Genomic DNA, 72089 nt, shown 5'->3' on the forward strand with positions numbered 1-72089 from the left:
TTTATGTTTGTCATTTTAATAAAAGACTTAGAAGATGCATCCATATTTCTTCTATTATTTTTATCTTTTACTTTTCATTCTTTTTTTTCCATCATTTTCTTGCCATTCTATTTTTTGTGTGCCAATATTCTCTTCATCCTACCCCTTTACAAGGTCTCAAATAATGAACACGAAGATAATCATGACAATAATCTCGGATTTGATTTTGAAAACTTAATTCATGTTGATGAACTTGATAATGAGAAAAATTCAAATAACTACACACTACCTCTTGATTTGTTAAAATTAATAGAACATGAAGATAAGCCAATTGAACCCCATCAGGAAATCATCGAATTAGTAAATTTGAGAGATGGTGAAAATAGAAAAGAGGTTAAAATTGGTATATTTTTTTTACCAGCTGAAAGACAGAAGCTAGAAGAACTACTCTGAGAATATGTAGATGTGTTCGCGTGAACTTATCAGGATATGCCAGGACTCAGTACTGATATTGTAGAGCACAAGTTACCTTTAAAATCAAGATGTAAGCCGATGCAGCAAAAGCTAAGGCTCATGAAACCAGAGATGTTGTTGAAAATTAAAGAGGAAGTGAAGAAACAATTCGATGCTGGATTTTTGAAAGTGACAAAATATCCTGAATGGGTAGCCAACATAGTGCCAGTTCCTAAAAAAGATGGAAAAGTGAGAATGTGTATCGATTATCGAGACTTGAATAAGGTAAGCCCTAAGGATAACTTTCCTCTACCTTACATCGATACTCTAGTAGATAATACTGCTAGGCACTCCATATTTTCTTTTATGGATGGTTTTTTAAGCTATAATCAGATCAAGATGGCCCAAGATGATATAGAAAAAATCACATTTATGACCATGTGGGGGACATTCTGTTACAAAGTCATGCCTTTTGGGTTAAAAAATACTGGTGCCACTTATCAAAGAGTAATGGTAACTCTCTTTCATGATATGATGTACAAAGAGATAGAAGTGTATGTGGATGATATGATCGTAAAATCTCGTGAAAGAGAAGATCATATAGTCAATCTCAAAAAGTTGTTTGACAGGTTGAAAAGATTTCAGCTAAAGTTAAATCCTGCTAAATGTACATTTGATGTCAAGTCAGGAAAATTATTAGGCTTTGTAATCAGTGAAAGAGGAATAGAAGTAGATCCAGATAAGATACAAGCCATCCAAAACTTATCTCCTCCTCATACCTAAAAAAAAATGCAAGGCTTCTTAGGGAGATTAAATTATATTGCTCGTTTCATCTCTCTACTCACTTATAAATGTGATCTTATTTTCAAGCTTCTCAGAAAACATGATCCTGGAGAATAGACTGACGAATGCCAAGAAACTTTTGATAAGATCAAAGAATACTTATCAAATCTACCTGTGTTGGTGCCACCAATGCTAGGAAAACCTTTAATTTTGTACTTGACAGTGCATAAAAATTCAATGGGATGTGTGCTAGGGCAAAGAGATAAAACTGATAAGAAAGAACGAGCAATTTACTACTTGAGTAAAAAGTTTACTGATTATGAGTCAAAGTATTCACCATTAGAGAAGATGTGTTGTGCATTAACCTGGACAGCTCGAAGGCTTAGACAATACATGCTTTATCACACTACTTGGCTCACAGTAAAGCTGGATCCTATTAAGTATATCTTCGAAAAGCCCTCATTGACAGGAAGAATAGCACAGTGGCAAGTTATGCTTTTAGAATATGATATCATTTACGTGACTCAAAAGGTAATTAAAAGGAGTGCAATAGCTGAATTCCTTGCTGATCGTGCAGTCGAAGATTATGAGCCAATGAAATTAGATTTTTCTGATGAGGATGTGATGGCCATTGAAGAAAATGAACCTGTTGAAAAATCATGAAGGATGTATTTTGATGGAGCTGTTAATGTTTTGGGTCATGGTATTGGAGCAATTTTGATATCTGCTGATGGACATTATTACTCCATCACAGCTAGATTAAATTTTAATTGCATAAACAATGTGGCTAAATATGAGGCCTGTGTTATGGGTCTACAAGCAGCAATTGAAAAGAATATCAAAATGTTAGATGTGTTTGAAAATTCAGCTCTAGTCATCTATCAGTTACGAGGTGAATGGGAAACAAAAGACTCTAAGTTGATTCGATACCATAACTACATCTCTAAGTTGGTCAAGCAATTTAAAGAAGTTCAGTTTGAGTATCTACCTAGAGAGAAAAATCAAATTGCTGATGCACTGGCTACTCTAGCTACAATGATCAAAATATATGTAAATACTGAAATCCAACCCATCAAGCTGGATGTGAAAGATGTACCAACACATTACTCAGGTGTTGAAAAAGAAATTGATGGAAGGCCATGGTATCATGATATCATGCAATACATTAAAAGCCAGCAATACCCAAAACATGTGACAGAAAATGATAAGAAGACTATCAGAAGATTGGTTATGAGTTTCTTCATTGATGAAGATATCCTTTACAAAAGAGGTCAAGATCAAGTGTTCTTAAGATGTGTAAATGCAGCTGAAGCAAAGAAGATTATTGAAGAAGTGCATGATAGAGTTTGTGGGGCACATGCAAATGGTCATATGATGACTAGACAAATTATGAGGGCTGACTATTATTGATTGACAATAGAGGGAGACTGTATTGATTATGCTAGGAGATGTCATAAATGTCAGATTTATGCTGACAAGATTCATGCTCTGTCATCAACATTACACGTTCTGGCTCTTCCGTGGCCATTCTCTATGTAGGGCATGGATGTCATTGGTCTCATCACTCCAAAAGCTTCGAATGGGCATAGATTCATTTTTGTGATGATTGATTACTTCACCAAATGGGTAGAAGCTACATCATATGCTAGCGTGACCCGATCTGTGGTATGTAAATTTATAAAAAGAGAGATAATATACAGATATGGGCTTTCAGAGACAATTATTTCTGATAATACCAAAAACTTGAACAACAAAATGATGAATGAAGTATGCACTTAGTTCAAGATCCGCTATCGTAATTCGACACCATATCGTTCGAAAATGAATGGGGCAGTGGAGGCTGCGAATAAAAATATCAAAAGAATCCTGGAGAAAATGATTGAAACTTACAAAGATTGGCATGAGAAGTTACCTTTTGCTTTGTATGCTTATAGAACATCAGTCCGAACATCTATTAGGGCCACACCGTTCTCTTTGGTATATGGAATGGAAGCTGTGCTACCGGTCGAAGTGAAAATTCCCTCACTGAGAGTCCTGATGGAAGTACAGTTAGAGGAAGCAAAATGGGTTTGAAATTGCTATGAACAGTTAAACCTCATCGAAGAGAAAAGATTGTCAGCACTTTGTCATGGTCAATTATATCAAAAGAGGATGATGAGAGCACATGACAAGAAAACTCATCCCCGTTGCTTTAGGGAATGAGACTTAGTGCTAAAAAGAATCCTTTCAAATCAACTTGATAATCGGGGGAAATGGACACCAAATTGGGAAGGCCCGTATGTGGTGAAAAAGGCATTTTCTAGTGGGGCATTGAGTTTGGCAGAAATAGACGGAGGTGATTTGCCTACCCCAATAAATTCAGATGTTGTGAAGAAATATTTTGCTTAAAAAAAGTAAAAAAAAAGAGAAAAAAATGATGATGACTTATCTAAGCTGAAAACCTGAAAAGGTGGCTTGGATGTGAAGCAGAAGCATCATCAAGAAAAGATCCCATAATGCAGGGGCAAGTGTAGTTTGACGAACTTTGAATGATCAAAGAAGTCATCTGATTTAATTTTAGAGAAAGAATCTGAGAATATTTTATTCATGATTATCTTGTGATCATTTTTTTGACACTTTTGTTTCAACTCAAACACTTTGACATGCACTTGTTATCAGCCATATGAAATACATTATCTTTCCTTTGAAAATAAAGCCTATCCTTTCTTTTATCCTTATCTGATATTTTTTTTTGTCCATCATGCAAGTGAATAAGATAAATGTGTGATTGCATTTTATTTGTCTTGAACTTAAAATGATGAAAAGAAAAACAAACATGAAAGATCTCAGCATTACTTTTAAAATTGACAAAGGCAAATGAAAAAGGATGAGAAAAACATGACAAGACATTAATGTTGCAGACTTTTGAAGAAAAAAAATATTGTGGTTAGATGTTGAGAACATATTGGTCATATGAGAATTCTGATAAAAGAAACCAAAAGTGAGAGATTTCGAAAACCTTTTTACTATAATGAATGATTTTAATTGTATTACATGGATTGCATTATGAGCACTCAGCACATTCATCCATGATAATTTGTAACAAAGATAGAAATTTTCCATTTCTTAATGAAAAACAAGATTTTGGTAAAGACAATGATCAAACAAAAGAATTCAAAAGAGGAAATTTAATTGTTCAAAGATGAGAACTCAAATTTGAAAACAAGATAAAATTTTAAAGTTGTTGAGCCTCTGCTGAGAGAAGCCTTGAGAGGAGCCTTTTCAAGAGAATTTTAAAGTCGTTGAGCCTCTGCTGAGAGGAGCTTTTCTAAAATAAAATTTTAAAGTTGTTGAGCCTCTGTTGAGAGGAGCTTTTAAAGTTGTTGAGCCTCTGTTGAGAGGAGCTTTTCCAAGATAAAATTTTAAAGTTGTTGAACCTCTGCTGAGAGGATCCTTTTCAAGAGAATTTTAAAGTCATTGAGCCTCTGCTGAGAGGAGCCTTTTCAAGAGAATTTTAAAGTCGTTGAGCCTCTGCTGAGAGGAGCTTTTCCAAGATAAAATTTTAAAGTTGTTGAGCCTCTGCTGAGAGGAGCTTTTTCAAGAGAATTTTAAAGTCGTTGAGCCTCTGCTGAGAGGAGCTTTTCCAAGATAAAATTTTAAAGTTGTTGAGCCTCTGCTGAGAGAAACCTTTTCAAGAGAATTTTAAAGTCATTGAGCCTTTGCTGAGAGGAGCTTTTCCAAGATAAAAATTTAAAGTTATTGAGCCTCTGCTAAGAGGAGCTTTTTCAAGAGAATTTTAAAGTTGTTGAGCCTCTGCTAAGAGGAGCCTTTTCAAGAGAATTTTAAAGTCGTTGAGCCTATGCTGAGAGGAGCCTTTTCATTAGATTTTAAAGTTGTTGAGCCTCTGCTGAGAGGAGCCTTTTCAAGAGAATTTTAAAGTCGTTGAGCTTCTGCTGAGAGGAGCTTTTCCAAGATAAAATTTTAAAGTTGTTGAACCTCTACTGAGAGAAGCCTTTTCAAGAGAATTTTAAAGTCGTTGAGCCTCTGTTGAGAGGAGCCTTTTCATTAGATTTTAAAGTTGTTGAGCCTCTGCTGAAAGGAGCCTTTTAAACTTTCAAAAATATCGATTGAACCTTTGTTGAGATGAGCCCTTTTCTGTCGAACCAAAAATTTTTTTTTTCTTTTCTCATATGTTTCATCTTTCCAAGCAAAATGGTTGTTTATTTGTCTTTACCTTATTCCTGTTTCACAAAAATAGGCAAAGAAGGTCAACTGTAAACACCATTTTTTTTAATTTTAATTATTATTATTTAATTTTTTTCTTTTTCTCTTTCTTTTCTTCCTATTTTTGTGTTTTTCTTCTTCTTCCTTTCTTTTTCCTTTTTCTTCATCCTTATCTGGTTCAAATCTAGTGTATTAAATGCATAATCCCTAAAGTCAAAAGCACCACCGATAGCTGCCAACGACCGACAAGCCACCAATCACGGACGGTAGGTGTGATTTTTCAGTTGAAAAATGGGATTTGAATCTCAAAAAATTTGAGATTTGAATCCCAACATGCTCTATAAATAGAGCTTGCAAACCAGACCAAAAAGGGGAGGGAGGCAAAAAAAAAAACGGCTAAAAAAATAAGAAGGGCAGCTTTTATAAAAAAAAAAATTTTTGCAAAAACACAAAAAAAATAGTCCCCTGGAACGGGGAACCCAGCACCAGAAAGCCACCTAAAAAAAGGAGAGAGATCAATCGATTCTGTCTAAAAAAAAAAAAGAAAGGGGACCAAAACTTTGAGCCTCAATCTACGTCGATCGGGGTTATTTTCGGTAAAAAAGACACCGAATCTAGAAAGATTGCGTCGTAGAGAACTTTCAAAAAAAATTTCACCTTTTTCGGTGATAAAAAACCACCGGCAATAACTGTCGGTGGTAACCCAGATGGTGGTCGGCATGGTGGTCCGTCGATCGACCGACAAGCTCACCCTATAGCTCTCTTCCCCTTTTTTTTTCTGAAAAACTGAAAGAATGAGCAAAAAAAAATTTTCAGTTATTTATAGAAATCATTAAAAGTAAAACGACGTCGTTTTGAGCATAGGGTCAAAACGACGCCGTTTCGACCAAGGAGGATCCACGCGTCGACCCGTGACCTGACCCGAGGTTCGCGCACCCGACCCGCGATCAGTTTCCTTCATCAGCCTCTGACTGGACCGAAACCGAACTGCCCAGACCGAATCGAATCGGTACTGAACCGCCCAGATCGAGCCGAACTGCCGGATCGAACCGCCGAACCGAATCGAGCGTTGACCGGACCGTTGACCATCCGATTCAGGTAAAAAAAATTTTTTTTTATTTTTTTTAAATTTTTTTTATTTTTTATATATTATTTTATTAATATTTATGTATGTTAAAATATTTATATTTATTAGACTAATTGATGAAATTGTGGTTAAATTTTTTTTATGTAATTATGTTAACAAACTTTAAAATAATTATATAAAAATAAATTTAATAATAATACTAAAGTAATAAAAAATATAGGAAAAGAAAATTTTTATCCGACGCTGAGATTCAAAGGTATTCCGAGTAGTGATGCCTACGAAATCTCTAGTTGAGAAGATTTTTTTAAAATACTACCAGCGTATTAGAGTATTTATAAAAAAATTTTCAATACAGTAAAAAAATTTTTTTTAATAATAAATAAAAATTGATTAATAAATTAAAAATATGTAATAAAAATAGGAAGGAAAGAAATTTAATCCAATGATAGGATTCTAAAAGTATTTCGAGTAGAAATACTATAAGAAATCTCTAGGTGAGAAGATTTTTTGTAAAATATTACCAGCGTATTGGAATCTTTATAGAAAATCTTCAATATAATTAAATTCTTTTTTCTTCAAAATTTTAATTTTAATTAAAAAAAATTAATAAAATTTTTAAAAAAGATGTGAGCATCAACATATTATTATTTGCATTGCATACATGACATAATTTTTTACGAAAAGTAAATTTAGACCTCCCAAGGATGAGATTCTAAAAGTATTTTGAGTAGAGATGCTTTAAGAAATCTTTAGGTGAGAAAAAGTTCTTTTAATGTTACCAACGTACTGGAACATTTTAAGAATTATTTCAATAAAAAGGTTTTAATTTATTTTTCTCGAGAATAATTTTTTTTTTAACATTTTCTTACGAAAAATAAATTCGAGCCTCCAAAGATGAGATTCTAAAAGTATTTCGAGTAGAGATGCTTTAAGAAATCTCTAGGTGAGAAAGAGTTCTTTTAATGTTACCAACGTACTGGAACATTTTAAGAATTATTTCAATAAAAAGGTTTTAATTTATTTTTCTCGAGAATAAATTTTTTAATAAATAAAAAAATCAAGGAAATTATTTTTCGAACACCAAAAATTGGACTATTTTTATCAAAATCAAAGGATAACGCGTTGTTAATTGGTACCATTTTTTAACGGGCGCTGTGGGGGTGCTAATCCTTTCTCACACGTAACCGACTCTCGAACCCAGACAATTGCACAGACCCTAAAATTATCTTTTTAATAAATTTTAATTAATTAAAAAGATATGTTTTAATAGGTGTCCAATCACACCTAGCCAAAAAAGATTGGTGGCGACTCTGTTATTTTTTATTTTGTTTTCAAATTCGTCGGACGGACACAAAACCGTTACGACATCAACAACTCTTGCCTAGAAAATAAAAAGATCCAGGGAGTTTTACTATTCCTTACAAAGTTGAACATTTAAAATTTGATGATGTTCTTTATGATCTTGGCTCTAATATAATTTTAATGGCTTTGAATATTTTTATGCAGCTAGGGTGTGAAAAGTTGAAGCTTGCAAAGTTCAACTTTAAATTTACTGATCAGTCTGCTAAATTAATATAAGTGATAGTAAAAAATGTGCTTGTGAAAGTTAGTAAATATGCTTTCCTTGTAGATTTTGTTGTTTTAGAAATGAAGGATGATGGAGCTCCATTATTGTTAGGAAAATCTTTCCTATTGATTGCCAAGGTTTTAATAGATATTTATGACTCTAGCTTTACCCTTATATTTAAAAACAAAATGTTGAAGTTTGTGTTTGAAGAGTATGGTGTTCTTAGAGATGAAAATGATGTAAATATAAAGAGTTTGACCTAGTATATAAGCTTCCTGACTCTATGATTCAAAACCATTTGGCAACCCTTAGCTTCAGCAATGTCAACCCCATAAAGAACTCAAGCTTTGTCTATATTATTCCTACTAGGATAGTTAGTACACATTTTAAAATCAATTTTGTTTATGTCATTCCTCTAAGAATGAGGTAGTAAGGTAAACTCCTTTCTAAAGAGACAAGATGATTTTTATAAATGGTCAAGTTTAACGAAAATTGGCGTTGTTTAGGAGGCAACCCAAAATTTTATTTTATGATTTATGTTTTTTTATTTTTTTTATTCGGATAGGTATGTTTTAATGTTTATTTTCTTTTTAGTTTGTTTTGTAGGGATGAAATTAAGTAAGGAGGATGATTCATACAAATGAGATTTAGCGTTGAAGTAAATTTGGGAGTATTTTTTTTCCCTTGTTCTTGATACTTTGTTCAATTTAAGTGTAAGGGTAAAAAAAAGCTTTTTGTACTTAAATGATTTTTGAAAATTATGATTCCATTTCTTCTCCCTTGTTTTTTATGCATTGTTCAATTTAAGTGTGGGGAGAAATGAAAGCTTTTTAAACTTAAATGATTTTTGAAAATTATGATTCCATTTTTGCTTTCAAACCCAATTGACTTATTAGATTTCATTATTAGTTAAATTTTGCATATATTTTCTAAGATTGACTAAAGTATGATATGAAGTTTGATTATGAACATGGGAAAAACTTGAAAGGAATTCTTAAGCATGTTTCTTTTTGGATATGTTTTTTGTGTATACGCTTCTATTCTCTTTTAATGAAATGTTACAATTTTTGTGAAAATTTGTGAGATGTGAATTTGCATGAAATTTGAGGTTATGAATAAATGTTCGAATTCACCTACTCAACCTTTAAAGTGAAATCTTGGACTGTATTTGACTCAAGAAATGATCTAGGTATTTTTTAGATCATTTGAGCATTTTTTAAGACTACCTTTTTATGATTCATCCTTTGTACCTAAGGAGAAGATTTAATCAAGATTGAATCAAGCTGGGACGAATGGCCAAGATCTCTTCTTCAAGATTCCATTCTACTAAACACTCTTAAGAAGTAAGAGTCCATATTTGTCATGTAACATTAAAAATCAAGATAGAGCTTTATCACCTAGTATTTGAATTCAAATTCAATTTTTGTAATCTTTACCCCTTTGGCTGAATCTTTCATTATAAATAGGGAGGCCATTTACCTTATTCCATAATCCCCATCTCATTTTTCTTTTCTTTTTTTAGTTTCTTAGTTCTTTTCTTTTTAGTTTAGTTTAGTTATTAGCTTAAGTGACAAATTTATCAATAACAAAGTTTTGTTTCTTTAAATTATTTTATTTCAATACAAGAAGTATTTTTTCAAGATCTTTTCTTGCATTGTTCTAAAGTTTCAAATCTTATTTTTACTTTTTTAGTTTCGGCAAAGCAATCTTTTTCTTTTACAAGTTTGATTTAAGCATTCTATAATTCTCTACAAGTTTCTGCCATTCTTTTTTAATGATCTATAAGTTTAGTTTTTATGCAATCTTTATTTTAAGATCTTTATAAGTATTCAACAATCTTACTTATTGTTTTTAAGATTTTACTTATTGTTATTTTAGATCTAGTTTGTGGCTATACTTTTTTACTTCCTAAGTTGTAGTTGGTAAAGTCAATATTTAAACCTACACTGCTTCTCAATCTTTTCTTTTCTTCATTTAGCAATCAACCTCTAAATTTTTAATTGTTTAGATATAAGGTTTTAGACGTTCACCATTGATACTTGAAAAGCTATCTGACATTATAATTTATAATCTCTTGGGAGATGATACTAAAATATTTATATTTATTGTTTGATTTGTACATTTGTAGGCTATACGAAAGCAGTAATCATAACTTCATATACTAACTTGTTGTATTCTTTTTCTTTTTGTGTTTCTTTTGCATAAATTACATTGGCATAATAGAATAACATAGTAAGATATTTGCTCCAGTACATCTTTCAACAAAGTTTTTTTTCATGGATCTTATAGTGTTATAGACTTATTTTTCGTCCGTAAGTGCTCTTTGTGAGTCACATAATGAGGTGTATGAATGGTATAAGAAAACGCAACCAAAGGAAAGGGATTGCCTACCTATCGGTTATATATAAAAATTGCATGAAAATACATTTAATCTTACACATAATAATTTAGAGGATTAGGCTACCATATGGGATCAAATAAGTGAAGCAAAAAAAGAAAAGTTTCGTGAAAAGTATGGGTAGATCGTGCTTTTATCCTAGTAGTAATAGAAGAGCAATATATTAGAGTAGATGTCCTATTTTAGGAAACATTATATAGATGTTTCATGTTTAATGAAAATGATTTGACACCAATTATAGAAAAATATTTGATTTTGGTGGGATTAAAACTTCATTACCTCGATAAGATATATGCTAAAAAATAAAAATTAAGGTATTGTAAGAAAATAGCTAAACTAATGGGGATAAAGGTATAGGCTATTGACATTTTAATAAAGGATAAAAGCAAATATGTCGTCATACCGTGGCATTTCCTCTGAGATTTCATTTTGAGACATTTAGAAGATGATCAAGACATAGTAGTATTGACCTTGGCAATTTACAACATGGTGATTTTTCTTAAAACTCTAGAATACACCGAGCTAGCAATGGTTGATTTGTTTGAGCAAATTGAAAGTCAAACGATTAATCCTATGCCAGTAATCTTAGCAAAGGCTATTAGGTCATTGAATTTTTGTCTTCGAAATGGGGGATGTTTCATAGGGTGCACATAACTATTATTTGTGTGGATAAAAAGCCATTTTAGATGCTAGAAAAGTGCTTTTCCCAAGCCTTATCTACGAAATAGAACCCTAGTCAAAGAGTTTTGCTAGAGTTAGTGGCTAACACTAAAGTCTAAAGAAAAATGGATGGCACCAGTGATCAGATCAAATTGATGGCACCATAGATGCCTCATGTGCCTATGTTATATCAAGGTGAACCGTGGGTATTGCTTTTAAGATTATGTGGGGTAGTAAGCTATGCTCCACTAATGGTGCTAAGGCAATTTCGTGCAAAACAGTTTGTCCCTACAACACATGGGCTCACTTAAATAGAATTTACTTATAGAGAATCAAGCTTGTTGGAAACAACATAACAGTCAATTCAAGTATGGAAAAAGATTTAGAGGCTAAGATTAAGACCTTTGATTGACAAAGTCATGTTTGATTACTCGATTTGGAAAGTAAAACATTTAAGAGATATTTTGCTCCTTTTAGATGATTTCTTGTTTCAACAAGTCTACTTTTAGGCAAAAAAACTATTATCAGAAGTCGAGTTTGTTAGGTAAGAACTTAAAGCAAAAAAAAAGAGAAAATAAAAAAAAATTCGAGACTCCAATAAGAGGTAGGACACTTGAGTTACAAAATAAAAACCTGAGATAGTAGACTTAAAAAGGCAATGCAAGACTAGGATGTGGCCAAATATGATATAAAGGATTTGCATGAAAAAAAAATAAGAAGATGTGAGTCCAACTGAAGGAAGGATGCCAGATCTTGAGGTAGGCAACATAAGGAAATGATTGAACGTTAAAAAGATACGCAACTTTGGAAGAACAAAGTTAAAGAAAGCGTAAAACAAGTAGTTAGGATTTCTCAGGAATGATAAAATTAGGAAGTTTTGTGTTCGATTGCTTCAGCAAGGTTAATAAAATGTCAAAAGAAAAATGCAAGATTAAAGGCTCAGATAAAAGATAAAAAAAAAAAGCACTATGAAATACAAAAAAAGAAAGATTCACTCTACCAGGTAATTTAGGAGATAAAACAACAATTACGAGACCACAAGGATAATATCTCTATAATGATAAAAAAATGACAAAAAAAGAAAGAAGATTGGAGTTACGCTTGTGATTTGGAAGTAAATGCTTGCATGAAGTGGAATGATGAGAGTTTAGGTAGGTAATAGTACATAGAGCATCTAATCAGTCAAATTTGCAAGGCAATGCAAAAAGTAAGGGAAATGGTCTAGAGGGTAGAAACTTTGATACAAGAAATCAACCCAATTGGGGGTTATGGACAATATTTATTGGACTTTTTAGTCACAGCTAAAGATCCTTATAAGTAAGTTAAATATTTCTATAGTTACAATTGTAGAATGATAAACTTCATGTAATGAAAAGTTCTAGTGTTTGATGTTTGTCATGAAGTAAATACCTCTAAATGCATTTATACATATGTCATGTGTGTTATTTTTTTTCTTCCTTAACATTTATCTCATTAAAAATGGTGATTTTAAAATTTGAAATGGAAAACTTTTATTTCACAAAAATAATATGGCATCCTCATTTTTCAAATTGTGGTAATAAAAGTTTAAGGATAACTTAAACATTGTAAGTTCGAAGTCAATTTGTTCATCACTCGTACAATACACGCTCACATATCAGAACTATAGAAAATGAGCAGACATCCAAGAATGGAAAAAGCTTAAAAAGATATGTGGGAATGAATCACTAAAATGCAAAAAGAGATGAGAAGGCAAATGATGGAGTCAAGGAAGTTGATAGGGGCATGGTAAAAAAAGAGGTGTTGCTGAAACCTTTGTTACAAGAGTAGAGAACCAATTCCAAAAATACAATAATGTCAAAGAATAGCCATTTTATTCACCCGAGTTTACACCACCTTACGCTCGAGTTTCTTAAGAAGTGTATCCATTGCCTACTGATGGGCAACTATACCACTTTATTAACATGAATTTGCCAATTAACCAACAACAAAATCATGGACAATTAGGTAGAATCTAGGATGTAGCCCTATCAATCCAATCTTCGTCCTAAACCTAGATGACCCCTAAGAGAAGTTAAGGGGAACATCAAAGTAAGGTGAGAAAGAAAAGATTCAACACAAGTACAACTTACTAGAAAAAAGGCTAAAAGCTTTGGTAGTATCGATGCAAATGAACTTAGTTTAGTCCCTGATCTATTAATTCTATTGAAGTTTAAGACTCTTGATTTTGAGAAATATGAACGAACTAAGTGCCCATTGACCCATATCACAATGTTTTGTTGCAAGATGGTAAGCCACATACACAATGATAAACTTTTGATCCATTATTTCCAAAATAATTTCATTGGATCTACGTCTAGATAATATGTACAGTTGGATAAGAGCTATATACATTCTTAGAAGATCTCGCGAAAGCTTCTATAGCTCAATATATGCATGTAGTGGACATGACTTTAGATAAGCTGTCATTGCAAAACATGAAAAAAAATAGCAAACAAAACTTTTAAGGTATACGCCCACACATGAAGGGATCTTGTCACTCAGGTACAACCAACATTGACTAACAAATAAACAATTGCACTATTCGTCAATACTCTTCAGGAATCTTACTACAACAAGCTCGTCTGCAATGCCACGAAAAGTTTTGCAAATAATATAATCTCCGGTGAAGTGATGGAAAACACCATAAAAATGGCAAGATTGAGGTAGACGATGGAATGATAGCTCCGATTCCAAAAAAAAGCGGTGCCACTTATAAAAAAGGATGGAGAGACACAAGTGCCAAGGCTTCCCTTGTCTTCGTTCAAATACGCCAGATTCCAAGTGGCTCAACCTATCTGAAACTAATGCTAGGCGAGCGCTAGTTTAGCAATCGCAATTTCAAGAGTCTCTAATTGTTGCAGAAGCCTATGGTCTTAATCAGCCAACAGAATGGGCCCTAGTACTTTGGAATCCGATGCTATCTCCACGTGTCTTGCCTGTACAAGGAGCAATACTCCCTACTCCTAGACCTAGTTGACTCATTTTTCCATAAAAATACCAAACCAAACGGGGCTTGCCTGTACAAAGAGCAATACTTGGTTTGTTTCAAGCCAGCGAGTTGGATGAATCTAATTCAAGCCCCCCACCTTCCTGTTTTGTTGTTGTCGATATTCAGCTTCTTCCAGCAGAAAAGAAATCATAAATAGATAGTTATATCTAGGCTTCTTCTTCATTAAAAATTTTCCCCTTTTACTCTTGATATTGAACTGTAAAGAATATTGTTAAAACAGAGAGAAACAATACAACTTAAAGAGGAAAATCTCAGATATTGTCTTAAGGACTTAAGTCGCGAAGTCAATAAATTTCAATCAGCTTTTGAGTCTTGACTGGGTTTGGGACGACTCTGTGCAAGTAGTCGTTTCGTGCTTTCGAGGACGCCAAAAAAGATTGATCCGCCGATACCAATCCACAAGACTCTTGGCTCAATGCCCTGCAGCAAAAATGTAGATGTATGAAGTTCTCCTTGCTATGTTAATATTTACTTTAGGTCTGATGTAAATTCTGCAGGAGATTCCTACCTTAAGAAGAGCAGTAGGCCCTTCCTCCCTAACAATTGTTTGAACACAATCAAAGATCCCCTTATACTGGTTCGCGGATCCCTGTGACAACCAAAATGAAAATTTGAATCTTAGGATGCCCTGATGATTACAAAATAGATGGGTAGATAATGATCGTGAAGAAAAATACTATACCTGAACCATTAACCTCGTCTTAATAACATCGAGGGGAGTTGTTATTGCTCCAGTTAATGCACCTACAAAAGGTCATATTGAGCATGTAACGCGTTTCATTCAAACATTAGGGTATTAAGTAAGAGTATTTCTGGATGTAAACTTGCATGTTACAAGGATGTCATAATACCAGCAAAAGCACCAATAATAGCATTCTCAGGATCATTTAAATCTCTCTGAGCCTGCAAGAAATGAGATAAAAAAAAAAAAAAGGAAAGTTATCAATAATGTAATTATAAATGGTTTTATCCCATGTGTATGCAGAAAAACATTTTTATATGGACCACAAATACTGCATGCATGTCAAGAGAAGGAATACTTGTCACCGCAAATCTGTAGATAACTAAGCGGACAGTAGGCACATATATTTTAATTCTTTCCTATCTAGTGTCTTCAAGGCAAATCAATTTAATACGTTTTACCCATGTAATTGGTCTGCCTTCTGTGTTTTCTTTTATAGGCACAAATAAAAATAGTATTCTTTACCTGTGAATCTATAAGTCAGATTTTACACAGTCAAACAATCTTAAACAACCTCCCTTGGGCTTCATTTGCAGTATCACTGAATACCTTCTGATAAAGTGTAAATTTCTACACAACGTTTCCTCCTAGCATTCTCTTTTTCTTACAATCTATGAGGACATGTCTCGTCTGAGAACCCAACACTCCATATAATAAAAACTTGCAACTTTTAGCTTATTCCTTAACCTTAAGCTTGGTTTAATTTTAATTATAAGTTGTTGTAATGTGGGCCAACTTAAACATAAAACCATACATCGACACTTCAGAGTTCATTCCTCAGGGTTTCAACACAATTGCAGATTCAACATGACTCCCCAAATATGCATTAGGAGTTTTCTTTGCCGCCAATATTATTTAATGCACAATCCATAGACACATAATGCATTAAAACATGTCATTTAAAATAGCTTTCAAGTACCATAGCACGCAGCATGAGGTGAAAAGAGGCCAAAGATAATTGAGTAATTAGAATAGCAAGTAAATCAATCAATTAACATGCCATACTACCAGCAATGGCAAATAGCACATAGATGAGAGCTTACCACTGCCTTATAACCAATTCTAAGTTGCTCGTAGATACAGAATTGAATGGCATCAAATGGCAAATCTCGTAATACGAAAGATCCATAACCCTACAACTCAAAAGCAAGGGTCAGGTAATGTACAAAATAATTCACAGTTTGCAATAGCTTAAGGATCTTCATTCCTAAAAGACCAACAGACTGGTCCTCTGCCAAAAAGAACCTCCTTAACCTCTATGCAGGACAGAAAAAAAATAAGATGTCAAAATTTGACAATTGAAAGTAACATTCAAAATGATGCAGGTTAAGTTTATGGTAGGAGAGAGGGAAAAGTGAGGGCATCTCATACCGCATAAAGACCCTTAAATCCCTCCTTTGATGCAATAAGACGAACAGCATGAGATGCAGAAGTAAACTGCCCAGTTTGCATCCTTTGCTTTACAACCTGAGTTGTTAAGAAAAACAAATGTGAAGGACTAGTAAGTCAGTTTTCAATATGAAAATGTATGAGAAAACATATCTACCTCAGTTGGAACACGAATAAATGAAGCAGCAATTCCTCCTATAGCCCCTGCAGTCTGCACGATATTCAACCACCTTAATAAATTGTGGGGCCAAACAATCAGTCAAAGTCTAATTGGACTTTGAAATAACTGGGTTGAGAAATCAAGGAGGTTATTCAACCAAATCATTCAGATTGACTGGATGTTTCAGTCACGGAGGAAGGTTTATTCAATGGCAGATGTAGATGGTTACAGGGATAGATTTGTTTATAATGGACTTGATCATGAAATATATCCATGTCAAGAAGAAATAGAAGAATCTCTTACCAAGTGAGCAACAGCACTAAGATTTTCAGGGAACAGCTTCAATAGTTTCTGTTTAATAGGTTCATAGACACCAACAAATAAGGCAGAAGCCCTGTGCATAGAAAAGTTATTACCAGTAAATTGGAACCCAAAAGCAAGAACTAAGAAGAAAAATAAAGTTGATTAAGAAATGCAGAATTCATGATATTTAAATATCTCTAGGTCTTGATAAAAAACAAATTAGATAATATAAACAACCAATGCTGAATGTTTTAAGTTACACCTCAAACAGCCAAAATGGGTGGTACTCTTTTGCACGGGCATAAAAATATGGACCAAAAGCTAAATCTAAGTAACATGTCTTCATTTTCAACAAATGAAGAAGATTATATCGTAAGTCTATGATTGACAATAGCACACAAGCTGCAGCCTTGATGACAAACTAAGACACTGATATGATGGTGTAACTGCAGACCAGTACCTTTATTGTTTAGTCATACAGAGAAAGAGAGTATTATGCCGTCTGCAGATTTAGCATGTGAATGGTTATCTCCATGAAAGCAGACAAATGGTGGTCGGATACAGGAATGTCATGTTTGTTACCTTGAAAACTTTCCGCGAGAGCTGGTTTATTTGTTATTTACTTTCAGTGCACTGATTTTTGCATCTCAATTGTATTTTGTGCATGCTCTAATAACAGTAATAACCCTTCCCTAGTGAATATCATTACCAAATCAAGAAACGATTACCATACACTATTATGCCAGAGAAACAAGCAAGTTGTGCAATTAAAAGGTACTTACGGTAGGACACCAGCAAGATTACCAGCCAATCCAGAATAAAGCCCCGTCAAATCTATTTTATGTCCACCACGAGCTGCCTAGAGGACAAGAAGGTAAATTTCAAAAAGGTTTGAGCAGAAAGTTAAAGTTAATATCAAAGCAAATATCCACTTCTTGAGCTCCCTGTTCATTTTAAGTAATCCACAATAAGAGGCATTTCAATCTCATAATTATGACACATTAATTTATTTACAAACCAAATTCACTCTTGGTCCAAATTTAATTCATTCTGCAGGAACAAAAACAGTAGCAATTGTCTAGCCTAGCACCATAGATACAAATAAAAGTAGGCAAAGGAAATTGAGGAGAAACAGGAATATACAATTGCAAAAAGATTTAGAATGATCTCTTAATCTAACACCTTTTCTGGTAGGAAAAGCAAAAGATGGAAGTAAAATACAAAGTCCTGGGACCATTTCCATATTTTGTCGGAAGGAAATTAGAGAATGGAAGGAAAGCATTGGTATTTACATCTTTACCCACTCACAAGATAAAACCTAGTGATTAATGGAAGAAAAGGGGATGAAAGAGTCAGCCATTAAAATGAATTATTTTTATCCTCAATCTGTTTGCTTCATTGTTTCCAACCAAATAACTGAAAAGAACAAGTTGATTTTCTTTTTCTTCCATTTCCATTTTCTTCTCTCCCTTTTGCTTCCTCTTCTGTGTCCTTTCCTCCAATGAAAACTATCATGTAGAGGCCCAGCCAAAGACTTGAACTTAACATCAAGTGGAAGGGAATCCTTAACCTCCACTTTTACATTTATTTTAAGTAGTCAAGAATAACCTGCCTGCAGCCGTGTCTTTATTGTATCAATTGGGTATAAAGCTGTTTCAACCACAACACCAGCGGTACCTCCTGCTATGAGTCCCTCTGCAAATATTCCAAAGAAGTTAGAATACATGAATATATCGGCAAGCTTTACCTAACTAGCCACGCAGATTCATGTTTAACGCAATTTCTGCAGAGAAAAAATTACTGCTGGATCGGTGTTTTTCAGGTAAAGTTTCTTCACAAACCTGGTGCTAGAGAATTATCATTTGCTAAAGGGAGAAAAAAAGAAGCATTTTCTTTCTACCCAAGAACTGATGTTTAGCAACACAATGAAATTTTCATTATAACAGATGCCAGTTATTGGTTACTCAAGTTTTCAATGCAGGGATGACCTCAATCCAACCAAGTAAGAAACAAAGTTCATGCTCCAAAAAGGAGTTAACATAGCTTATCAAATTAAATTGCTAAAGTGGTACTCACACAAAGATAAAAGTAAATATGGCCATGAAATAACTGACAATGATAAAATTTTAATGCTGACTATCTACGTAAAATGTTAGGAGTTGCTACTTATACATACATTTGGATAGAGTTGCATCATCACTGATTCAATAAGTAAATAAAATACATGATTAAGGCTTACCAAAGGCTTCATTTCGGACACATGCACATAAGACATAAAGGCTCATGCTCTTGCAACAGACCGGTTTTTGAAATTGCTTATAAAATAGTTGCCACAGTTTTTTTTTTTTTTTTAATGAAAAATCTCTCTATCCATTTCATTGATAATCTCTTTTTCCCATTGGCAGTTCAAAAATTATTCTTACACGTACCAAATAGAATACGTAGGAAATTAAAAGGTTTTTCCTCTTCCATGCTGACTGATGCAAAGCACTTTCTTGTTTCAAGCTGTAAGTTTTGAATCTTCCTATTGCATGCATCTGCAAAACCATATCACCAGTTCAAACAATAAAAGCAGGTAAAAAACCAAAAAGATGGGAGAATATGTTGAGGCAACATAAAAAATGTCCATACCGAAAACAATCCCTACCCCTAGTTCAACATACAATATTGTCCAGTTACATTTTCTTTTCTTCTTAGTTCTTACAAATAGATTAAGAAAACCCAATTCTTTCAGACATGTGGTTAAATTCAAAGTTTTTCAACAGCAATATAATTTAGCCAAATTCTATATATCCATTCTAAATGCATCCAGTCAAATTATGCATTACTCTTAATACCAAGAAGTTCATTGATGGTAGCTTCTGTTTTGCTAGAAACAAAAATAGAATCTTCGTTGAAAGTCAAGAGTAGAAGAACGATAGGGTTCCACCTTGCTTCACCCTTTACATAATCAAAGATGTTATGAACAATTAGGTTGTGCCCTGAGCACTTAAGAGTACTACACTGTTAAAAAACAACAGCAATAACAAATGAAAAGCAATGCCATTAAGGTTAATCCATGGATTTTAGCCAACTGTATGTAAACTCTAAACAGAAACTGATGACAACAATAATAGCCCACAAGAAAGAAAATGCAATTAACCCCAGAAATTTGAATAATACAATAAATCCATGTATGTCAAGGAAAGATTAAGATATATTGTGAAAGTGGTTTAATTACCTGAAGAGATAATAGAAGAGCTCTTGGTGTCAACGGCCAGTGTAAAAGGACCCATGTCAAGATAACCAAACCAAACACTTCACAACTTTCCTGTAAGATATCACTGAAGAAGAATTACCTGTAAAGATTAACCAAGAAGTATAGAACAATTAAACATTCTGAAAATAGTACTAGAATTTCACTCCTTGAAAACAGCAACAGAAAAAAAAAAAAAGCAAAGGGTTTCTTTCATTTCAATACTTTCAAATCATCTCGATAAAGAAGATGTATATTGAAAAAATGTTATTGAGAGATGAAGAAGAAAAGAAAGTACCTTCTTTGGAGACAGTGACAATTCTTGCCGTCAGTTTAGCAGTGCACAAGGAAAGAGATAAAAGAAGAACCTTGTTTGGTTCTTGGGTTGTTTACTAATTTTTATGTTGTAATAACAGAAGCAATGGGCCAAACTCGAACATGTTCTGAACCCATTTTGTGAAGTTCATTTATGGTTAAATTTTATTTAGAAAGAAAGTGATTTTATTGGTAATTTTATTTAGATTTTAAAAGGAAAATACTACTTGTCATATATTTATTTATTATATTTACTTATTAATTATTTTAAATATATATTTTAATAAAATATGTGACCATCTTCTAATCTTGATGGTGAAGAACGTATGAGATAATTTTTTTTCAAATATTACTGTTCCTTCTACTTCTCACAACATAAATCTTCTAAAGTCCATCTATTTCAAAAATCACATACCCATCTTATATTTCAATGCACATTGCACCATCTCCTGTTCAATTGATTTTATTATTGTATGCTTTTGTTTTATTGTATTAAATTTTTATTGAATCTGGTATTTTGGCAATGACTCATTTAATTCTTTCATCACACCAGTTTTATCAAAGTAAATGTTGATGCAGCTTTCCATTTTAACGCCTAGATGACAAGTTTTGGGGTGATAGCTTGTGAATCATCAAGAAATGTGTTTTTGTGCTCTTGCTAAGGGTGATTGATAACATAGATTCCTCCTTACAAGCTGAAGTTAAGGCCATTTTATTCCAATTCTCTATTGAATTTGAGTGATTCTTTACTAGCAATGAAGTAGATTTCCAAAGAACACTACTCTATGTGAGAATGGGAAAGTGTTATTTATTTTATTTTGACGTTTCAGTAAACTGCATTTGTTGTTCTTTTAGGTATGTTAGGGAAATTCTAATTGTTTTGCTCATAATTTAGCTAAGATTTCTTGTGATGAGGGAGAGCAGAGTGTATGGTGGAGACCTTTTTTTTGGTGCATGTATGGTTATTAAAAAATTTAATAACACTCTCAATGCATCTAGATATAGTGTTACATATTGTCAGTATATCATAGATTGACACCTAAAAATTAAAAAATTAAAAAATAAATATTTTTAAAATCTAAATATTAATTATGTTAAAATAAAATAGTGATGTGGTGACTTATAATATATTATATTTATACATTGATAATATATCAAATATAAATTTAATATTTTACTATAAAAGCCAATTAACTCACCCACAGAAACAATCCCTTATTGGTAAATTTTCTTTTTATTGCTCAAAATTTTGTTGAGACAAACTAAAATTACAAAATCAGTTATGCTACTAACGAACTCCTTGAATGTCTTGTCTGGCAGTGCATCAGACAACGCCCGCCACTTTCTAAATTATCGTTTCGCCATAGTTAATATATATCAACCGTTAAGAAATTCTCCTACGTACATTTTTTTTCTAGCAATTTGTTTCGTGCCGAAGCAAAAATTTTCATTTTCCATTCTGTCCGGAAGAATTGGCACGAACCATATGGCTCGAGCCATGGCCTTCCTATGGACCTGTGCCTTGATCCTGGTTGCAGCTGGTGTTGTTGTTGCAGAGAACATTGGTGTGAATTGGGGTGTGATGTCCTCGCACCCATTGCATCCTAGCATTGTGGTGCGTCTGCTCAAAGACAATGGCGTGAAAAGGGTTAAGCTTTTCGATTCAGATTCTTGGACGGTAGGTTACTTTTCTGGAACTGGCATTGAGGTCACGCTTGGGATTCCTAATGAGCAGCTACAAAACTTGGCCGATGACCACCGTGCTGCCAAGGATTGGGTCAAAGAAAATCTCACCAGCCATCTTCATGATGGGGGTGTCAACATCAAGTAAGTTAATTGTTTTCATTTTTTGATCCAACTGTATCGCTTCCACTCTGCATTTCTCTACATCAAAGTCCCAAAATGCCCAAACAAAAAGGAAAATCTAAAAAAAAAAAAAAAAAATCCAATTGTGTGACTTTGCAGGTACGTAGCTGTTGGAAATGAGCCATTCTTGGGTAGCTACAATGGTTCATTTACAAAACAAACATTCCCAGCATTGAAAAACATTCAGAAGGCCCTAAATGATGCAGGTGTAGGAAACAAAATCAAAGCAACAATACCTCTTAATGCTGATGTTTATCAATCGGGTTCAAACAAACCATCCGACGGAGTTTTCCGCGACGACATAGAGGATCTGATGACCCAAATTGTGCGTTATTACAACGAAAATGGATGCCCATTTACCGTCAACATATATCCTTTCCTTAGTCTCTACCTAAATAGTAATTTCCCTCAAGATTTTGCATTCTTTAATGGAGGTCACCCGATCAATGACAAAAATGTTCAGTATGACAACGTTTTTGACGCAAACTATGACACTCTTGTTCGGGCATTGAAAAAGGTCGGCGTCCCAGATCTGAAGATCATCGTTGGGGAAGTTGGATGGCCAACAGATGGCCACAAAACAGCAACCAAGGACAATGCTAAGAAGTTTTATGATGGTCTCTTCAAAAAATTAGCCAGTAACAAGGGAACCCCACTTCGTCCTGGGAAAATGGAAGTCTACTTATTCGGTTTGTTTGATGAGGATATGAAGAGTATTGAACCAGGTTATTTCGAGAGGCATTGGGGGATTTTTTACTTTGATGGGAAACCCAAATTCCCAATGGACTTTTCTGGCGGTGGAAATGACAAGGCATTAGTGGCTGCTAAGGGGGTACAATACTTGCCTAACCAATGGTGCGTTTATGAAAAGGATGCCATGGACCAGGAAGTGTTGCCTAACCAGATGAGTTGGGCATGCAGCCATGCCGATTGCTCATGCTTGCAGGAAGGTGCATCCTGTTACAATCTGGACAATACGCGTAGGATCTCGTATGCTTTTAACAGTTACTACCAAACCAATGACCAAGATGTTGAAGCCTGTAAATTCGAGGGTTTAGCCAAGATCGTAACGGTAGATCCATCAACACAGAATTGCAAATTCCCAATTCAAATAGTGAGTGGCGGAGAGAAGAGGCTGAGTTTTGCATATAGAGCAATTGCTGCCCTCGTTTCATTAATGAGCTTGTTCATATTGGTGTAAGATTGAGAATCAAACTATAAATCATATAACGAGAGAGTTTGGAATGTAGAATATTGTTAGTGCAATTCCCTTTCTAACCTTTTTTAATTAATTTAATGATATTTATGCTAAAATTTCAGAATTTGCCTTAAAAAAATTCAAACTTACGGTATGTTTATTCAAGTAAACGAGTGAAAGAAGTAAATTTATTATAGAAGTGATGCTTGTGACTCGCATGGATGACTTCCAACAAAACAGATGAATAACTTTCTTCTTCCTTTAGTATAGATCAAAAGGGATCTTCAAACAGCTATTTGGACTAAAAACTAAGTTCAGTTCCTAGATTACTTGCAATGCATGCAGAATTGAAAATAAACTTCTTCGGATCATATAGATACATTAAACTGATATCAGAAAAATGTTATGTTACTTTCATTCGCGACAAATTTTCAGGTATATTTTTCACTTCTGTAATAAATAAAAGAAAAAGAATGCATATCACTGAAATATCATTTTCTAACTTGCAAGTCACCTGTCCTGGGGAAAATTCACTAACCTGGCTGTATATATCCCTGCAAATTAGCAAGCCATCTAATTGCCATTAGAATTGAGCAGCAATGTTCAAGCATTTGGCCATCCTTAAACAGAAGCCCAACCCTGGTGTTCTACATCAACCATAGAATGTAAACTTGACCCTTCTGGAATTCCCAATGGAGGATCTTGGCATGAACAATTATCAACTGTATATAATTCCCACTCCTTAATTCCACATTTTTCCAAAGCGGAAGATAATCTACTGCCCTCTGTCTGTTTTGGGTATGCTCCATCTGGACTAACAAGCACAGCACCAGTATATGACTGTCCTGCAACTCGAGCTGCCCCATGGTAATGAAACAAACCCCAACTAAAGTCGTCAGATACATCCACAATTGTCCAAAACTCATTTGACACAACCCCATTATCCAAGACACTGAAGTAAAATGTCCCAGGAACTTTTCCTCTCTTGACACGATATTTACGCCTCCTCCAAATCATTTCTCCGTCCAAAGTTTTAACCTGAAAAACTGGCTCATACCAAAATGATCCCTTTGCCTTCCCCCTGTAAAATAGCTGGTACTGGCATGGAAATTGATCATAAGCTGGGTTCTGGCCTGCCACAACTCGCCAACTCCAATCCAAACTCCCCAACCAACCAACAAATATATCTTCAGCAGTTTCATAGCACAAGTCCTTTCCTCGAAACTTAAGCATAGGCTGCACATATGGCTTTTCAGGGATCATTGCATCTAAATCAAGACAATTATTTTTCTGAAGAACACACAGAGAAAATGCTTCTAGTTTCGGACTTTCATATGAAGCAATACATCGATAATTGCACACCTGATCTACTGGACTGCATTTATTCAAGCATTGGAGAGCTTTCCTACAATTTGGATCCATAAGGCAATCCAATATCTGAGGTCCACAATTTTTCACCATGCAATTCAGGGTAGAAAAACCCTTTGCTCTCAAGTTCTTCAAGATAGGGACTGGCCGAATATAAGCATTGATAATAACCAACAAACAGAACCTTATATCATCAGAATTACGTCGGTCCCAAGCCTCAGATACAGTTTGCACAACTTCCATTGTTTCATTTGTTTTCTTCAGCCGAGACATTCCCACTATTTTGTCAAAGAAGCCCCCTTTTATTTCACTATGGACATAAGAGCCTCCTAATTTGTTAACTAAATCCAGATTGGATTCAAAGCAGATTATATTAGGGATGTTTTTGCTATTGGTCTGAATCCATTTCACTGAATCCTGGTTTGAAACAGCTACAACCACCAGAATATCTGCAGAAAGCAATTCCTTTTGCAGATTCACGGCTGTTTGATCATTGGATTGATGGAAATTGTCAGTGAAAACAACCATTTCATATCCTTCATCTACCCATTTCAGTCTTTTCGCCTGTTCAGTAAGAAAAGATATACAAGTCCAAAAATAGTTCTCTAAAAACTTTCCCCATTAATTCAAAAATAGTTCTTATTAAATGAAAATAAAATTTCATGAAAATCCCAAATATTTTTTAAAAAAAAGTAGCACTTACGGTGTGCCGCATAACCTCTTCCCACGTGGCGCATTTTAATGGACTGACGCTTCCTTCACCAACCACCGCTACTACGCTCACAGGCGGCTCCGCTTGCTCCGTCAGCGCACTTTTTCCCTCTTCCTTCGTCTTCAAAACTGCAGAAACAGTAGCTCTTGAGCGGAAAGTCGGATAAAGTGAAAAACTAGAGGCTGTCCGGTGGTGGTTTGATTGAGGTAAACCGGTGCGAATAGAAGTGAACCGGCGTTTGAGTTGAGCACCGGTTTTGGGATTGGGCAGTGGTGGAGGTTCCAGACACAAACTCATGACTTTGCAAGGTAAGAGTAAGAGTTGCACGCTACGGTCCAAATGACGCCACAAATATTGTTTCATTCATGGTATGTGGAACACGCTTTCTTCAATCTGCTAGAATTGCAGTTAGCAACGTGGCGCGTTTTCATTGTAGGTCATATAAATAATCTGAAAATATTAAAATTTTTCAGTGAAAATTTTAAAATTCTGTAGTAATACTTATAAAATTGTTGCATGTACATTAAGTTGTTATAATTTTGAAAATTAATAAAATATTATATTTATTGTCAATACATAATACAAAAACTCTTTTTTTCTCTCAATTAACACACAACTCATATTTATCTTAAAAAATAATTTTAAAGATAATTTTGAAATTAAAAAATTAATAAAATATAAAAAAAGTTCTAAAATACCGTAAAAATGAAAGAGAAGAAAATTGAAAGAACATGAGATTAGGAAAGAAAAAGAAGAAAAAGGAATTTCTTTTTCATTCTGGCTCTTTTCTTTTATAGTTTGAATGCATACATTGATTAGTATATTTTTTATATTGTTTAATTTTTTTTATTTTGAGATTTTTATTTGGTTTTTACTTTTTTTCTTTTGAAAGAGATTGAGAGACCGCATGTATGACTATACTGCATGAATGCTTGCACCACATGTACGATTTTTCATATTATTTCATTTTTTTATTTTAAGATTTTTTTTTACTGTGTGAGAGATTGAAAGATGGCATAGGTCTATGCAAAAGAAGTTGTTTTACTTCAAAACATCTCTATTTTTTCCTTTATCCTTATATTTGACTTTGGTTTTGCAAATCTTAGATGAAATGTGGATTTTTTTTTTATCCAGAGATTGTTATAACAAACATGGAAGGTAAGGACATATGTTTTAGATTTGTCATTTATGACTTTGAAGGTTAAAAATTTAACTAGTTTTCAGTTGAGTTTTTACTTTGTTATTCCTAGTGAGTGGTTTACCTTAGGCTGGACCAAGCAAAAAGAGATCTATAAAGTTGTTTATAAAAATCATTACTTCAAAAAAAAAAGAAGCAAAGATTGTTATTCCTAAAAAAACAAGTAGATTTTCTTTTCCATTTGTGCTCTTCTAGAGGAGTTGATTGCTAATGCCTAATGAAAGATCTCATTTCATCAAATTATAAAATTCATTCCTTACCATTTTCTGATTCTCTTTTCTAGTTCATTTTTCTATTGTTAGTTTTTTATTTTTTCAATTGAAATTTACATTGTTAAAGAGTTGCAAGTCCTTGGTGTGGATGGCAAGAAAGTGGGTGAACATACTATAATCCTTCACCCTTCAAAACAAACTAGAAGAGCATATGTTGCCACTGGTTAGGTGAAACAGACTCCAAAGTCAAATAGTTCATCATTCCTTGCAAGTTTTGCAGTAGGTTAGTTTCTTCTTCAGTTTTTCTTATTAAATATTTTAAACCAATTATTATTATTTTGGTTTGCATTTGTAATAAATATTGTTTATCTTTAAAACTTGTACAGGTCATTTGGCTCTGAAAATGCTTTGCAATCTCATTCTCAAGCTAAACACGGTACTATATTGTAAAAATTAGTAGGTCTAATATCTTTGTTTGAATTTTGGTATCTTTGGAATGGACAAGTAGAGATAGCTTGAGTGAATGGAATTGATATAGTAGTTCCATTTGAAAAATAGCCTTACGTTTAAGTTGGTGGTTTTTGTCAAAGGAGTTTCATACTTTCACAGTTGAGTTGGATAAAAGATTTTATTTTTTAAAAAAATATCTGGATAACCTTATTTAAATGAATTATGGGTTGTTTTTTAGTTGATAAATTGTTATTTGTTTGAAGTAGAAAGATAGGCAATGTGGAACAAGTTTGTGAAGATATAAATATGATAGTTGAAAAAATGGAGCATTATAAAGTGAGTTGTTCAAAGGAAGGGAAAAGGAAAAAATTATGAAAAAAAGTAAAGTTTCAGCCGGTAGAGCACCACTCACTATCTGGATATTTGAGGGACAATGTAAGCCACTATACACACCTAATTTTGTTCAAGTTTATTCAAATTTGTTCGATTTTTAGTGTTTGGTGTCAACATTCTTACTTGGGCTAGCTTAAGTGTTAAAATTGAATTGAATTCGTATGCGTTTGTTTCGAATTAATCATTTATTTTATTTTACATGGACCAAAGTCTAGTCTAATTCAATTTGGGACAATTTGAAATTAAGTCATAGGGCCTTAAAAGCCCAAAGTCCAAAAGCAAAATTTAAAACCTAAAATTTAAAGGCCCAATTTTATGCTTAGATTTAATTATTTTAATGAAATAAAAAATTTATAAAACAAAAAAAAACAAAATAAAAAAAAAGAAAGAAGACAATTAAAACTGGCAACACTACAACTAGATCCACTACCCTACAATCAGGAGCAATAGGGGTATAAATGATACATTAGTACTTGCAAGCTACTCGGATTCGATTCGATTAAAACTTGAATTTGATTCAATAATTATCGAACCGAGCTCGAGCTGGAGTAACTCGACTTATTGAACGAGCCGAATTCGAGCATATTAGTACTCGACTTGAATAGCTCGCAAGACTAATCGAGCTTTTCTATTATATATATTTTTATTATTTCATTTATAAAATTATTTTTTTACCCTTAACCTAAAAAACCCTAAAATTTTATTTTTTTTCTTTCCCTCTTTTTTTTTTCACTTTTTGTCTTCGTCTCTCTCATCTCACTTAACGACACTTTTTCATCCTGCTAGTTTTATCGAGGGTTTAAGCAGTGATTAAGTACAAGCAATTCTCTAATTAGGATTATGTTGGAACTACGCTCTCTATTAAGAGCATCAAAGCATTCAAACTAGAGAGATAGAAATAATAGTGTAGTGTTTAGTTTCTTTGTGCCTAGAGGACTTGAAAGAGCTTCGAATTCTAGCGGTTCCCAATTCAAAGTCCTAAGTCTTTTGCTTGACTGAGGGCTCGTTGGTCTTGCTTTCAATTCCAAATATCGAGATTCGAATAGCAGTTGGGAAAAAGGATTTGGGCTAGATCGAATTTTAGATAGTCCATTGCAATTCATAATAGTACACCCAATTTCTCTTTTTTTTTTCCTTTTAATTTGATTTTTTTTCCTTTCGTTGTGTTTTGTTCGTACTTGGTTGGTTTTAATGGTGATTCATAGGATTATAAGATTAAGAAAAATAAGAGTGAATGTTATGCTGATATCAATAGGTGGGTATTTTCTATTTTCTCCTTTAATTTTGGGTTTTTATATTTTTAGTTAATTAGGCTGAATTTTTGCTTATTTGAATTGAAATAAATCTATTTTTTTTTTTTTAATATTCTTGCATAATATTTAATTAAATCTTAGATAGAGTTATTTGTATTAACTATTTTAATGGACTTTATTTGTGTTTTTGATTCTTTTCTCAATTCAACTTTTATTCTCCTCCATTAGAGGGACTTGTATTTTTTTTCTTTTTTCTTTTTAAGTGAAGACGATAAATGGATATGGAAATTTTGGGTTTTGATACTTAGTAGGATGTAATAATTTTCAAGAAGATTTTTTTTACTTGTACTGATTATTGTATTTTATTCTATTTGATTATGGAATCAATGGATTGTGCAATGCAAGTCTTCATCAACAGCAAAGGAGAATTGTGCTTTGAAGTGCCTTTCTTCGATTTGTTACGAGCTTATATATGAAAGTGATCTTGTATATAAAATCTTTCTTTGCTATGATGCTGTATTAATTTGTTTCTATTGTCTGGTTTAATGATTTTTTTTGTGTTTTCTGTCTTGTAGCTTGAAGAATGAGAGAAAGATTTTATAAGGAGCCAAAAGTTCAAGTATTACATGTATAAGTAAGTTTCACAACTTTTATGGATTCATCATGTCTTTTCTGTTTTATATTGTACAATAATCATGCTGTTATTGAACATATATTAAAATAAAAAGGAGTTTAAACTTAGGTTGTGGTAATATAAGTAGTTTTGTTAGTGTAGTGTGTAGCCTTTAAAGAACGTGTACACATACACACAAACATTAGTGTCTAGTTCAAAGATATCTTATGTCTAGTTCAGAGATATCTTATAGGGTAAGTCATATTCCTCTCCTTTAGTTTAGGCTGTAATTGTAACTCACCACAGTTTCTTTAGTAAGCAACTTATGCATCCTTGGACTAAACGTTGTACAATACATTTACTGGTTTCCCTATATCTTGGCATTAGATCATCAGCCATTTTTGGTTGCTTTATAATTAGCCTCAATAAAGCATTCAATTTCTACTTTGATCAAAAACCTTAAGTAGGCAAGTGGACTACCTTTATTTTACTTATAAGAGATGAAAGTAACAGGAATAAATTAGACATACCATTTGAGTTTTTCCCCCTTACTTTCTCGAAGTGCTAGCACTCCACATTTTGAACCTATAGTAATGAGGTGAAAAGAAAGTCTAAAGGTCAATGCTGTCTTATCCATGCCTTGCTCTTCACATTAATTTTGATAATTTCTCATACTTTACATCTTACTTCTGTGCTAGTGATTGCACTATATCAGTACTTTTAGTGACAGTTAAAAATTCAAATTATTATTGAAGTAGGTAATCTTAAATTTATTAAAATTCCTACAATATTAGTATATTTTCCCAAAGAATAAAATTCCATACTCTTCCAATAATTTGTTCTCACAACTTGTTTGGCATGTCTTTCGCAAAAAAAATTTACTGCACATGTTTCTAACAATTTGTTTGTATTATTGTTTGATCTCAAAATTGAATTATTATTTTAATTTGTCTTTTTTTTGTTATAGGAAACTAAACATGTCATCAACCACACTGAATATCTCTTTTATACTAATTCAGCCAACAATAAATTTTTTTGCTAGCTGAATTGTGTCAGATGATGGTAATGATTCAATGAATGAAGCTTTAGATGCCACTGATGGTAACATAGATAAAACACTAGTCACTAATGATAATGATAGAGAATATGATGATGCTAACCCCTGAAAAGTGTGAAGAAGGTAATGAGAAAAAAAGGTAAAAGACATTTGTTGTTTGGTTGGAGTTCAAAGAAGTCACTTTTTCTAATAGTTCTAAAAAAAGAAAGTATGTCCATTACAAGAAGAAACTAGCAATAAATGCAAGTAAAAGAACAACTCAATTTAAGAGGCATTTAATAACTTATGTTAAGCGAAAATTTTTTTAGAATCAACAACAAATGATTAACTTTCAACCAATAGACACCTGTGGTGATGTACAGATACTATCTACTCTCACAGATGACAAGTTTGATATGACAAAGATGAGAGAGGTAGCTGCACATTAGATACTTATGCATGAGCATCCTTTTTCGATTATAGAAGAAAAAGGTTTTAACATTATGTAAAAATGTGAAATGCCTGAATGAGAAAAGATATCACGCAATAATATTAAAAAGGATTGCATGCAAGTTTATGAAGCAGAAAAAAAAAAATTAAAGGCACTATTGAATATTGTTAGTAAGATTAGTTTGACAACAGATTTATGGAAATCAAGTAATCAAAAGATTGAGTACATGATTCTTAGCACACTTTATAGATTCTAATTGGAGATTGCAAAAGTTTGTTATTAGCTTTATTCACATACCTCATCCTCATCGCGGTGTTGAGATTATCGATTGTATTTTTAAGTGTCTAAAGGAATGGAGAATTGAAAACAAAGTGTTTGCACTTTTTGTGGATAATACTTCAAGCAATAATGTGACGATTAAAATTCTTAAAGACACTTTTTCAAGAAATAGAAAGTTGCTTTGTGGAGAAAAATTATTTCATGTTCGATGTTGTGTGCACATCTTAAATCTCATGATTCAAGATGACCTTTTCTGAGATTAAGAATGTGATTGGTGATGTTCATGAAAGTGTCAGTTTTATTAATTAAAATAAGGTAAGACTTAACTCATTTTTTGACATAGTATAGCAGTTACAGTTGCCTAATAGAAAATTCATTCTTGATTGTAAAACACATTTGAATTCAATATTCGAGATGTTGTCGACTGCAATCAAATTCAAAAAAGTGTTTACAAGACTCAAAGAACGAGAATCTCGTTATAAATGTTTTCTAAGTCATGAAGATGGGGAAAAAGTGAAAAAAGTTTATGAGATTTTAAAAGTTTTTAATTTAGCCACTAAAATCATATCTGGAAGTGATTATCCAACTTCAAACCTATTTATGAATGAAGTTTATCATGTGAAAGTGTTGTTGGATAAAAGGATGAATGATTACAATGAATTTGTTCAAGCAATGGTTCGTAAGATAAAAAGTAAATTTGATAAGTATTGGAGAGAATGTAATTTGTTAATGGCTATAGCAGTTATCTTGGATCCAAGGTGCAAAATGAGGGTGGTTGAGTTTTGCTTTCCTCGAATGTACCCAAATAAAGAAGCAAGAGAAAATATTGCTAGAGTTTAAAATGCCCTTTATGAGATTTATAAGTAATATGCTCGTGAGTATCAATTTGACAATGAGCATAGTACTAAAATTCAAGTGCATGATAGTGATATTAGTGGTATGAACATAGAAGCTTCTTCTTTTGGTTGGTTTGAATTTGTAAATTGTGTAAAATTAGTTGAAACTACTCAACCACAACAATCTAATCTAGATGTCTACCTAGCTGAGGGCTACTTTATCTATGAAGGAGATTCCACTAAGTTTGATGTTTTGGAATGGTGAAAAGCGAGCACTTTAAAGTACTGTATTTTATCTAAGATGGCTCGGGATATACTTGCTATTCCTATCACTATAGTGGCTTCAGAGGTTACCTTTAGTGCAGGAGGTAGAGTTATTGATACTTATCGTGCTTCTTTATCTCTCGACACAGTGCAAATATTACTTTGTGGAGGAGATTGGTGTTAGAATCTTCATGGAGTGAAGAAAAAAAACAAAGTGAGTTTTTTTATTATTATTATTTTGTTATTGGGTGACTATCATTGCTTTAATCTAATTTTTAACTATTATTTTTTTTTACTTTCTCTATATAAAAAAAGAAGAAATCAATTGAGATTGCACTCAAAATCTCTTAAAGTGAGGATATCTAATGTCTTTTATACAAGTATGAAATATTATTATTAAATACCTTTAATTTGTCACAATATTACTAAAAAAAAATAGGTGGTAGCTAGTCTAGATTGAGCTTTTTGCATTATAGTTTACGAACCATAGGTTAACTAATGACAGAAACTCATGTTAAGGCACTTAACAAGACATTGTTTATATTTTTCTGCTTTGATTATAAGGTAACTGACAAGATAAAATCCATGTTGATGCTAATGTTAAAAATTTAAAGTTATTGATCATTGTAATAATATTACAATCTTTTTCTTACATAGGTGCTTTTAGTATTATTCTTATTGTTAATTATAATTTGTTTGTTTTGTAATTATTCTTTTGTGTAGGTTTGTTGAAAAACAATATGAGCCCAATGTTCATTTGAAGATATAATATTATGAAGGTAGCATATGTATTGTTGTTGGTTTGTTGTAATTTATTTATAGACTTATTTGCTTGGCTATTTAATATCTTCCAATTAGTACTTTAATTTATAAGTTTCATTATGTCTTATATTTATGTGTTGTATTTGAATCATTTGATAAGACTTTTATTTGCTTGGATTTGGTTATTGTGTAAGTTATTATTATTGTTATTGTTGTTGTTGCTATTATTATTGTTATTATCTTAAAATATAATATCTATTAGGTTTGATAAAAAATAGTTGTAAAAGATCTCGAGCTCGAGTTCGAGCTCAAGCACAAATAATTAAGCTCTTTTTTAGTATAAAAATCGAGCTTTTTTTATATATTAATCGAGCGAGCTTGAGTAGCTTGATTTCGATCACGAATCAAGCTCGAGCTAAAAAAATGAAACTCGATCGAGTTCGAGCCAAGTATTGAGTCACGAGCTGGGAGTCGAGTTCGAGCTCGAGCTTTTCACTGTATTAGCTTGACTCAACTTGATTATACCTCTAAGGAGCAATAAGCTTCATTACCATACACTACCTTACGATTTTGTTCATTATGAGAATTCAGAGATAAAAGAACCAAAAAAGGCATTCGACTAAGGAAGGGAAACACAGAAAAAAGATCATAAGCCTGGCAATCCTAACGTCTCTCATTTCACTAGCATCACAACCTTGTTGTATACACAAAGCTTAACCTTAACTAAAAACAACCTTTAATTCCCACTTGAAATAGCCTTCAATCACCATTCAACAAGAACAAAAATCCCATTTCCTTATCCAGTTTCCATAAAAAAAACCAATCAAAACACACTATTATAGTTCTTCCTTACCTTAAACTTATTGTCTAGAGCTAAGAACACCATCACACAAACCAGCAGACACCCATTTCCTAAGCTCTATTAAAACCAATATTCGCCATAACCCTCCACCAACTAAGCCCTAAACCACCATTCCAACCACCTTCACCTATGCCAAGCAACTTCCCCTTCACTAGCAATCGAAGGCCACTCTCTTACCATCACCAAGCTACCTCCACCAAGCCAAGCCTCATGGGAACCACTAGTCCACCATACCCAAAGCTAACCCAACCAAGACCCCCTCAATCCCTATAATCCAGTCCTTAAAACATCATCTACCATAGCCACCAAAAATAATATTGCCCAAAATAACCCAAATTTACCACCATGATCTTTTTTGCCAAAAAAATTTTTTTTTCTCACTATTAAGAGACCTAAACTACTAGAAAACCTTTTGTTAAAAAAATAAAAGAAAAAAAGAAAAAACATAACACATCCCCTAGAGTAAGGAGAAGTAGCATTGAAACAAAAAAAAAGAGAGAGAAGCTAAAAACAGATGGATTTCTAGTATGGAGAGTTTAGCTCTTAGGGGAGTTTTTAGGTAGATTTAACTTAGATCTTTTAAACTTATAAGACGAGAAAATGGGTGTTTTCTAGCTTATAAGTGGCAACAAAAGAACGACGATATGAAAAGTGGCTTAAGACAATGAGGGACTTTTAGGCAATCAGAGATAATAGAAAGCAAGGTTAAGACAGAGGAACCATATACTAAAAATCTAGAATGGTTGGACAACAGAGGAAAGATTTTTAGTCACTTAAAGTTTTAGATTTTTTATGTAGATATAAAACTTTGAGGTCTGATTTTGAGGAATCTAAGCTCATATCAGTGACGAAGAAGTCGATAAGAGCTTATGGTTATGTTTTGAAGGCTAAACGAAGCCAACTAATAAGGGCAACAGTAAAGAGTGATGACGACAGTAACCGTGTTTGGCCAGCACTAGGTTTTTCAAGGTTTGATGGTTGAAATTTTTGAAAGAAGATTTTTTTTTTAAATGAAAAGTTGAAATGAATTGAAAAAAAAAAGGATAAGTTTTATAGTGTTTAAAAAAAAAGAAGATAGAATTGAGTCGACTTGATCCAACCTAACCCACTTAGACCCATGCAAGGCTTCATCAGATTTGATCTAACTCGATTTGGCTAATCTTAACCCAAAAGCTAACTTCATTTGGGCCTTTACTCATGCTATTGGGTTGAAACCCAAGTAAGGTATATTGTTAATGAATTTGGGCTTTTCACTTTAATGATTTTTTTATTTGTTTGTTTCAAATTAAAGAATAATGTCTAGACCAAAATAAAAAAAAATATGAATGTTTGTGGTTTTTAATTATTATTATTATTTAAAAAATAAAATATAAGATAATATTTTTAAATAAAAATGATTTTGGAAACTCTGCCTAGATATTGAAAGAAATTCAAATCATGTTTTGAATGATTAATTTTTTTAAATTTCGTCTAAATATTGAAGAATTAAATGAAAATTTTCTTCACAGAATAATAAAAATAAAAATAATAACAAAAATAAAATAAAAATTTTTCACCTCTAATTTGTCTTAAAAAAAAAAGAGATCAAGATAAAAAATAAGATTAAATGCATATAAGATAGGTCAAATTGGTTAATTATTGTATTTGCATTATTTATTTATTTCTTATTACATTATGACTTGAAATAAAAAAAATGTGAATTAGTAATTGATAAATTTTAAAAATAATTTTTTTCTAAAATAATGGTTAATATGCTAACATGAAAATAATCATAGAGACCCTACCTAGATATTTGAAGGCTTTTTTAATAACTACTTTTCATAAAAGAATATTACGCTAGATTTTAAATAATATCGTGAGAATTCTAAAGAGAGAAATATTTTTTAAAATTCTATCAGATATTAGAGAATTAAAAAATATTTCAATACTAAAAATTCACATCTTATTCCTAAATAAAATGAATGAAATTTAAATACATATTTAATTTAATTGATTGATTGCCTACATTTAACTTACATTTGAGTAATACATTTGATTCATATGATATATGCCTGCATTTCATTATTTTAAAAAAAAAATTAATAAGTGGTGTTTTTTACTAAAAGAATTATTTTAAAAATAAAAAATTAATATTCTTGAGTAGAAATAATTATTGAGACATTTCCTAGATATTTTAAGGCTTTTTAATAATTATTTTTTATAAAGCAATATTATGTGAAATTTTTAAGGAATTAGTATGAAAGTCCCAAATAAAGAAATATTTTTTGAAATTCTATGTAGATATTAGAGAATTAAAAAATGTTTTGATACTAAAGATTTTCATCTTATTTCTAAATAAAAAATAAAAAAAGATTTTTTATAAAACTAAAATTTAAAGGAATCATTTTTAAATATTGGAATTAAAACCATTTTTATCATACAATCAGTTGGTACCATTTTTAAAACGGGCGTTATGGGGGTATTAATCTTTCCCCATACATAACTGACCCTCAAACCCAGCCTGTTTTCGTAGACTAAATATCTTTTTTATAAACTTTGAACTTGTGTTATTATTTTATTAAAAAGATTAAATTTTTAGGTGATCAATTCCACCTAAAAAAAAAGATTGGTGGTGACTCTTTTTGTTTTAAAATTTTTTTAAAAATTTTCATCTAGTGGTGCCTAAAACCATTATGATAGCCAATATAGATTAAAATGGTCACTGAAACAGGATTTGCTTAACATCTTCACAACTCACAATAAAACTTTAAATGTTTAGATGTAAGCTTTCTTTGCTTGCTAACTACCAACCCTTTTAATCTTTGAAAAATGTGAGTTAGTGTCCTTATTTTAACAACTTGAAAAAGGTAATTAAGAAATTAAAACACCTATGCTTTTTTTTTATTTCATATCTATAAAAACAACAAAAGCTATCCCCAACTTAGAATTGATGGCCATGCCATCTGTCATAAAATATAACTAAGAAATAATTTAGGAAGAAATGACAATATCCATCATTTCCTTTGATTTTTTACAGCTTTCTTTTCCTCTATTTTGTTTTGCAATTTTTTCAACGTTCCTTTCTCTCTTTTGGCTTCGGTATGGCATCTTTGTTATTTTTTCTTTTTTTTTTTTAAACTGAATTTATAATTGTTATTATTTGATTTTTCCAATCCATATTATTTGAGACGATTGAATTTTTTATTTTTATTTTGTGCAGTTTTGTTTCATTTAATTTTCAAGACTTCATCTTCATTTGTTTGGATTTGTTTCAGTTTTTAGGTAAGACTTTGTTTTTTTTTTTTTGGTTTGCATGTATTTGGAAAGAATTACCCATAAGCTATTAGTTGTGTGAGTGTGATTTTATTTTGGCGATTTTTTTTTGTTTTTGGTTTATATTGTTTTAGTTTGTCCATTTATTTTTTGGGTATTTGAAAAAAAAATTAACTGGAAAAAGTTGGATGTTTGAATTTGATTTGTCATGGATGGATGTCTACTTTCATTCATCAATTCTTTTTTTTTATTGGTTGGAATTTGAAGATGTGGTTGTGAATTGGTGGAATTGTTGTTTGGATTTTAAAATAGTGTTTATCTTCTAAGTATTACATTTTCTATTGTTTTTCATTGATAATTCTTGTGTTACTCTAAGCTAGGATATTATTACTGAAGCTCTCAGTAATTATCCAACCATCCAGCCTTTCTTTTTTTATCCAAGAAACCAAATCACAAGGTTCTTTAAATTTACTTAACATATTAAAAATGCTTAACGTAGCAGTATAAGTAACAACATTAGGCCTTAAAGCTTCTAGATTTGTAGCATTTTTTAAAAATCCAAGTGCAACTTCAGGTTTTCCAGTCTTACAAAAACTAGCAATGAGAATTGGCTTTGATTTTTCTAGCTCCAATTAAGAAAAAAGATGGATAATTAAGCTTTCTAAGGTCTAGGATGTAACAATTTATTTTTATCATTGAGACATTACATATGATAACTGTTAAAAGGTTTTCTGGTTTTCCCCTTTTAAATATTGCTTAGTATCAGGCGATATTAAGGATGTAAATGTTTGTAATGAACTTGATAGGGAAATTAAAAAAGGTATTTAATAGTGGTGTATTTAATGAATTTGATAGTCAAAAGCAAATTCGAATAAAGTGTAAAGGAAATTATGTTTTCACTACTAAGTATATAGCAGCTAATTTTTGTCCAAGTCATTTTTTAAGTAGTTTTGGAAGGTTTCAAATATATACTTTCTTGTTATTGCTTGTATTTCATTTAGTCCATTGGCATCATATTCAACACCTAGCTTTATTGTGCCCCTCATTGTGGTGATTGGAGCTACAATAGCCAAAGAAGGTGTGGAGGATTGGACATGAAGATTGCAAGTAATGCTTGACTATCATCTTTGTTATAATGTATAGATCCATGGACCTATTATTAAACATAGACTTAAAAGTTGCCACCAATATTTTTTGTTTAAGTATGATTATCTACTTAACTGAATCTAACATATTTTAAAGAGAAATTTCAAACTAGTTTGAGTATCTTTAAAAGATAGATTCTAGTTTATAAAATCAGATTTTAGGTTTAAGAGTACGATTATGCATGAAAAAAGTTATAACACCCTCACAGTGTCCATCTAAAGAATGATACCAGTTTGATTCCAAGTTATCCAACACTTTAAATATCTTTATAATTTGTCAAATAATTTAATTATTGACAATTAATTTCAAAATTACTTCAATAGTTTGGTAGCAATTTAAAATAACTTTTTCACCTCAGAAGTATTCGTAGAGACTACTGTCTCACTCTGAAGAGGCTCTGTCATCGAATTCATTTAATTTTTATGCAAAAAACTTTTATTTGTGATAACCAATCAAAATCTAATTTTTATAAAGAAATAATTTATTTTTAAAAATATCTTATAATATGTTTGTAAGATTTTCTATCAAGAATTATCTTTCAATATATAGGTAGAATTTTAAAAACTATTTTTTAAAGAAAATTTATTAAGTCCTCCAATAGTTTAGTAAAACTTAATTCAAAATTTAAATTTTCCAATAGTTTGGTAAGATTGAAAAAAAAAATTTTTTGAAAACATTTTTAATTCAAAAAAAATTTTATTAAAGTAAACAAAAATTTATCATACAAAAATTATCATGCAAATAACATCATGCAATAATATAAATATCATGCCATAAGGTAATAAAAGAAAATCATAAATAATCTTACCAAATTTCTTTTTTCATTTTTTTAAAATTTAATTGACAATTAAAATACAAATAATGATGATGATGATGATGATAATAATAAAACCCAGTAGAAATCAAAAAATGGAAAATAATAAAAAAAATCAAAATGAAAAATAAAAAGAAAAAAAAATCTGTGAATCAAGTGGGTCACCAGATGGGTCAAGATGCAGATCCACGTAGGTTCACGTTAGCCCCTTACCAAAATGATGTTGTTTTGCCTTGATATAAAAGGCACAAAATTATTTTTTTTTTCAGAATGGCTAGGCTCTCTCTTTTTAGCTTGATTGTGCTCTGACCTCTCTCTAAGATTCAACCTGAAAACTTAAACTCTCCCTAATTTTTAGCCAAATACGTATATTCAAACATCAAGAAATTCAACCAACCATCAGTAACTTCAAACTTTTTCAGAAAAAACCAATAAACCTAGAAATCGACCATCGTAAACCTCTCAACCATTGTAAACTTTGCTGAAAAATTCAAATACAACCAGAATATTCAATGAAAAAAAGCTAGAAAAACCTAGAGTTTGAATTTAAACCCAGAAACTCCCCATAATCCAAAAATCCCATATTAAAAAAAAAAAACTAAAATCCATAATCAAAACACAGAATCATAGCCAAATCCAAAAGCAAATTCAAACTAGAAACTAATTTTAAGAAAACAAACCCAGAACCAGAACTCTAATTTCTAATCAATCAAAACCAAAAACTTCAATCAATATCTAAAAACCAACAACAAAAAAAAAAATCAAACCCTATGAATTTTAAATCCCTAAACTGATTTCAATGACACAATAAACCTCTTAAAATTAAAAACCCAAAAAATTTTGATTTATTCTTGTTTACTGTTCTCTGTTTCCTCTTTCTCGTGTGTGCTTGCTGGTTTGTTTATAGGGATTGAATCCCTTTAATTGGGAAAGTAGATCAATCTCAATTGGATCTAGGATTTGATTTGAGTTTTGTGAATTAACTCTGTGATTTTATTTCTTTCCTTTTTTCAATGATTTAGGAATCAAAAATTAAACTCAAAGATTAAATTAAGATTTTCTTGCAAAAATCTCGTTTCCTTCTCATTTGATTTTTTTATTTTTGATTTTTTACTTTTGACCTTTTTTAACTTTGACTAAAAAATGTAAAATAAAATAAAACCAAAACCAAATCAAAAATCATATTTAAGTTAAAATTAGAATTAGAATTTTTGGGCTTTTATCTTATTGGGCCTAAAACTTCCCAATCGAGGCTCTATTTACAATTGAAGGCTCTTTTTAATTCCACAAAACCTCTCGAATAAAATGAAGTATCTACAATTGCCCTTGTTTGTGCATTTTTGTGAAACAAAAATTGCACAAAGGCAGGATATCCACTACATCAGTCCATTCTTTTTTTTTAAAAAAAAAGTCCACTTTTTTTTTTAAAAAAAAAAAGAATCCTCTAAATAGAGACGTGACTTTCAAAAAATTTTTAAAAACTTTTCTAAATAGAGGCTCAACAACTTTAAATTAAGAAATGCGCTCCTTTATATAGTAGCTAAACAACTTTAAAAACTTTAATTAGGAAATGTCAAAAGACATTTATTTTGCTCAAGTTTAGAAATTTTCAAAATTTTTAGCTTGAAATTCAAAGATTCACAATTTGAAAATTCAAAGGTTCGTCATTAAATTCAAAATTTCTTAAACATTTAAAGATTTGTAAGGTTCCATAACAAGAGTTGAAAGATTCCAAAATTTACAAAACTTGCAAGATTCTCAAAGGTTTTAGATTTACAAAGATTTCAAGTTTCGCAAAGGTTCTAAATTTGTAAAGATTTTAAGTTTCGTAGAGATTCTGAATTTGCAAAGGTTTCAAGTTTTGCAGAGATTCCAAATTCACAAAGGTTCTAAGTTCACAAGAATTTTCAAATTCACAAGAATTAAAATTCGCAAGAATTTTAGGTTCGCAAAAATTTCAGTTTCGCAAGAACTCAAAGACTTGTAAAACTTTCAGATTCACAAAAATTTCAAGTTTGCAAGAATTCAAAGATTCGTAAGAATTTAGATTCATAAGAATTTTCAAATTTGCAAGAATTTCAAGATTTTTAGGCTTTTCAATTTCTTAATAGCTCAAAGCTTTGCGAGACTTTTAGATTCGTAAGAATTTTAGTTTTGCAAGAACTTTCAAAATTTTTAGATTCACATAAGATTCAAGTTCACAGGAATTTCATCATTGTAAAGATTTACAAACTGTAATTCATATACAAGATTCAAATATTCATATTCAAAAGATTTTTTTAGTGATTCACATCCAAATTTTAAAGTTTCATATAAAAAATTCATGGATTCACGTCAAAAATTTCAAGGTTCACCTCTAGAATTTAAAGATTGTAAGTAAAAAATTTTAAAGATTCACACCCAAAAGTTAAGGATATTCATTTAAAAAATTTAAATATTCACTTCCAAAATTTCAAAGATTTACATTAAAAAAATTTTAGAGATTCACATCCAAAGTTTTACAATTTCTTTTACAAAAACTTTTTGGCTTCATATCCAAAATTTTAAAGATTTTAAATTTCAAAGATTCTTATTAAAAAAACTTTAGTGATTATGCCCGAAGGTCTTATAAATCGTGAGTATTTTTGAAAAAAAAAAAAGCTCTTTTAAACAAAAGCTTTATAATTTTGAAAGTCTGGAAAGTTTTTCTTGTAAAAAAAATCTCATTACAAAAGATCTTCCTCATTTGAGAATTCAAAAGTTAAAAATCTTCTCCAATCAAAGTCAAATTCTTGTATGTGAGAAATGTCTTGATAATAATGAAAATGCCTTCTAAATTATACAAATGCAATAATCGAGATTCTCACAAATAATGCAAATGCAAATGTCATATTATGATTCAAATATTCTCTACATGATGCAAATACATATCCTAACCATGACACAAATGCAATTATCAAGGATTTAAATATAATACAAATATAATGTATGTAATGCAGATGTCACTAAATCAATGTCATAAAATTTCAATTATGGTAACAAGGTTTTCAAAACTATACCATCTCATATATTCTTTTTTAGCTTCTTAATGATTTGGAAGCAAATTTCATCAATTGAGTTATCAGTTTCTTCATCTAGTCATAACTCATAGGTTAAGTTGACCAATCCATCATTGTATTCATTACTGGGTCACTTTATTTACCATTTTCAACTCATCTTCTCAAGGTTCTTTCACTTTTGTCATATTGGATTTCTTTCAAAAGAATAGAAAAATCTTTTACGAATATTGTCATTCACTTATTTATCATCATTCTAATTCATGATAAATATGATACATTTCCTTAATTCATTTAGGGGATGCACATTTAGTAAAGAACAAAAAATATGTGTATTCATTATCAAAAGGAAATCTGGTCAAACAAATCAAAAGTGAACAAAAGCAAAATACTGTGGCTATTTAAATGAGATATTAACATTTAAGATAATGACTATTTAAACAATTTTGAACTTCAACTCAGGATTCTTTATCAAAAACACATTTATGATATTCTTGATCTTTAAACCAAACATTATCCATATCCTTAGGATCCTCAAATGAAGTTGTACTTCCAAATGTCAATTTTTATTTAAACTACCTTATCAGGTTTTCAGTTTAAGTTTTTTTTTCTCTTTTTTTTTTGCTTTTGCTTTTTTTTTTCTTTTGCTTTCATTTTTTTTTGCACATATTTTCTTTATTTTTTTTCTTTTTATTTTCTTTCCCCTTGATCCATCAATGACATCAAAATCCTAAACAATTCAACTGTAAACCTATCTTAGTTTAACTCATGATTCTCTAATTTAAGTATTCATAGTTAATTAAAATAGACTTTTAAAGGATGTAACATAGGCTGGGGTGAAGGGTTATGACAGCAAAGGATAAAATAGCCCCAAACTGTATTTGAATGGTAATTAAATCAAGGATTATTTCTTTTCATGTAAAGCACCTTAACATTTTGCTCCATCAATTTTTTCTTCTTTTTTTCTTTTTTTTTTTTGCACTTTTCATCATTTTTTGAAAACGATTTGACCACAAAAAGGCTTTGCCTCTGAATTCACTAAGGATCTTTATTTTTTTTTCTTTTGTAAACAAACTTATCAAACTTTGCTATCAATGTAGAGGTGATCTTTAATTAGGGTTCCTTAAAAAAAATTTCAACAGGTTCAAATAGAGTAGCAAAGAATAATTTTACTTTTTGTGTGAATGATAGAAAAAATATGACCATTTTTCATATCAAACATGAATACTCTTAATGAAAAATATTTATTGATTAAGAGCAAACCATTATAAAGATCACATACTACATTATTTTTCTCTTTCAATGAGTAAAATTTTTTGTCAGATTTATCTTTTTTTATTCAACAATCCTAATAAATTAATAATCTCAAATTATCAATCATACTAATATGAATAATGCTTTCAAAATCAAATTCTGAATTGTTGTTATGACTATCTGAATATTCATTATTTGGAATATGAGAATGGATATAGAAAAAGAAATAAGAAGATAAAAGCATAAATGGTGATTCACACAAAAAAGAAAATATCTTAAAAATGTATCATATTTGCCACTTTTATAAAAATGATGAAAAATAAAATGAAATCCTAGTATAATAAAAAAAATCATTATTCCAAAAAAATTTTTAAATGACAAACAGTTTCAACCAGCCTCTTCGTACTCTTTGTAAAATTATGTCCCTAGGTGATTAAACAAAGAGACTTTGTGGACATTCAACTCCTCTAATTTGTTGAAGCTCACCGAGCCTGCTCGAATCAAATTTTATATTTAACGCTTGAAAGCATGGCATGTTTTTATAGAGTGACCCATATTTTCATTATGTTAATCATGTGTGACATTAACATTATACCATTTAAGATAGGGTGACTTCAATGGTTTTCAAAAGAATTGAGGATACTAGGTTGTTTTTAACTAATTATGGGAATAACTTAATATAGGTTTTAGATATAGGATCAATACAAGCTTTCACTCAGTTGCCCTTAAATTTTTTCAAACCATTCGCTTGATTGTTAGGCCTTAAAATTGGTGTAGTGATAAGACTAGGTACATATGCAGGTGCTTGAAAAGCTGGTTAATAAAGACTTTGAGAGGTGTTATTCATGGTTGGGTAATAAGGCTGGTAAGGGACTTATGCACTATTATTAACTGTAAGGTAGTATACAAGCTGAATAAGTGGTGGATATGAAGCATAATTTTTGAATTGCTACCCTTAAAAACTCACAGTTTAGGCTTCAACTTCTTTATTTTTAGGCATCTTACCTTTCTTAGCACTGCTTAACTCTTCTTTTTCAAACTTTTTACTCTTGATAGTATTTTCAATAATCTTCTCTGAGATCACTATGTTAACAAAGTTTTTTATTGCATTCCCTATCATCTTCTTATAATAAGGCATGGCACTGACAAATAGTACTATCGTATCTTTTTTAATTAGAGGAGCTTGAACTTGAGCAACTATATCCCTTCACTATTTGGCATATTCTTTGAAAGATTTTGTTGCTTTGTTCTTCATGTTTTGTAAAGAAAGGCATTCAGGGACCAAGTAAATGATGTGACGGTACTGATTAATAAATATTCAAGCAAACTCTTTCTGAGAGTGGATATGGGTTCGATTTAGCTAAACATACTATCTTACAGCTAAGTTACTAAAGCTATCTTAGAACACATGCATCAACAGTTTTCATCATTGATATAGACAATGATTTTTTATAGTACATAGTTACATGTATGATTGGATATTTGGTACAATTGTACTTCTCAAACTTAAGAACTTTGAACTTTAGTGGGATTATAACATCTGAGACCAAGCAAAACCCAACAGCATCATAGAGTCATAAAAGTCTATACCTTCAATAGTTTGTAGTCTCTCATTTAATAAGTTCATCTTATGTTTAGACTTTGAATCTTTTAAACTTTCAACTGCCTTTAATTTTAGCTTTTTATTCTCTTTAAGTTTATCTAAGATGAGAATCGAGACTGACTCTATTGCCTTTTCAATGAAGACATGATTAGCAAAACTTTAAAATTACCTCTGAGTTGGTGTAAGATAGCATTCTTATGTAAGTATAACCTGTAAGAAATGTAAACTATTGTAGTGACATGCCTTAGGCAGATTGGGCCTGATATAGGCTGTAGCCAGAAGGATACAAAAGGTTAACAATATCTTACAACAGATGGTCTTTAGGTCTAGCCTCTTTTTTTACAGTCTGTCCTTTGTTCAGCTTACTCAGTGTTTTTAAAATTTTGCTCAACTACTCTTTAAGTTTTTCTTAGGCCTTCTCAAACTTCTCAACATGGCTTGCATTGTCATGCTTCATTCTTTTGGCTTCGGCTCGAGTGTTATACTAGTGGTGAATTGGTCAAACTATTCCTGAACTTTAATTTACCATAATTATGATACATATTTAGAATAATGTTCATGAAACCATCCAATTATACATGAGAATGAATGTAGGAATGCATGAATGCAATAAGGAGAATTTACCATATACCAATTATAAACAAAAAAAATCTTTATTGAGTTAAAAGTTATTTCTAATCAAATCTAATATTACATTTATGAAAAATTTAGAATTATTGAGGAAATAAATTTCTAATTTGTCGATACTAGCTTTGCACTTCATTAAGAAAATCTAGTAGTTCTTGGCTATGTGCTTCCATTAATGGCACCCTTATCTTTCATTCTTCAACTTTTTCTACCATGTGCTTGGCTTTGTAAATAGTCACAGTGATTTGGTCAAGCAAAGATTCCAACTGGTTATTCTTTCTCATATATGCCTCATTTTCTTGCTCACATTCTTCATTCACAACCCTTATTTGTGTTTCAATTTCAACCACCACTCTATTAAGCATTTTGATGTGCCTTTGTGCCTTACAAAATGCCTCATCCATTTCTTGTAGCTTTGCTTACAACTGTTAACTTTCATTTAAAAGTTGAGCCAACTCTTGATTAGTAGATGACTGTGTTGTATTCAGGTTAGTGAACAAACTTTTTCATTCATCATTCTCTTGTTTGAGTGCCTGAACTTCTCATTTTAGCTTTTGTTTGAAAGCTTCAACTTTTCAAACTTTTTTCAGGCCAGTAAGAGACTTTGCTAGGCTCTCCATAAATGTAACTAAGATTCTTCTTGTTAAAATTATTTTACAGTAATTACTCCTTATGATAAACCTAATGATGTGAATGCATTCATAGTAAAAGACAAAGATTAGTATACACATAATACATACAAAGAATAATATATAAATATAAAGAACAACATAAAAAACAATATATAAATACAAAGAACAATATAAAAGGTTAGTATGTAAATAATATATATAAAAAAACAATGTATAAATTTACAAGCAAAATAAATATCTCATCGTATTTCCTATTTAGGATTTTCTAACACAAAAGGAAGGTATGGCTCTAACTTAGGTTCAAACCCTTAGGGTTTATTTGCATGCTAGGCTTAAAAGTTTGACAATCTAAGGGTTCCCAAATTGTTCTTTACATTATTATCCATTATAAACTCATAAGACACCCCAATCCTTACTTATTATAGGTTACAAGTGAAAAAAGTTCAATTTGAGTGAAAGTGTTCCACTAGCCCATGTGAAGATATAAAATCTCATAAAGGCATAGGTACTTTATTTCCTCTTAAGAGATAGAACTCGGGTGTAGAGCTCATATTATGCATGTGCAAATGAATGATAGATATGAACAAAACAAAATACAAACAAGAAGACAATTTCTTAAATTTATAAAGTTAAGCTTGGATAACAAGAAATCATTTATTAGCTAACTCTCGATCTTCCTAGTAGAGTCACCAAATTATCATAACATATGGATCCGTGGACTTATCGTTAGATATAGACATAGGAGTCACAACCAATTTTTTTTTATTTAGATGTGATTGGCCACCTAACTGAATCTAACCCATTTTAAAAAGAGATCTTAAACTTGATTCAAGTATTTTTAAAAGGTAGATTTTAGTTTACGAAATCAAATTTTAGGTTTCGGAGCGCAGTTACGTTTGAAAAATGTTATATCACCCTCACAATACCCTTCCAAAGGATAGTACCAATTTAATTTCAAGTTATCCAAACATTAAAACATCTTTATAATTTATCAAATAATTTAATTATTAAAAATTAATCTTAAAATTACTCCAATAGTTTGGTAACAATTTAAGATAATTTTTTTACTTCAATAGCATTTATAAAGTCTAGTGTCTCTCTTTGAAAAGACTCTGTTGTCGAATTTATTTAATTTTTGTGAAAAAAAAACTTTTATTTGTGATAAACAATCAAAATCTAATTTTTATAAAGAAACAATTTATTTTCAAAAATATCTTTTAATATATTTGTAAGATTTTCTGTCAAGAATTATCTTCTAATATGTTGGTAAGATTTTAAAAAATATTTTTTAAATAAAATTCATTTAGTTTTTCAATAGTTTAGTAAGACTTATTCAAGATTTAAATTCTCTAATAATTTGGTAGAATTGAAATTTTTTTTTGAAAATATTTTTTAATTAAAAAATAATTAAAGTAAATGAAAATCTATCATGCAAATAATATCATGCAATAATATCATACCATAAGGTAATAAAAAAATCATAAATAATCTTACCAAATTTTTTTTCATTCTTTTAAAATTTAATTAACAATTACAATAATAATCATAATAATAATAATAATACATAGTAAAAAAATAAAAAAAATGGAAAATAATAAGGAAAAAAATAAAAAGAAAATAAAAAAGAAAAAACTTGCAAAATGGGCAAGTCACTAAACGGGTTAAGGCGTGGATCCACGCAGGTTCTCACAAGTCAATCCGATACCAAAACAACATTGTTTTGCCTTGATATAAAGAAACAAAATTGGTTTTTTCTTCAAACTAGCTGAGCTTTTTTTCTCTTTCTCGTTCTTTCTCAAACTTGATTGTGCTCTAACCTCTCTCTAAGATTCAACTCGAAAACTCAAACTCCCCTCAGTTTCCTGCCATGTAGATTTTGGCACCAAAAAATTCAATCAACCATTGGTAACTTCAAACTTTTCCAAAAAAAAAAAAAAACCAATAAACCTAGAAACTGGCCACTATAAACCTTGTTGGAAAATTCAATTGGAATATTCAACGAAAAAAACCTTGAGTTTGAATTTGAACCCAAAAACTTAGAAAAATTCCCATAAACTCCTTAGAATCCAAAAATCCCATATTAAAAAAAAAAAACTAAAATTCACAATCAAAACACAAAATCAAATCCAATCCTAGAAACAAATTCAAACCAGAAACTAATTTCAAGAATACAAACCTAAAACTAGAACCTTAATTCCTAATCAAAACCAAAAACTCCAATCAATACCTAAAAACCAGCAATAAAAAAAATCAATTCCTAAGAATTTTAAATCCTAAACTAATTTCAAAAACACGATGACCCCCCCAAAATTAAAAACCCAAAAAACTATGATTAATTCTTGTTTATTGTTCTCTGTTTCCTCTTCCCCATTTGTGCTTTGGGTTTTGTTTATAAGGATTGAATCCCTTTAATTTGAAAAGTAGATAAATCTCAATTGGATCCGAGATTTAATTTGATTTTTGTGAATTAACGTTGTGATTTTATTTCTTCCCTTTTTCAATGATTTAGGAATAAAAAATTAAACTCAAAGATTAAATCCAAGATTTCCTTGCAAAATGCATGTTTCCTTCACGTTTGATTTTTTTTTAATTTTTGACACTTTTTTTTACTTTGACTAAAAAAATAAAATCAAATAAAACTAAAATCAAATAAAAAAATCAAATTAAAATTAAAATTAGATTTAGAATTTTTAGGCTTGTATCTTATTGGGCTCAAAGCTTCCCAATCGAGGTCGAATTTACGATCAAAGGTCTATTTCAATTTCAAAAAAACTTTTAGACAAAATAAGATATCTACAATTTTCTCCTTTCAGTACTTTGCTACTATGGCTTTGAGCTTCAACCCCCTTTCCCTTCCTTTTTTTCATATATTACTATTAGTTTACTTCCTAATGAATGCTTTAAGTTCAAACTATATTCAATAAAAGAAAAATAAAAAGGAAATTGAATCTTCTGTATTGAATGGAAATAATTGAAATAGGAATTAGTTCAAACTAAAGCATATGCATTTAATGAATAAGAAATATCATGCTATAAACTAAGTCAAAAAATTTTACATTTTTATTGATAAATCTGTTGCATCACATGATATGCCATCAAAATTCATGACTAAGGTCTTGGTCTTTGTGTTGTTCCTGAAAATAATAGCTATTATTATTAATAAGGGCAGATGCTTATACAAACCAGAAGGGCCTTGGCCCTTTAAATTTTAAAAACCTCTAGTAATATGAAGCAAAGGTAGATGGTTATAAAAGTTAAAAGAGGTCTTTGGTCTCCCTAAAATTTTAAAAACAATCAAGTTTGTTAAAGGAATCAAATAATCTATAAGCTATGTTCTCAATGTGAATGTATTATGTCCAATTGACTTAGTTAAATCAACTAATAATATAATGGTATATCTACGGAAGACTAATAAAAAGGTATTGTAAAGATATTTTTTAGACAGCTAAAATCCATTGATTTGTTAAGAGTTATACCAAGAATTTTGTTACCTTAGCTTTGCTTTAGTGTTTATGGTCACAGGAGCATACCTATCTTATGAATTATAATTTAAGAGGGATTAAAATCATATTATCATTTGTTTAGTTGTTATACCAATTAATTATTACTTACAAACCCTTAAAATCAAGATATTTGTTATAAGAATTAGAAAGCGTATATCACTTACAATCATAATCATGTCCATTTAACAAAAATCAAATTGACTTTCTAATTTCTTCATAAGAATTCAAATCTACAATCAAGTATCAAATATATATATATATATATTAATCAAGTATCATAATCATGTTGTTTTATTATCAAGTGAATTTTAGTTTGTTTTTCCATATTAATAGTAGAAAGATGATTCTTACATATTCTTTGTTATTAATCTAATTTCAAAAATAGATGCAATATGATTGACTTAACTATTTTAATTCAATACCTACAACGACTTGATCTATAAATATTAAATTTTAAAAAAATAAAATAAAATGTAAGTTCAAATGGATTTCATGATAGAAGTGCTATATTTGACTCATGAACTTCTCAATAATAATTAATGTCTTTTAAGGAGGTTTTCTATACTTTGTTACAATTACAAAAAATGAACCATACATATATTTTGACATCAGTGAAAAAGGGAAATTTAGTGTGAAGCAACATAATTGAGATGGTTTATGATTACTTTTTTCTTGGAATTGTTTATGAAATGATCATCTTCATATATGCCAAGCTGATTGTCGGTCACATTTAAGCCATAGTGAAAACATTTGGGCAAGTGGAGCTAGCATCCCCGTATGAAAACCTTAGTGCCTTGGTGATATATTAAGATAGCTAATTAAACCATTAAGTCTTTTTTGTGTCTGTAATTTCTTTTCACACCTTTCCTTTTTTTCTTTTTTTTTTTACATTATTCAATATTTAAATTAACACAAAATTTTCTTTTACTCTCGCACTGAAAGGCGAGCTTGAAACCTTGTATCCATAATAATCATACAAATTTACTTATAAATTTTAAAAATAGAATACTAATTTAAAATTTTAAGAATTTTTATTTTTACCATTTTTATTATTGCTCCCAAAGAGTCCTAAAGAATAAACTAATAATTTCTTTTATACAAAAATATAAACATGAATAAAAGAATGTCATGATTGTGGGTTCAATGATTGGATTCTTACTTCTAATGATTAAAGATTAAATTATGATAGCATCAAGTAAAAAAATAATAATAAAAAAAATTACAAAATTAAAGAGCAAAAGATAGATGCAAGCCACTCTGTACATTGCTTTCAAAATTCCATACCGTGTTTGTAAGACCATTCACCATAGTTAGGGGCAGAGAAACACCTAAATCACTAACAAGTGAGAAATTGCCCGTCCTCAATTGTATGAGACATCAGCTTCAAACTACTTTCCTTGAGTTGGTTTTTGCTTCCAGTACAACGTCATCAATGAAACCTCTTTCTAGAAATTCTTTGGGTACAAGACCCTGGTATATCTCAAACCGTTCAGCCGCTTCCTTTTTCTTGCCAAGTAAACTATAGAAAATTCCCACAATTAGCCATGCACTGCAGGTGGTTCTGTTGGAATGTGCTTCTATTCCATTTCTCTGACTCTGCTTCAGGTCCATTTTTTCTTACAAAAATTCAGTTTACTAGTGTTGTTACCGGAGACCAACTGTCATGGCTACATAAACTTTTTCCTAAAGAAAAATAAGAAACAAAACAAAAGTCTTCTAGGCCCTAAGCCTGCTACTAGCTAGCAGCAGCTACCAGCACATCGTATACCTAAAAACCCTCACCTGGCAAAGATACGGCCGAAAATCTCGAGGATTATTATTTATCAAATCTTGAAATTTCTTCAGCCCCTCCTCCAGTTCCCCCTGCGAATAAGTATTCATAAGTTGATGATGATGAGAGATCTGATAAACAGCAATGAGCCATTACTTAGACTTCTTAGATGTCAGTCAGTCTGGTTCTTTTTCCTAATTCTTGTTAAAATTCAATTTTATTTTCCACGATTTTTTTTCTTTTTTTTTTCCTGCCTTCATAGAAATGAAAACAAATATTAATCTAGTTCTTCTCTTGACCCCACCATGTGGAAAAGAAACGAAAAAAAAAAGCCATTGTAAACGGTAAAAATCTGCGACTTCTCTCAATTTGAGCAGCTAGGATTGACCAAGTTACCTTCACAACATGCATTTGTGCAGTTAAAATTCTTATGTTTCCTTCCTCGGTGACTCTTTTTCTCTCAAATACAGCTGGACCTTGATGGATTTTGTACATCACCATAGCTGTAAAACCAAGATTCATAACTAATAGTATTTTTTTTCCAACTTTTCTTGGTAAGATTTGAATGAAAGAAATAGCCAAAAAAGTCCTTTCTAGTTGAACCAATATCTGTTATATTATCAGAAAGGGAAAGCAGTATCCAAACAAGAGTTAGTAATTACACATGAAATCAAATATATGCATGCTATTGAAAATATTAGGAAGCAAACAAAAGAGGTATCCACATCCATGAATAAATTACAATGGTGCAAAACTTACATCTAGGCAGCTAGAAATAAGGGTAATCTTCAAATACAAGCAATAGTACATGCAAATGGTGTTGCATAGCAACTAGCAATCTTGATTGAATGTCTAATGAAGTATACTTCAAAGATATAGAAATGACACATTGGAGAAACAAGACGAGTACTCTCATCATATCATACCTACTTAGACAATGGTTTAAACTATGTAGACGTAGAGAATTCACAAAACTAGTTGATTAGGTAGACTGAGCATATGCAGAAATAAAACAATTTCTAGCTTACAGAATACTTGGAAAGTTTCTATTTTCCAGCATTATAATGAATATTACTAGTTACTGACAGGTGCAAAGATACTCAGAACTTATATGTAACCAATGAGCTTGGTCCTATGTCAAGTCATGCACCTTTTCCATAGTGCTATACACATAAAACACATAACTTCAAACACCAAGTAGCAGGCAAGATTCTAAGATTCATCATAATCATTAAAATGTGTCAGAGAGGTTAACATAGTGACTTTGAACTGGGATTATTCAAGAAAAATCAAGTATCTGCTCAACCTGAGAAAACTGAAGTTTCATAAAGCATCACAGATGGCATATGACTTACCTCAATTTAGTAATTCTTCTCAAATCAATAAGTTCTGTGTCATTAAGCCAAAAACCACGGAAAGAATATTATTAAGAAGCATAGTGTTGGCACTTATTTAACTGATTGAGACAACTTTAGACACACGTCATCTTTCTCAAACAATCACCTAGTCTCGCAAAGTGATTGACCCCGTACTCAATCTTCACGACGTCACCATCCAGAAGATCAGTGGCTTAAGTAAAATGTTTCTCTATGTGTTGTATTTAGGTGACTTCTAAACAATACATGCGAATGTAACTACAGTACACATTTTGTACATTAATATACAAACAATGTAATTACACAAAATCAAGTCTTAAATTGAAATCAAAGTTCCAAGTTGAGAACTTTACATGCAAAGCTCTGAGCAAAAGTGGGTTCTCCTCCAATATTTCCTTGAACAGTCTTTTAGCCTTGCTGAACTGCCCCATCATCTCCTAACAAAGGGACTGCAATATCCTCCATTCAACTTCATCTGGCTCGATATCAATCAACTTCTCCACACATTCCACAGCTTCTTTAGTCTTCCCTCTCCTCATCTTTCCCTACAAAACCATCTTCAGAGCCTCAACATTTCCAAGCTCTTTCTCCAAAACCTTCTCATACCTCTCCTGTTCCTTACCTTTCCTTTTATATAGGTTTCCTTCTTTTCCTCTAAATTTACTCCATTGCTGGTAGATGCTCGAGACCCCATAAATGGTCTAGCTTTGAAACACCCCATAAAAACGAAAGACCCAACAAGGAAAACAACAATTTTTTCAGACAAAGATTTGAAAAACTGTGTCTTGGGGGGTAAAAGAGGTATTGGTTAAGAGAGTTGAAGTGGGGTTGTGGGAAATGTGAAGTTTAGTTATTTGGAGAGGAAGGGAATTTGGTTTGAGCAAAGGGAATGGATCGGTGAATAGTGGGGTGAGGGTTTTGGAGGGTTTATGGTTGGGAAATTCTACTTGAAAGAAGAAAGAGAAAGCTTTCATTGAGCACATTCTGGAGAGACGAAAGTGGAATGGAAGAAGCGAAGCGATTACAAAACTAGACAAGATATGCCAATTGTACACTGGTAGCCAGAGGCATTTTATAGGCTCAGTCCAGCAGGCTCAACTTATTCCATAGTTGCCTCCTAAAGTCCTTTTCTTTTAATAAATAAAAGACAAAACAATTTTATTCTCTTTTCTGATATTTTTAAAAATTTTTAATTTGTTGATCAAACTCTATGCATAATTTAGGGGCACGTCATTTAATGGAAAAAATATCAGTATATCTGTTTTTCAATTTCTTACATATTTTGCTATCTGAAAAATTTATGAACTTAATACTTTAAAAATATCTGTATAAAATGTCAAATTCGATTTCTTAAGAGAAGATCCCAGTAACTTTATCACATGTTCAGGCCTCTATTTTGTTGGCGGAATCAGGATGTGACTCAAGTTGAGGTTTGATTGATTTCTTAACTTTGTTCGATAGATGCTTATGTACACACACTCGGATAGTCTTTTACAACTCTTCGATCACCTTAAATTGGATGTACTTTTGAGTGACATACATGGATGTTAACATTTGCCAGTGATATGTCTTTTTGCAGGAACAAATGACAAAACTTATCAGCTTTATTTTTTTATTTTTTTATTTTTTTGGGCTTTCAGAGAGTGCTGCAACCTCATAATCCCTGTGGATGACGACCTCAATTCTGTCATGCACTTAGGGCTGTTCATTTTTCCTTGACAGTGGCAGAATTTGAGGTGCGCTAAGATTAAGAACCTGCCCTTGGGTGATTAGGTTTAAGTTGCAAGTAAACGAATTTGACTTCTAGCTTCAAAGATTCACCATCGTCTAATCCATTTACAAAGATTCACAAATTCAAGGAACCAAACCATAGCCGAAAATTCTTCCACGCTATCTCAGTTTAAAGAAACAAAGCACTTGCTGAACAGAACTCAATGGCATGTACATTAAAAAAGATTTCCACACTACTTGTTGCAGAATGTAGTTAAATCATAAACATAAAACAGCATTTAACTCATTCAAATGAGATGGTTTTGCACTTTCAAATGACCAGTTGCTTCTTTTATTATTAGTATAGCAAAATCAGAACGGTATTCCCCAATTCTGTAACAGTTTTTCTTGTTAATCCTTGTAGGTTAACCTCCAAACTGGAACACCAAAAGCAAATTTGAATTTTTAGAGAAAGTTCCGGATGTCCAAAGACTTAACATCAGGCATAGCCTCATCCTTGAATTCCTCCCTGAAGATAGAAAGTTATTAAAAGGAAAACCAAACAAAAAAAAAATTGCATCAATTCCTAACACAAGGAAGATTGAAACACCATGCACAAATATATAAGGTTCATCCAATGTATCGCAGCAAATATCCAACATAATGATTTGGTTGTCTAATCTGTTTAGATGTATGATATCGACAAAAATAACATTTTTCTTTTATTTATACAAACTGCCAGGTTTCTCAGATAACAAACAGTAAAAATAGAAACGTCCCCTCACTGCCTGTAAAGATATTTCTTCCAAATTAACCTCGACAGAAAGGAGGCCAATTTTTATGACCCATGATATGTATGTGCACGCTTGGACATGCCAAAACAAATAAGCTCCTAGGAATTAACCCAATTTCATGCAACCACCAAATTGAGAAAGTCCAAGGGCCACCCCATAAGTAATCATAGTGTGAAAAAGAAAAAAGATCCATTACAGCAAACATAGGAATCTATAGCATACCGCTTCTTTTGTGTTTCCATAGCTTCAAAAGCATCCTTCTTAAGCTCCTCCAATTGTGCCTTGGCAATTTTGAGCTCCAATTCTTCCTCATACTTGGGCAGATCTTCCTTCTGAATTCCAAGCCTAGTAGGACAAACAATTAGACAAAAAATAACTATCCTCTTCATTTTAGGGACAGAAGCAAGCATAATGTAAAACCCTTCCACAGCACATAACAAAATATTAAGAATCATCCTATTTAACCAAATAATATATTGTAACTCATTAACCAAATATTAAAATTCTTCAACAGCTCATTACCAAACATTAAAAGGGTTGTTCTATTTTCTTGAAGAAGATTAAAGCAGCCATTCCGTGAAAATGGACAATAATGTGGAGACATGCTTTGCAAAAATGGCTCAAAATTCATTATTTTCCACAATGAGCCCATTGTCAGAATTTCATAATGAATCTTGCTAATTCTGAGCCCAAGAATACAACTTGTATGTGAATTTAACATTCCTATTTTCAGAAAAGTACAGTCGATGGTAAAAAGAATATCATAGTTATTGAAATGAACACTTACTTCTTATTAATCTTGTCAAATTCTGCCGTAAGAAGAGCCATTGATTTCTTGTCATTCCTTGTAAGAGGTTTCCCAATTTCTTTTTCAACTTTATCCAAAGCATCCATCATCATAACCTCAGCACCAAGTTCATCAATAAGTCCTCTCCTACAGAATAAAAGAATCAATCATCCAACAAGTGGACCCATTAGTGTCATTGAAAATAATACTTGAATTCATGAAAAAGAAAATATGAAAAGAGTCAGCAGCAGCACTTACTATTAACATGCAAGCTCCATTTAACTCTAAAAGGAAAATCTCATGCAAAACAAAACTGCAAGTATTTTCTTTACGTGAAAGCTATAATTTTATTCTTCTTGTAAAGAAGGAAGAAAAAATTGATGAAGGAAGAAAAAATTGATGAGAACAGGAATCACATAAACATACTACATCATAGCAGAAAAAGAAGCCCAATAAAATTAAACTATGACCATGGTATTCATTACAAAATTAGGGATTTATTTATGAACCATGCACAACTAACAGAAAAGCAGGGCAAAACATACTTGATCCTTATATCCTTCAGTGTCAATAAATATGTTCGAGCATCTGGAATGTCCTGAGTTCGTGTTTGGATGGTGTATTGGATCCGTTGAGATTCTGAGAACAAGTTAGCCCTGATGAAAGGACAGATGTTAAAGGCAAACACATTATGAAGCAGTGAAAAGTAAGTCACAGAATGGATTCTTATCAACAATCAATTTAGTTAAGTGTGCAAATTGACCAAACTGAGAATCAGCTAATTTATTAAATAAAAGCTCAAACCCGGTTCCTTTACTAGTTTAAGAACACCCAAATTTGAGCTGAATTAAAATTGGCTCACTAAGGATTATCAAACCAATTTTGTTATAGCAATTAATTAAATATGGTTTCATTTTATTATCTAATCATTGACTAATTAAATTAAAAATTAACAAATCACTAGTGAAGGTACAGTTCAACATCAGTAAATAATAGATAGGGCAAGTGGGCAGTTACAATTTATAAAATCACCCAATTGAATATAGGGTGTTATCCACCAGATCTCAGCCAGCCATAGGAGAGCTGCATAATTACTGAGTTTCAGAAAGGTTAATTTGATGTTATTTCTATAAATTTCTATAGTCAAACTTAACGATGGCATTCAATTTAATCTCTTAAGAGTATATTTAAGGAATTTACTCTCATGTTTTCCCCATTACCAATATTTTTATGAGAGAAATACAGTTTTGGGTGGGTCAGTGGGTGGGGTGGGTTGGTTGGGGGAGGTGGTTTGGCAAATTTAGGGGCAGAGGCAAATTAGCACCCCAGTCCCTATTTCTACCAAATTCCTTTCCAAAGTTCTAGCAAGTAGAATTTAGTCTACAATAACTACAAATGGATGTGCAAATGTTCAAAGGCAAGGAGTGGTAGAACAAGTCAACAATGAAAGAGAGAAAAAGTTTACTTCTCTCTGACTGTCTTCATAACCTTTGCATACTGAGAGACAGCAGCTGGGTCATCTGCGTCAATAGTGATCTTCTCCTTCTTGAGTATTCCCAAAGCTGTCTCAAATTTCTTCTTAACCTCCAAAAAGATGTTTTTCAACATCTCTTTTTGATTAAAGCAAAAGGAATTTGTCAGTAAATCACACAAAAGATCCAAGCATTATGAGAATCAAACTGCACATTTTAGCACTAAGTGGTCAGCAATTATCTTCTAGTAAGAGATAACAGATTCACCAAAACATGACAAAGACATTCGACCCCATTTTATTTCCACATATGCATCAAAACATCAAAACCTCTAAGCTTATAGAAATCAAAGAACAGCCTTAGATATGCAAGAAGCGTGCAAACTTACAGTCCACAGAAACAAGAGCAATAATGGCAGTGATACGATAAGCATAATATAAGCTAAAGGAGAAACGTATGGAGATTAAAAAAAACTCCAGATTAATGCCAAAAGCAAAGCAAGCATCTCTATATGCACTTACGATCTCCCTTAAGGGCGGTTGGAGCAGCCTCTTTGGAGTAAAAACGAACTGGAATGGCATGCTCCTGTCGTCTGATAGCTTGACTACCGTAAAGCTGTTAAAATTACCCAGAATTTTTTTTTTAAACAAAAAAGCAACATCTCAGCCAAACATCAACTACAAACAAAACATCACATGTTGAAAAAATAAAATTAAAAACATAAAAGAGAAAAAATTTAAAAAAAAAAATGTAGGTTGGGATATCTATAAATAATTTATATAGCTCGTGGCAGTTATCGGGCTTAATATTTCTCACTATATCTAAGACATTTTTCTTAAAAAGGGGGAATTTTTATTTCAACATTTCCTCATGAAACATCAGACTAAATGCCTGAATGTAATAGGGATCTTTGACAAAAGTGAAAATAAAATTTTTAATTGAAAATTAAATCAAAAGTATTAATCTAAATATCAAGTTTCTATTCCACTAAACTAATTCTAATATTATGAAAAACAAATATTGTAAATAAAATCAACGAAGTTTCAACAGATCCACCAAAGAAATAAACAAAACTCGAACACATTGAAAAGAATAAATGACATTTTGAATCATAAGATCGAATTGAAAAAAAAAAAGTTAGAATTAAAAGAGAAGAGAAATTAAGGAAATCGCAAATGGAGATCGGAATAAAGAAGAAATACCTGGCGGTATTTGGAGAGGAGACGAGTAGTGAAGGCCATCGTCGGACAACCCAATCAAACGGTTTTGGATTACGGTTTTTGAGTATTAAATGGGACTCGCACTCGCTCTATCTTACGCCTCAGTGTGCGAGGTTCTGATGTTCTGGAGTCTATCAGTGATTCACCAGTTGGCTTGCCTCGGAATTTTCCACCTTAGATCAATTTACCAACGATTACCTTTTGCCATCTGTCCCTTCCACATTTCTCCCCACGGTTCTCTTTTCCCTGGTAAAACGACAAAAGCATAGCGCAAAAAGAGCTGACCCGACCCGTCCCTTCCAATTCACCCAACTACGAAAGTAGGGCGGCATTGGATAGTGCCATCTCATATCATTTAATTTATTTTTCTAAATGTCTTAAAAATGAAATTATCTTTTTAGTGTTTATATTTTATTTTTATATTAAAAAATATTGTAAATAAAAAAAATACAAAAATCAAAGATTTTTCTTTAATATACATTAAAAATCAAATAAGATCAAAGAATTAAAAACAAGAGGAGTACCGTATAATAAATATAAAAGTTCCCAAACAAGCTATAGAAATTTATTTGATTTAATAAAACATGATTATTAATAGCATTTTTCAAAAATCACGTGACGGAATAATAGAATAATAAAATCCTAATTTTAATGATTAAAATGAAAGACTGTAAATAATTTTTAAGTGATGATATAACTTTTTTAAAGTAATTTCTTAGGGATTTGAAAAGTCTGCTTATCAAAAATAGAGATGAGAATTGTACAAACAAATTTAAATAAATAAATAAAACTGTTGTTGTCATAGATTAAATGTAACCGAACTCATTGTGTATCAATTCACGTAGTTATAGATTATAGAATTTATACAATAATAAAAAAATAATTCCATTAAAAAATATATAATATTTTTTTAATTATTTGATAATTAAATGATATGTGTTTAAATTGATTGTAATGTATCTTCTTCTATAATCAATGCAAATTATTATAATATCCTCTTATCAATTTTTGTAATAATATAAAAAAAATTCCATTAAAAAATATATAATATTTTTTTTAATTATTTGATAATTAAATGATATGTGTTTAAATTGATTGTAATGTATTTTTTTTATATTCAATCAAAATTATTATACTACCCTCTTATCAAAATTATTGAAATATTTCTCTTATCATAATTTGTCAAATTTATAATAATATCTTTTTTATCATATTTATAAAACTCTCTTTGTATAATTATTGATTAAAATTACTATAATATATTTTTTTATCATAATTACAAAAATGCTCCTGCTATCATTTTAAAATTATTGAGTTTTTGCTTTAAAAAATTTTAAGTTGAATGGGTGATGATATTAGTAGGTTTTGATTTTATGGATAAATGAGTTTGAATTTGATAATTGATCAATATTAATAATAGGCAAATATTATATTATTAAGTTGGACTATCTATATATATCTTATTGTATTTGGATTTAATCTATATAATTTTTTTAAAAATAGTTTCCTCATTTAAAATAGAAGTCAACACTTATTCAATTATAATTGAGTGAAATAATTGGAATATCATTTTTTTAATTTTTTCAAAAATTTATATTTTTTAAAGTAAACAATAAAAAGCCAACAAAATACTAAAACATTTAATTTTTTTATTTATTATTAAATTAAATATTAAATATTTTATTTTATTTTATATAAAAAAAAAATCGACCCCATGTAACGAAGTAATTTTTCTAATGACAAAGATGATAAATAAAGCCGGCACTGTGATTTTGACTGTTCAATTAAATCTGTCCAAATGAAAAACAGATTTTTTTTTATGAGAAACCAAACGACATTCTAAGAAAATTTTATCAAAACATCTTTTAAATGTCCAAAATGTCAAAATAAAAAATTTATATGTGTTGAAACTTAAAAATTAAAATTTGAATATATTAAATATAGAAATGATAATATAATTAATATTTAATGCATTTTGATTCGTTCATTTGACAAGATCTTTTTTTTTTTAATGGATGTAGGATTGGATTTTTTTATTTAAGGTTGGGTTCAAGTTGAAATCAAATTTTAGATGATATCACCATGATCCGAATATATATAAAAAAATATATTTTATAATTTATTTAATTTTATATTTATATATATGTATTATATTAATATAATTATTATTTAATATTTTAATTTAAGATATTGATTTAATAAAAATATTATATTTATATATAATTAAGATATAATTTATATTAAAAAAATTTTATGAATATTGTAATAAATTAAAATTATTAAATTAATTTCAATCAAATCGATTGTAATTGTAATTTGTAAATATATGAATTGGGTCGAATATAAAAAAGTAATGTTTTAATATCGAATTTGATATAAATATTAAGGGATCAAGTAAAGTGAAAACTTATTCTGATCATATTTGTTGTTATCTCTAAATGCTATTTTTTAAATATAACTATATAAAATATTAAATTGTAGGTTCATATTGGTTGTTGATAGGTGCAGCAAGCAGCATTTTTCACTATATTCCACATTGATCATATAATTCGTAGAATTCACAGCTTCCTTCTCAATCCCAAACCTATTGCATTGCACCAGTATAATTTATAGGCATAAAAGAATTAAATCATGTTGGTTTCATCATTTTATCATTGCATATCATATTTAAAATTATCAAACTTATATGATAAAAGAAAAAATTTTCTCTTAATTGAAATTAAAATGTAAATTCATATAAGAAACAAATGAAACCTCCAATAATAATTTATCTCTAACAATTACTATTTAGTTTGGAGAATTTTTCTCTTAATTGAAATTAAAATGTAAGTTCATATAAGATACAAATGAAACCTCCAACAATAGTTTTTCTCGACTTATGAGCAAATATTATTTAGTTTGGAGAATCAAACTAAACCACTATCATTGTATCATAATATTAAAGAAGAATCATGAATTTTCATATTCATTGTGTATTAAAATCAATTTTGAGATACAAATTTTCAAATCATTTTAACTTATAAAAAACCTTCTATAAAATAAAATAATGATTTAATAAATCAATAATATCTCACAAGTTTTTATAGGTTAATGACATTTTATGTCGAAACTAACTTTGAGATATTAATAATGTGTCACTGATAATGATAAATTTTCATTAAGTAAAAAAAATATTATGATTTCAAAAAAAAATCATGAATTTCATATAAACTATATAATAAAATTAATATTAAAATATAAATATTTATATCACTTTTAACTTAGATAATTTTTTATAAAATAAAATTATAAAACTCAATAAATCAAAAGGGATAATACTCATAAATTATTGTGGACCGTGAAACATCGTCCACCTTGGCCTTAAACCTATTGTAAAGATTCATAAGATAAATTTTGCTCATTTGACTGAGCTCTGACTTTCCCCAAACTAAGCCACGTGGAAATTTAATTTTTTTAATTAAAAAAGACTTTGATCATCGATGGCCCTTCGTTAAAAAAATCATGTTTAAAAAAGAAATGTCAGGCGGGAAAGTAAAAATATTTTCATCCCTTTTCTTCCATCTTTCTCTGTTCTATCAGCTGCACACTATTTCTCTTTTACAAAGTTTGAAAAAAAAATGAATAAGGAAGTGTGGATGGAAAGAGGATAAGAAAGAAAGACGGGAGGCAAGATGGAAAGATGAGAGAGCAAGGGAACGGAGAGGTTCGTTTGAAGCTATGGAGCTGCCATATCTGTCATCGGTTTCACGAACCTGGTTTTGTTTTAAATTATGATCTTTTAAAATTTTTGATTGCAAAGTTTTCAAATTTTTTCTTTTAAACTTTCAAACTCTTTTTTAAATTTATAATTGAATTTGTTTTAGCTTTTTTTGATAATGGGAGCACTTGATCTAAACTAAAAAAAAAAAAAAAAGATTTGACAAAAAAAAATTATTGTAATTGTCATTAGATTTGGGTTGCTTGGGATTTTTTTGCATATTAAATTTTCATCTTTTTTTTATTTGATTTTTAACACATTCAGTTTCTTTCTTTTGTTTTTGTTTTATTATTATTATTATTATTTCAGGTACTGAGACTAGTTTAAGATAAATTCTTATTTTTGGAGAAAGATCTCAAATATTTAAGGATAACTAAGATCTTTGTATTTGAGATTTTTTATTTTGATCATTTTATTGTCTTTTTTATTATTATTATTTTATTGTATTTGTTGTTGGGTAATATTCTGGTCTATATTAGATTTGCATATCTCTGATATTTTGTGTAACAAAATTTGTCTAACTTGATGAGTTTCAGTTTGTTGATACTTTTTTTCTGTACTATTGCAAAAGTTGAGTTAGAAATTGCTAAGGATAATGGTTAGTTTTGCCACTACCAAACTTACACCCAAAATTCTTATTTCTTCTCAATTAGCCCAATTAACTCCAGATTTTGTGCAATTCTACTTAAAAATTAAAGAAGGCAATTACATATAAACATGTAGCTGTTACCTATTAAGTTGGTTAGTTAGCACTAAAATTGATTAAGGAAAACAAATAAATGGCTTATATGCCATCCATGCATTAAACATTTTTAAAATTTTGAAGCTTCTAAGGCTAAGATCAATGTTTTTGACTACTTGCTATTGTCTTTTCTACAACAAGTTAGTTCCATGTTAGTTATGTGTTTTACTAGCACCTCATTTCAATATATTTATACAGCTTAAATTTTTTTTTCTTTCAAAATAACTTTAAATTGATTTGATTATGCTTGTTACTTGCTTCCTTTGTTCTGGTATTGTTATGTGGTCTTTAACCACTGCTAGACATATATTCGTTATTTTTCCATATAAATCTGATTTAAATTGTGAAAAAAACAAATAGGTTCTTAGAAAAAGTTTCGTGTACAACATCTGTTGAAAAACATCTTCATGGTTTTTTCCCCAATTTCTCATTTACATATTTTTGCTTTGTATGTTTTCCCTGACGGTGAAACTGTTTATTTTAACAAGTTGTGCAACTTATGTGTAGTAGCCCCCACATACATTGTTATATTCAGATTTTGCTTAATCATTACTTGTTTAACTTGAATGATAATTCAAACAAACTAAGATCAATGTTTCTCATTACTTGTTGATTGTCTTTTCTATACAAATTAGTTCCATAATAATTATGTGTTTTAGTTGCACCTTATTTCAAGAAATTTATATAGTTTAAAACGTTTCTTCAAAAATAACTTTAAATTAACATTTTAAAATGTTTACTTTCAAGAAGCAAGAATAGTATAAAATGTTTATGAAGTTAAAAATGTTTATTTTTTTAACGTTAGTATTGTTGTGTGGTTTTGTTAATCATGTCAAATTTGCCTGGCTATATTTGGACTCTGTGGAAGTAGGTTTGGGTTGTGGGAGTGACACAGCTCACCTTTCACTGTTAGGCTATGATCACAAAGTCTGTTACCGAGGGCGTGGTGCATTTGAGTCCATAGAGGTTGGGTTGGCAATGTCACTTGAAGATATTGCATTCAAGGAGTGTAACCTGCTTTAGCTCTCATTTTAATCTTTCTTTTACCCTTCCTTTCTCACCTGCACTTCTTGATACTATTTCTGCATTAGACCATTTATTAAGCACCCCTCATGTTGATAAATACCTTGATATTATCCAAATACAGATAATTTAGTTTATAATTCATGAATTTCAACATATTAGCTTTAAGTTTATTATGGGCGTTCGTTTTGATATGAATGAAGAGATTTTTGGTCATAAGTTGTATTTTTGTTGTCAGATTCAATATAAAAACATTGATTAATAATTGTTTCCTGAGATGATTCGATATGATTTTTTTCCTTGCAAATCTTACAACTTCTTTGATCTCCATTTCCTTTGAAAATGATTAAATTTAAAAATTCTTTTGTCCTTACCAAATATGATCTAGTTTCTGACTTAATCACTTAGGCGAGCGAGATGATTTTCTTAATGATTTTACTTATTATTTTTGCCTATATATTATAGTTCTGTGTATTTTTTAGAACACCTTGATGGTATTTTATCTACATGATTACGCATTCCACTTAACTGTCTCCAATCAAATTTTTGCAACCTTGGATGAGAAAATGGCGTAGTCCCGAGTAAAAGCGCTGACATGCATTTTGAAGAAGAAGGTTATATCCTTTGTGTTGCTGTCGATAGAATAAAGCTCCCATCTTTTTCTGATATGAAGTAAGAGTTAGGTAAAGATGTTTTTAATTACTGAATTGTTAGTTTATATAGTTATATTCTTGCACTTGGTTCTGCATGATACAGAAATTTTAGCTTACTCAACAAGGTTTTATTTTCACAGGGCCATTCTGGTTTTGGACTTTACTTTGATTGACAATTTTGAACCTTGAAAATGTCTCAGTAGACTTAGCATAGTAAAATGTCTTTGCTAGATAGTTACGAAAAGGTTTTGTTCTCTGTAAACTTTGTGAAGGATTGATTTGAAGCTCTAAGATTCTATTTGAAATATTTAATGCAAAATCATGTATTCATTCTCTTACAAGTATACAATAGAGTATTGATGTGGATTTGTTTTTTAAAGGATCAAGACTGAGTGGAAATATATCAGGAACTAACCCATTATAATGCACGTCATTCAGAATTATGAAAAGAATAAGGCATATACAGGTATTACCCCAAACAGAACTTGTTTTATTTAAAGTTCAATCAACTTATCATTCTTGACACTTTCTACTTGGTTTATTTTGGAAGTAGAAAGTGGTTTGACACTTTGATTTCGAGTATGTTTGATATTGGGCTTGAATTTTAAGGGTTGATAATGAAATGAAAGAAGCATTGGGATGACAATGTTCATAATCTACTGGATGAAATAAATGTTAGGAAGCTGGCTAAAGAGCTTTAATTGGGTGTACCTCTAAAGTTAAACCTTCGAGCCTATCAGCTTATAGCTTGCTGATAAATCTAGCATTTATGTAAGATTAAAATCTTTGGATTAATCTGATTTTTTTAATAAAATAAATGGGCATTATGGACTCTGAATGAGATGGTCCCCATCTATTTTTTTAAGCCAACAAGGGTCAGAGTTTTATCAGCTTGGTTAATTTTTTTAGGGTGTACTGGAAGGAAGGGTGGCTAAATTATGGTCAATCCAATCTTTAACAACATCGATTTTTAATTTTGTCTGTGACTGGGTACGCATCCTCACTGTATATATATGTAGTGTCTCAATGTAAATGTCCTGTTTACTGGAGTTCAACGCTTCGTTTGGTTGGAGGCAAAGTCATCTATCAAGAAAGTCGAGAAAGAGTTATGAGGTTTGAGGTTATACTATATCCAAGTATTAGTTTTGAGGTTATAACTTGGAATTAAAGACTGCCATCTTGGATGTAAAGGGTGTCTTCCTTTTTGTTCTTTAAATAAGTGAAAAAGTTTTTGCGCCTGTTTTAGGGAAAAAGTGCAAGTTTCTTGCCATTTGAACAAACAAAAATTACAGAACAGAAGAATTTAAAGCACAAATCCACATGTTTTAACTTTGTTGAACCTTCTTTCTTTATCGAGTCTTTTGGGGTTCTATTTTTTTTTAGTATTATATCTTATTTATATATATTTAAATATAATTAATAGAGAAAAAAGGACATCGACAGTGAGTTATGGCCTTTGTCTCATCTCATTCAATATTTTGAGATCAATGTATCATATACTAATGTTCGCTTTGTCTGCCTAAGCTGATCATAGCTAAGCCTGACCTCCACACATTTCATTCAATTCATTTGCAAGATGACTATTCAACAAATCTACCCAACCCAAGACAAAATGTCAGAGAGAGATTTTTTCTTTTTCTATTGTACATATTGCAAGTTAATTGAGGTGATGCAGGGAGGGTGAAGCAATAAGATGAGTCAAACTTATTTTTTTCTACTTTTGTTTGTGCTTTATTGTTGTATGAAGTAAGAGGTGGCAGGTTTTGTGTACTAATTTTATGCTACCTCCTTTAAAGATTGTTTCCTATGTCACAATTTGGTCTCACTTATGCCTCATTTTTTCCTTTTAACTTCTCACCAGTATTTCTTTTTATATACTACTAATACCACCACTTTAGCCAGATCTAAATTTAATGATTTTCAAATATATAGAATAAAAAAGAAAAACAAGGAGAGTGAAGAGTAAATGTCATTTTGACTTGAGAATGATGATTTGCCCGTGGTTACTAAGTTACATGAAAATATGCTATGGAGATTTGTTAGTTTAATCATTGAGTCATTTATGAGAAATAGGTGTTAAAAGCAATGTCCATTTGTCTAAAAAGCCAATTTGTTTATCTATTTTGTTCTTTTGTCAATTTTATGTTCGTAAAGTGATTTTTAAATACCATGGACTATCGAAATGGTTGGAGATTTAGATATTTTATAATGGGTTAGTGCCTAAGACACTTTTAGATGTTGCATTAAGAGATGCTTTGATGAGTAAGACTTTTGACATAGCTTATGAGCTTATTGAGGATGGCGACTAATAATTGTCAATGGTCGAATGAGAGATAGCATTCTAAGAAAGCTTTAGAGGTGTATGACGTTAGTAAGCTTATATTGCTTAGTGCTAAGGTAGATTCACTAGCCAAAACTGTAAAATCTTTATATTATAAGGTTATACCCTTAAAGCCTAGTCCTAGTCATTCTAGGTTTTTTCATACGCATAGTTCTTTAGCTATGTATGATGGATGTGGTATCGTACACTCGAGAGAGTCATGTCTAAGCACCCACCCAGAGAGTATCCAGTATTTAGGACAAACCCCTAAGTAACCCAACAACCCCCATGTTCCCACATATGGCCAAAGTTAGAGGAATAACCTAGTTTAGTTTATCCAATTTATGCAGGTACCACAACAGCCTTAATACATTAGACCATCTTACCCATCAAGTTTTTAGTAGTTACCTTTTCAACAATAGCATTACCTATATCACATACCTATATCTTCATCTATGCCAACCTTTGAGAAGAACCCTCAATTGAAGATCTTGTAGGTTCTTTTATTTGGGCTCAGACCTCATTCATGCAGAACTAGAACACCATGTTTCAAAATCAATATGCATCCATAAAGAACTTAAAGCCCGAACTGGTCAGTTAGCAACCTTATTTAGTACCCAACCATAAGGTACCTTACCCAAAACACAGAGGTTAACCCTAGAAAAGAGAGAAAAAAGTACTACAAGGCAAGCATGCTTAGGAGTGAGAAGTAGTTAGCTAGTAGCCAAGGCCTGATAAGTTCTCAGGATGTGGCAAATGAGGAGTCAGACGATGATGAGCTTGATAGACACCTAATTCATGATAGGGGAATGGGCAAGAAGAAGGATGGAGGTATAGTACCTATTTCTACCCAATTACCATAAACACCATTCTTTAGTACTATACCCAGTTCATCAGGCCTGCTTCGTATAGAGTTGAGCCACCTAGATTTTATATTCTTTTTCCTTGAAGATTTGAAAAGTAGAAAAAAGAAAAGCAATTCTCTATGTTTATTGAGGTATTTAAGAAACTGCATATTAATATCCCATTTGCATATGCACTTAAGCATATGCCTATCTATGCAAAATTCATGAAAAACATTATTTTTCAAAAGAGGAGATTAGAAGATTATGAGATAATTGCATTTATCAGTGAGTACACAATTGTGATTTAAGAGGACTATTTATAAAGCTTAAAGATCTTGGTAGCTTTACCATTCCATGTACTATAAGTAGTATGTATTTTGAGAGAGCTTTGTGTGACTTAGGTGGTAGCATTAACTTGATCTCTTGAACCATTTTTCAGATATTAAGCATAGGAAAATGTTAAACCCATCTCAGTTAATTTGTAGTTAGTCAACAAGTCATTGAAATACTCTAGAAGAATTGTGGAAGATGTCTTGATTAGGATAGAGAAATTCATTTTTTCTATTGACTTTATGGTTTTAAAAAGAAATGTGGATCATGAGATCTTGATTATTTTAGAAAGACTCTTTTTAGCCATTGCTAGGGTTTTTATTAATGTGCAAAAAGAAGAATTGACCATACAAGTTCACGATCAGAAGGTTATTTTTCAAGCTTTACCATTCCTTGATGATTTTGATGAGTGCTTGAGAGTAGAGATATTTAGTGATGTAATTCATGATATTTTACACCTAGAGCACCATGTTTTGTATTTTAAGGACTCCTATATAGTTAAGGAAGTAGATGACATGGATTAGAGTGAGAATGATGGTGAGACATCAATAGCTTTTACTTTTCGATTTGCACCACCTTCTAATGGTGAGCCTTTAGTTAATCTTAACACTTTCCCTAGAGTGATTAGACCTTTATATTTAAATTCATCGAATTATGAGACATTTCATTTTGATGATACTTATTAGAGTCATGTGAAGCTTGAGGTTGATGGTCCAGTTGTTATCAATGGGATATTCTTTTTAGTTGATTTATCAATCTTTAAGCACTTTCAATTTAATCATATCTATCATAATTCTTTCAAGAGAGAAGATATGGATATGTTATAGAAAAAGATATGGTATGGTTTATGTTAATGATAGACTGGTTGATTAGATGCCAAAACCAAACTTATTTTGGTCCTTCTAGGTGTAAGGTTAAGGGTTTTCTTGAGAAGTTTACTATTACTCCTGTCTTCTCACATGATCCACCAATAGACCATATTTGTGATAAGATGGTAAAGAGAAAGGTCTTGAAATGGTTGGATTTAGGAATTAAGTATGAAGTGATTGCTATGAACCTATAGAGTTGAGCTTGCTCTGATAGTCTAGCTTTCGATTTTAAATAAAGAGCTTTTTGAAAGGCAATCCAAGCTTTACATTTCATGTTTTATTTATTTGCTTATTTTAAGATTTCATGTTTTGCTTATCTTTTTTATGTAGTTTTTTGTTTATAGTTATTTTTTTATTTTGTAGGATGAATAAGAGCTTAAAAAGGAAGCATTAGTTTAGCCAAAGCTTGGATGGATGATTTGGTCACTATGCCTCCATGATGATAGGAGAGTTTTATTGTTTTTTTCTTTTGTGTTTTATTACTTCATGTTTACATATTAAAGATAATGTGTTGTTTAAATTTTGGGGTATGAAAAATTTTTTTCAAATTTGAAATTTTTTTTGAATTTTTCTTGACTTTTACCTTGAAATTAAACTTGACTAGTGGTAGTTTAAATTATTATTATGCTTTCTTTGATTAGTTTTTCATGAAGCCAATGACAAGTAACGATTGATAATGACTATAACTTTAGGCAAAATTTGAATGTGTATGAAATATGAGATGATACTTAGGTTTAATGAATTCTTGAATATGATATTCATTTATGAGTGATAACTTGAACAATGAATTGTATTTTTTATCTAATAATGATTATGTGAGCATGAGATTATTTTTGCATTGATCTTTGGAGTTGTGTTCCATAATTTTAGAATTTGTTTTGATCATTTCTCGAGGTGAAATCCTAGATGACACATGATTAGAGAAATTATATAGGTCATTTTTGGATCATTTGAGCTATTCAAACCATCCTTGATACAGTAATTCCAAATCATTCCATTTAAGTCTTATGATACCTTTTCTTTATTTTGAAACTACATTACAAGCCTATATTCTTATTTTGTATTTTTTTTTTATCTTTTTAGTCTTATGTCCTATATGCATTAGGACATTCATATACCATTTTTGAGTTATGTATTATTAAAGAAGAAGGGTAGAGCTTGAAAAAATAATGGGAAATTGAAAAAAAAAAGTCAAGCTAACTTGTAAGAAAAAGGTTGTGAAAAGAAAAAAAAACAAAAACAATGAAGTGGTGAACAAGTAAAGAAAAGAAAAAAAAATTTGGCAAAAACAAAGTTTGGGGGGATTTTTTAAGTCAAGCTTATGTTTCTTACCTTAAAAGCTCAACCGTAGATGATCTTTAACATGTAATGCATTGTTAAGGTACTTAAGCCTAAAATGACTTTTATCATACTTTAACCTTAGCTTTACATTACAAGTTTATTAAAGTCCTAAATGATCTTTGGTCATATGTTTATCTATATTAGTAGAGAGAAATGTGATAAGCAAACTTACAGAACAAAAGCATATTTTATTGATCTTTTTTATTAAAGTTTCATATTTTGTATAACATTAATAGATTCATGCAAAAATGTGTGAGAGGTGTTGCTTGCTTATGGAATCATAGTTTGGAATAATCTTAACCTAGGTAGATTCTTGCATATTAGTATTAGTCATGATTTTACTTTAGTTATATTCATTGATCAATCCATGAAGCTTTTATGTTGAATGAAACATTGAAGGTATATTATGATTTTTACTTAATCTTGTTTTGTTTGAGGACAAGAAAAAACTTAAGTCTAGGGGTTTAATTGCACTAAAATTTTAGTTTTTTCATACTCATTTTTAGTGTAATTTTCTATATATTTTGGTTTGTTTTTTAGGATTTTTGGCAAAATTATTTCTAAATGCACATTTATCTCATATTAGGTACAAATAGAGAAAATGATAAATTTTGCACAATCTCAACACATTTTGAAAGATTTATGGTGAACAAATGGATGCATTTAATGCCAAAATGAGGGAACAAGGATGCAAGCTTACATATTGGAAGTTGGCCATATAACCAATGCACTTTGGTGCCATCTTTTAAAGACTTAAAGGAAGTTTTGTAGAGCACATGAGTTGGCATTTAAAAGAGCTCCTATTGGCTATAGAAAAGACTTTGTGGTGTGGCAAAAATGCATGAAAGGAAGCTTGCAAACTAGTGAAGAGTTTTAAAGCCAAACAACCATGCACCAAGTGCAAAAACAAAGAGAAAATAAGTCTTTATAAGCTCATCTCATTGTAGATATTTTGAAGAGATTTTTTTGGGCTTCATTCATCATTCATTTGCCTATAAATAGGAGTAGAGCTATCTATTTTAAAGAGACTTTAGCTTAGGATTTTATTTTTCTTGTTTTTTAATTTTTGTATTTTTTTTATTGGATTTTACTTTTTTAACAACCAAATAGCTTTTGATCTTCATTTTTTTTTATTGATTTTGATTGCATTTCTAC

At 30.9% G+C, this 72089-nt stretch overlaps 5 protein-coding genes across 7 annotated transcripts; 1 reads left to right on the forward strand and 4 right to left on the reverse strand.

Moving 5' to 3' along the window:
* Window positions 1-14287: 14287 nt before the first annotated feature.
* Window positions 14288-20413, reverse strand: SAMC1 (S-adenosylmethionine carrier 1). The gene is made up of 13 exons (XM_022895274.2): window positions 20289-20413; window positions 19976-20093; window positions 19185-19292; window positions 18364-18450; window positions 17538-17610; window positions 16756-16846; window positions 16450-16503; window positions 16275-16370; window positions 15947-16036; window positions 15013-15064; window positions 14844-14905; window positions 14670-14750; window positions 14288-14581 (listed from the first exon to the last, which is right to left on the reverse strand). The coding sequence occupies exons 2-13, from the start codon at window positions 20028-20030 to the stop codon at window positions 14456-14458; spliced, it is 975 nt and encodes a 324-aa protein (XP_022751009.1). The 5' UTR covers window positions 20031-20093; window positions 20289-20413; the 3' UTR covers window positions 14288-14455.
* A 1143-nt stretch (window positions 20414-21556) lies between these two features.
* LOC111300656 (glucan endo-1,3-beta-glucosidase 8-like) lies at window positions 21557-23474 on the forward strand. The gene is made up of 2 exons (XM_022896278.2): window positions 21557-22132; window positions 22271-23474. Exons 1-2 carry the CDS (start codon window positions 21588-21590, stop codon window positions 23370-23372), a joined length of 1647 nt encoding a protein of 548 aa, XP_022752013.2. The 5' UTR covers window positions 21557-21587; the 3' UTR covers window positions 23373-23474.
* Window positions 23475-23716: 242 nt separating this feature from the next.
* On the reverse strand, window positions 23717-25827 carry LOC111300657 (violaxanthin de-epoxidase-like protein). Its single transcript, XM_022896279.2, has 2 exons — window positions 25441-25827; window positions 23717-25301 (listed from the first exon to the last, which is right to left on the reverse strand). Exons 1-2 carry the CDS (start codon window positions 25810-25812, stop codon window positions 23991-23993), a joined length of 1683 nt encoding a protein of 560 aa, XP_022752014.2. The 5' UTR covers window positions 25813-25827; the 3' UTR covers window positions 23717-23990.
* A 25241-nt stretch (window positions 25828-51068) lies between these two features.
* LOC111300993 (protein SLOW GREEN 1, chloroplastic-like) lies at window positions 51069-54856 on the reverse strand. Of its 2 annotated transcripts, XM_089747784.1 has the most exons (4): window positions 53425-54856; window positions 52092-52198; window positions 51707-51787; window positions 51069-51520 (listed from the first exon to the last, which is right to left on the reverse strand). In XM_089747784.1, exons 2-4 carry the CDS (start codon window positions 52194-52196, stop codon window positions 51308-51310), a joined length of 399 nt encoding a protein of 132 aa, XP_089603910.1. In that variant the 5' UTR covers window positions 52197-52198; window positions 53425-54856; the 3' UTR covers window positions 51069-51307. The 2 variants fall into 2 exon arrangements, with proteins under 2 accessions (XP_089603910.1, XP_089603909.1); XM_089747783.1 differs by having other exon boundaries at window positions 52092-54856.
* Window positions 54857-54992: 136 nt separating this feature from the next.
* On the reverse strand, window positions 54993-59365 carry LOC111299816 (putative ATP synthase 24 kDa subunit, mitochondrial). Of its 2 annotated transcripts, XM_022895276.2 has the most exons (7): window positions 59037-59365; window positions 58356-58449; window positions 57828-57972; window positions 56908-57018; window positions 56363-56509; window positions 55798-55920; window positions 54993-55310 (listed from the first exon to the last, which is right to left on the reverse strand). In XM_022895276.2, exons 1-7 carry the CDS (start codon window positions 59073-59075, stop codon window positions 55247-55249), a joined length of 723 nt encoding a protein of 240 aa, XP_022751011.2. In that variant the 5' UTR covers window positions 59076-59365; the 3' UTR covers window positions 54993-55246. The 2 variants fall into 2 exon arrangements, with proteins under 2 accessions (XP_022751011.2, XP_022751012.1); XM_022895277.2 differs by lacking the exon at window positions 58356-58449 and having other exon boundaries at window positions 59037-59275.
* Window positions 59366-72089: the final 12724 nt, after the last annotated feature.

Source organism: Durio zibethinus, chromosome 18 (genome assembly GCF_047325235.1).
Source record: "Durio zibethinus cultivar Kanyao isolate XHJ-2024 chromosome 18, ASM4732523v1, whole genome shotgun sequence".
NCBI classification, from domain to species: Eukaryota; Viridiplantae; Streptophyta; class Magnoliopsida; order Malvales; family Malvaceae; genus Durio; species Durio zibethinus.

Excerpts from the sequence above, each read along its gene's own strand:
- SAMC1 (XM_022895274.2), bottom strand. The coding sequence starts at position 20,030 with ATGGGTCCTTTTACACTGGCCGTTGACACCAAGAGCTCTTCTATTATC. Across the intron at positions 16,847-17,537 it reads AATCTTGCTGGTGTCCTACC|GGCTTCTGCCTTATTTGTTG; the intron begins GTAAGTACCTTT and ends TTCTATGCACAG. Across the intron at positions 14,582-14,669 it reads GGCCTACTGCTCTTCTTAAG|GGCATTGAGCCAAGAGTCTT; the intron begins GTAGGAATCTCC and ends TTTTTGCTGCAG.
- LOC111300656 (XM_022896278.2), top strand. The coding sequence starts at position 21,588 with ATGCTACTAACGAACTCCTTGAATGTCTTGTCTGGCAGTGCATCAGAC. Across the intron at positions 22,133-22,270 it reads GATGGGGGTGTCAACATCAA|GTACGTAGCTGTTGGAAATG; the intron begins GTAAGTTAATTG and ends GTGACTTTGCAG.
- LOC111300657 (XM_022896279.2), bottom strand. The coding sequence starts at position 25,812 with ATGAAACAATATTTGTGGCGTCATTTGGACCGTAGCGTGCAACTCTTA. Across the intron at positions 25,302-25,440 it reads AAGAGGTTATGCGGCACACC|GCGAAAAGACTGAAATGGGT; the intron begins GTAAGTGCTACT and ends CTTACTGAACAG.
- LOC111299816 (XM_022895276.2), bottom strand. The coding sequence starts at position 59,075 with ATGGCCTTCACTACTCGTCTCCTCTCCAAATACCGCCAG. Across the intron at positions 57,973-58,355 it reads AACCGCCCTTAAGGGAGATC|AGATGTTGAAAAACATCTTT; the intron begins GTAAGTGCATAT and ends TTAATCAAAAAG. Across the intron at positions 55,921-56,362 it reads TTTGACAAGATTAATAAGAA|GCTTGGAATTCAGAAGGAAG; the intron begins GTAAGTGTTCAT and ends TTGTCCTACTAG.
- LOC111300993 (XM_089747783.1), bottom strand. The coding sequence starts at position 52,217 with ATGAATCTTGGTTTTACAGCTATGGTGATGTACAAAATCCATCAAGGT. Across the intron at positions 51,788-52,091 it reads CACAAATGCATGTTGTGAAG|GGGGAACTGGAGGAGGGGCT; the intron begins GTAACTTGGTCA and ends ACTTATTCGCAG. Across the intron at positions 51,521-51,706 it reads TTCGGCCGTATCTTTGCCAG|AGTCAGAGAAATGGAATAGA; the intron begins GTGAGGGTTTTT and ends GACCTGAAGCAG.